The sequence below is a fragment of the Giraffa tippelskirchi genome, chromosome 2, assembly GCF_054371585.1.
Source record: "Giraffa tippelskirchi isolate mGirTip1 chromosome 2, T2T-mGirTip1v1.2.pri, whole genome shotgun sequence".
NCBI classification, from domain to species: Eukaryota; Metazoa; Chordata; class Mammalia; order Artiodactyla; family Giraffidae; genus Giraffa; species Giraffa tippelskirchi.
This window is the reverse complement of record NC_137276.1, coordinates 107,925,795-107,997,319: the sequence shown is the minus strand read 5'-3', so window position 1 is coordinate 107,997,319 and position 71,525 is coordinate 107,925,795. Positions and strand designations below refer to the sequence as shown.

General features: G+C 48.2%; 1 protein-coding gene and 1 long non-coding RNA gene across 10 annotated transcripts; one reads left to right on the top strand and one right to left on the bottom strand.

Annotated features, from left to right (window-relative positions):
* Nucleotides 1-11,321: 11,321 nt before the first annotated feature.
* Nucleotides 11,322-56,807, bottom strand: PKNOX1 (PBX/knotted 1 homeobox 1). Of its 9 annotated transcripts, none has more exons than XM_081569983.1 (13): nucleotides 55,344-56,807; nucleotides 37,089-37,157; nucleotides 36,053-36,159; nucleotides 33,441-33,568; nucleotides 31,272-31,443; nucleotides 29,384-29,554; nucleotides 25,852-25,951; nucleotides 24,771-24,868; nucleotides 20,659-20,787; nucleotides 17,363-17,439; nucleotides 15,116-15,288; nucleotides 14,337-14,428; nucleotides 11,322-13,857 (listed from the first exon to the last, which is right to left on the bottom strand). In XM_081569983.1, the coding sequence occupies exons 3-13, from the start codon at nucleotides 36,101-36,103 to the stop codon at nucleotides 13,696-13,698; spliced, it is 1,353 nt and encodes a 450-aa protein (XP_081426109.1). In that variant the 5' UTR covers nucleotides 36,104-36,159; nucleotides 37,089-37,157; nucleotides 55,344-56,807; the 3' UTR covers nucleotides 11,322-13,695. The 9 variants fall into 9 exon arrangements, with proteins under 9 accessions (XP_081426109.1, XP_081426111.1, XP_081426108.1 ...); XM_081569985.1 differs by having other exon boundaries at nucleotides 25,852-25,948; XM_081569982.1 differs by having other exon boundaries at nucleotides 55,442-56,807.
* Nucleotides 55,142-64,535, top strand: LOC145538260 (uncharacterized). The gene is made up of 3 exons (XR_014076741.1): nucleotides 55,142-55,394; nucleotides 61,111-61,675; nucleotides 64,291-64,535. It is a non-coding gene; the product is annotated as an uncharacterized LOC145538260 (long non-coding RNA).
* The last annotated feature ends 6,990 nt before the right edge of the window (nucleotides 64,536-71,525 follow it).

Here is a 71,525-nt window from a genome sequence, read left to right as displayed (position 1 = left end):
TTGTTTTGGTTTATTTGGCTTCCCCCTGCGGCATGAGGGATCTCAGTTCCCTCACCAGGGATTGAACCCATGACCCCTGCATTGGAAGCCTGGAGTCTTGACTACTGGACCCCCAGGGGGGTCCCAGCAGTGTTTTGTTTGTGATGAAGTCCAATGTATCTTTTTTGCTTTTGTTTTTGCTTTGGTATATCTAAGAACCTGGTGCCAAATCCAAGGTCATATTTTCTTCTAAGAGTTTATCACTGTAGCTTTTACCTTTAGTTCATTGGTCCACCTTGAGTTAATCATTGTACCTCGAGGGAGTCTGGGGTCCAGCTTCCTTCTTTTGTGTGGCTCTTCTTTTGGTGAAGACACACTCTTCCTCACTGAGGGCACAGCCTGGTGCGCGATGCCATTGTCCCTCGGGAGCTTTGTGGCGGGGGCTCACAGCTCACAGCTGCCATCTCCGGGGGGCTGCCTCTTGGAGCAGCACAGTTTCTGGGAAAGGCCTCCTGTTGAGGATCCCGGGTACAGCGGGGTGTGCCTTGTGGGAACGGCTGGTCCCTTGGTCATCAACTACTTGTCTCCATGACTAGAGGACCAGGTGTCCTGCAGCCTGGGGTCCCCCAGAGCCACAAGAAGGTCACACCACCATCCCCTCCAAGGCTGTTCGGGCCCAGAGACAAGCCAGCAGGTGGAGGTTTTCCCAACCAGGCCCTGGGACCACACAGAGCTGGCAGGAGATGAACTCCAACCTTGGGGGTGGCTCATGGATGATTTGACTGAGGACAGCAAAATGTTTTTAAAAAGTGTTTTTCAACAGAACGGGTAGGACAAATAATGTGCCCCAGAGAAGCAAGGTCCTGATTCTGGAACCCAAGAATGGAACACTTCCCAGGTGGAAGTGTTTGCAGATCCCCAGGTGGAAGCATTTGCAAATCCCCAGGTAGAAGTGTTTGCACATGTGAAGAGATTGAGGCTTGAGGTGCACAAAGATCCCAGATCACCCAGACAGGCCTAAACGCCCTCACATACGGAGAAACAAGGGTTCAACTAGGGAGAAACAAAGGGAGGTCTGAGACATGGACAGCAGGAGGACTCGGCCACATGCCAAGGAACGCCACCAGGGATCTGGGAAGCCGGGAGAGGCAGGAGGCCCCACCCCAGTGTCTTCCCAGGGAGCACAGCCCTGTGAGACCTTGACTGCTGGCTTCCTGGCTGCGGGGGGATGACGGCCCATTGCTTTATGTCCCCATCAGTGATCCTTCGTTTCGGCAGTCCCAAGATGAGTGCAGGTTCCCATCAGTGGAATCTTCAGATTATACTCTGGTGTTTCACTTCTTTCACTCAACACAATATTCTGCTGACTTAAAATGTATTTATTTATTTGGCTGCATTCAGTCTTAGTTGCGGCATGCAGGATCTGCGTTCCGACATGCAGGATCATTCACCGCCACACTCAGACTCTCTAGCTGTGGCATGCAGGCTCCGTAGTTGTGGTGCTCAGACTCAGTCGCTTCTCAGCATGAGAGCTTGTTAGCTCTCCCACCAGGGATCAAACCTGCATCCCCTTCATTGCAAAGCAGATTCTTAAACACCAGACTCCCAGGAAAGTCCCTTTTTTAACAAATCAGTTCAGTTCAGTCGCTCAGTTGTATCTGACTCTTGGCGACTCCATGGACTGCAGCACGCCAGGCTTCTCTGTCCTTCACCAACTCCCAGAGTTTGCTCAAACTCATGTCCATCGAGTCAGTGATGCCATCCATCTCATCCTCTGTTGTCCCCTTCTCCTCCTGCCTTCAATCTTTCCCAGCATCAGGGTCTTTCCAAGAAGTCAGTTCTTTGCATCAGGTGGCGGAAGTATTGGAGTTTCAGCTTCAACATCAGTCTTCCAATGTATATTCAGGACTGATTTCTTTTAGGATGGACTGGTTGGATCTCCTTGCAGTCCAAGGGACTCTCAAGAGTTTTATCCAATACCACAGTTCAAAAGCATCAGCTTTCTTTGTATTCCAACTCTCACATCCATCCATGACTACTGGAAAAACAATAACCTTAACTAGACGGACCTTTTTTGGTAAAGTAATGTCTCTGCTTTTTAATATGCTGTCTAGGTTGGTCATAACTTTCCTTCCAAGGAGTAAGCGTCTTTTAATTTCATGGCTGCAATCACCATCTGCAGTGATTTTGGAGCCTAAGAAAATAGTCTGTTACTGTTTCCATTGTTTCCCTATCTATTTGCCATGAAGTGATGGGACCGGATGCCATGATCTTTTTCTGAATTTTGAGTTTTTTAACAAATAGTTAAAAACAAATTTTTTTTTGGCTGCACTGGGTCTTAGTCACAGCATGTGGGATCTAGTTTCCTGACCAGGGATTGAACCCAGGCCTCCAGCATTGGGAGCGGGGAGTCTTAACCACTGGACCACCAAGAAGGTCCCCAGTATTCTGCTGATTTTAATAAAATATTTCAGACATATAAACAGGTGGAAAGTATAACCACCCCACTGAAGAAAGAAACCCTCACAGAGGGAGCTGGAGCCCTGCCTGTGGCCTCTCACGGCACACGCGTGTGTCCCTAGACGGCATGTGCCGTGTCATATGTGTTGTGGGACAGCCATCCTTCTCCGCTCAGCTCTGCACTTCCGAGATCGGCTGTGTTGACAGGTGCTGCAACGGTTCATCCGCATCCCTGCCGTTTTCCATCAGGCAGCTTTGCACACCCGCACTGATGGACTTTTGTCTCCAGTACTTTGTTGTGACACATGGTGCTGCCACGAACTTTTTTAAAAAAAAAATTTTATTTATTTTTGGCTGTGCTGGGTCTTCATTGCTGTTAGGGCTTTTCTCTAGTTGTGGAGAGTGAGGGCTCCTCTCTAGTTGTGGTGTGCAGGCCTCTCACTGCGGTGCCTTCTTTTGCTGCAGAGCATGGCCTCTAGGCCTCTAGGTTGCGGGCTTCAGTAGTTGCTGCTCCCAGGCTCTAGGGCACAGCCTCAGTAGTTGCAACACACGGGCTGAGTTGCTCCATGGCATGTGGAATCTTCCTCGATCAGGATCAAATTCGTGTCTCCTGAGGTGGCAGGCGGATTCTTTACCACTTTGAGCCTCCAGGGAAGCCCAGACACAAATGTTTTTGAACACAGAGGCTGATCCTTACAGATCACCATTATGAACTGGCCACTGTTCTTGGCATTTCATCTGTATTCATTCAGTTTAGGTCTCGTGACTTAACCTCTGTGCTTCTATGAGACAGAAAGAAACTCACCTCTCTGTTGTGTGAGCCGCTGATGCTCTGCATGTGGGCTGCTCACAGGGTACTTAGACAGGAGGAGGGGGCAGCTCTGGAGGAAGGGGGCCAAGGCTGGGGTGTAGGCATCAGGTTCCTTCTGGAGGCTGGGGGGAGGGTCTATCCCAGGCTCTCCTAGCTTCTGGAGGTCTGCTGGCAATTCTTGAGGTTTCTTGGGGTGTAGAAGCATCACTTTGACCTCTGCCTCCATCTTCACACAGTGTCCTCCCTCTGTATATGTCTCTTTCCATGTCACCTCCTTTTATAAGGAGCCAGGTCATTGTGTTGCTGCTGCTGCTACTGCTGCTAAGTCGCTTCAGTCGTGTCCGACTCTGTGCGACCCCATAGATGGCAGCCCATCAGGCTCCCCTGTCCCTGGGATTCTCCAGGGAAGAACACTGGAGTGGGTTGCCATTTCCTTCTCCAATGCATGAAAGTGAAAAGTGAAAGTGAAGTCGATCAGTCGTGTCCGACTCTTAGCGACCCCATAGACTGCAGCCTACCAGGCTCCTCTGTCCATGGGAGTTTCCAGGCAAGAGTACTGGAGTGGGTTGCCATTGCCTTCTCTGGGTCATTGTGTTAGGGCTAAGCTAATGACCTCATCTTAATTAACTGTATCTAGAATAACCTTATTCCAGATAAGGTCACATTCCAAGGTGCTGGGTTAGGACTTCAGCGTGGATTTGGAGGGGACTCAGTCAGCCCCCGACAGCCCCTGACACAGCCTCCCAGTGTTTGGACAGCTCCACCTTGACAAGCATTGGGTCCAACAGAAAGCAGAGTCAGGACCCAGTTCAGGCTGGGTTGGAATCCTGACTGCAGGGTCCTTAGGCAGGTTGCCCTGATTTCCAGTCTATAAGAAGGAGATGAGATCAACACTACAGGTATGGAATCAAGTCAAACGCAATCAGGCCCACCCACTGTCATGGTAAGTCTCAGCATGGTAATAGCACCACCCCTCTCGCTTGACCCTCTTCCCTTGTCTACCCCTTCTCTGGGCTCTGCCTCATTGGACATGGCTCCATGTTCACATGCACTCATTTCCCAGGACTTGCACACCCTTGAGATTTACATCAACCCGTCAGTGTGCAATGGGACTGAATCCAGACTCTTCTGGGAGCAGTTCCAAAAGCTAGTTATTTGAGAATAGATTTTTAAAACTCAGTTGAGAGCCTGATCCTCCCTGTATCTATTCCTGACACTATCTGTTTCCCTCTTCTACCCATTATTGAGAAATGGGATCCCAGGAACCCAGAAGGTCTCCAACCAATCAGCATGGATTAAGTTCTTTAGAAAGCATGCTTTGACATAGTTACTAAGAGCAATCATTTATGTGGAGCTGTCACCTCCGATCACTGTTCCTCTGAACTAAGGGACTCCTCAGGGGTGAAGAGCTGGCTGATGAGAGAGCTCTGTGGTTGACTGTTTGCTAGCACTGGGGAAACAGTCAAGTTTCTTTCTGCAGGACTTCTCAGAGCCTTCAATATGCTAATGAACATCAAGACTCCCTGTGAAAGTGAAAAAGTTAGTCACGCAGTTATGTCCAACTCTTTCGGATCCCATGGATTGTAGCCTGCAAGGCTCCTCTGTCCATAGGATTCTCCAGGCAAGAATACTGGAGTGGGTTGCATTCCCTTCTCCAGGGGATCTTCCCGACCCAGGGGTCAAACCCAAGTTTCCCACATTGTAGGCAGATTCTTTACTGTCTGAGCCACAAGGAAGCTGGCTCAAGGCTCTGTGTATCAGCTATAATTCAGTTCTCCTGCAAGTGATAGAAACCCCAGATGACAATGGCTCCACTCAAGTTAGAGGAGTCTATTTCTCTCTCACTGAATCACAGTGCAGAGGCCAGAAGTTCCATCATCAGAAACTCAACACCTTTCTAACTTGACGCTCTTGCATTCTCAACACAGGCTTCTACCTCATGATCCCAGAGGACTGCTGATGTACCAGCCATTATGTGTTGGTTCCAGTGAGCAGGGAGAAGGGGATAAAGAAGGGTGCCTTCTTCCCTTTGTCACACTTCCACTTGGGGCCTATTGGTTGATCCATCTGCCAACACAACAAGGCAACTTTGAGGGACTTTGAAAAAGGCAATCCCTCTACCAGACACAGCCCCAAGGACACACAGCTTGACAAGGCCACAGTGCCTCTGTGAAAACTGGAAAAATGGTGAATTTGTCCATCACTATCCTTTCTCAAGGCAGACCTAGGGCACAGCCCTGTGTTGGGGACCCTCTAGGTTAAGCAGAGGGTATGTTCTCTAGGCCCACCATCTCTGCTCCAAACTCTCACACTGGGCACAGCTGGCATTTGTCAGCACAGGAGGCTGCCCTGCCCCCTGACCTGAATATGGGAACACAGCCAATCTTAGCTGCAAGGGAGGCTGGGAAGTAGAATCTTTATTTGTGGCTACAGGCTCAGCTTAAAATAGGGGTGTTGTTCCAAAGAAGTCCTAAGGAAGAAAAAAGTAGGGTGCTGGTTTGAGTCTCTGCCACACCCTTGCCCCAGGAACCCTTTAAAATGAAACCCCAAATGACAGACAGCTGGCTCAGGACACTGGGGTCCCAGAGAGCAAGGTGGTGGAGTACCTTGGGTCCAAACCCATGATCATTCCACACAGCTGATGGACCTTCCCTGCTGGGGTGGTGGACATGGGTCATGCTTGGCGGTACTCAGCAGGAAGGGATCTTCCTGGGCTGTGGATGCCTAATCTCATGACTCACATCCTGGGTGGAATCCAAGCCCACCTCCCAACCTCTGGACCAGAACAGCAGTCACTCCCCCATCATCCCAGGCAGCTAGGGTGCAGGCCCCGACACACTTGGAGGAAGAGACCAGGACCAGGGCCTGGACCACCAGGAGGGAGGGGGGATGTGGAGCTTCTCCACAGGGTCTGGCTGGCATGCAGAGGGCAGTGCTGCCCCACCCACTAGTGGCAGCAGCATGGCTGCCTCCTCATCCCTGGTGTGACCAGCTGTGGGTGGGCGGCCAGTCTGAGCCTGCCTCCGGCTTCCTGGATGTCAGTCAGGCCCCCAGGTGGTCCCCGTTCTGAACAAGCTCCGGGCTGCATGGAGCCCTGAGGTGGTGCGTCTGCTCCACCACCACTGCCAGGGATGGCTGTGTTTCCATCCTGCCCACATTAGCTGAGCACAGGGTGGGTTCCAGGAGAACGCACACTTCCTGGAGCCGAGCCAGTCGGAGAAGAAAGCAGCTGTCCTCCGTGTCAGTCTGGGAGGGGCTGGGAGGACTCCTGTCCCTATTAACATAGAAATACCTTCCCAATATTCATTGGAAGGAATGATGCTGAAGCTGAAGCTCCAATACTTTGGCCACCTGATGCGAAGAGCCGACTCATTGGAAAAGACCCTGTTGGGAAAGACTGAAGGCAGAAGGGAAAGGGGATTACAGAGGATGAGATGGTTGGATGGCATCATCAACTCAGTGGACATGAGTTTGAGCAAACTCTGGGAGACAGTGATGGACAGGGAAGCCTGGCGTGCTGCTGTCCACGGGGTTGCAAGGAGTCGGACATGACTGAGCAACTGAACACCTGTGTGCAGTGCTTCATTTCTTAGAAGAATGGTGTGACACACATGCCTCCCCATGGACTCAGAGGCGTGCAGGCTAACATGATTTATCTACCAAATTGGTCAGTATCAAGAGAGAAGAAGTGGTGAGGGGTGCTGGGCATCCTCACCCCCTTCCCAGGGTGTGGGCCTCTGCCAGCTCCAGACCAGGGGAAACCAAACTCAGACAATCCTGGGGAAGGTGGCCTGACAGCAAGGGCCTTAAAATGCTCCCTCCCTCCCTCACCAGGTAGCACTGAGCTCCTACCAGGGATCAGGTACTGGGGCTTCCTTACTCATGGGAGGAGTCATACAAGAAATAAAACACCTGGAGAGGGCTAGAGACCAACAGAGGATGGATAAAAAGTACAGTGTGTACACATAGACGAGAATTCAGACTTGAAAAGGAACATCCTGACACACAGATGAACCTGCAGGACGTGATGCCAAGTGAAGTAAGCTGGTCACAGAAGGACAAACACTGAATGGTCCCACTCACAGAGGCCCCTGGAGGAGTCAGCTTCCCAGAGACAGGAAGTGAGAATAGTGGGGGCCAGGGGCAGAGTGGGGGTGATGGGAAATGAGATAAATTGTGCACTTATGGTAAATGTTATGATATGTGTACTTTACCACAATTTCACAAAGAAAGGAAAATCAAGGAAAGGGTTGAAGAGCCCCAGGGTGCAGAATGGCCACATAACCCAACAGACAGGCGGGACTGCCCAGTAGACGGCAAGGGAAGAGCTCAGCAGGCTGAAGGCACAGCCAGTGCAAAGGCCCTGGGATGGGAGAAGCTCTCCAAGTCAGGGGAGGGGCCGGGGGACCACGTTCAGAGCTGGGTCCGAGGGCGGTCCCTCCGTGGAGGCGGCCTGGTCGTTTGCCACCCAGCACACTGTCTCCTGCAGGAGCATACTTGCCCTGCTCTCAGTAGCACACCCAGCCCCCATCACCGTGCTGCCCGGATGGCCGGTGTGGAAGTCCCCTGCCTGTCTGCCTCCTCCGTCAGATCACCAGCATCTCAGGCAGGGCTGGGCCTCCTGCGGCCTCAGCAAAGGCAGTGCATGTCCGGTGTGCTCTTGACAGGTGGGGCTGAGTTACCAAGCCGGGAGGGAGAGGGGGCGGGAGGCAGAGCTGCCTTGTGGCACGTCCCTCGTGGCCTAGTCAGGCTCAAGACGGCACCACAGGGTCAAAGGTAAGCTTCACACCCTGGATGAGGCAGGTGTCTGCTGGAGGAGCGAGGTCCCTGGCAAGACGGGTCACAGGCACCCCAGCCCTTTCAGTGCCTTTCTGGGGCCCAGCACCAACATGGGGGAAGGCTAGTGACTGGATCCAGAACCAGCATCAAGATTAACGTGACTCGCTCTTCCCCTGGGTCAACGGTGCCTGACGCGGTGGAGGAGAGGAGGCCCCGTGAGGGCACAGCACGGCAGAGCACAGGGGCAGAGGCCACACAGGTGGGTACCTCCAGCGGCGTCAGGCAATGGGGATGTCCATCTGCTCACACTTCCCATGTCCAGCAGCCACCCCGACTCAGGGCACAGCTCCCAGCGTCTGCAGCGCCCCCTGCCCACGTGTGTTGGGAGGCAGATGCTGTGCCTGGAACCACTGCATGTGGCCTGGGCTCCCTCACAACATGGCGGCGGGGACGCAAGGACACATGTCCTGAGAGGTCGCGTCCCAGGAGGACGATGGCCACGTTTCTCCTGACCTCGGACCTCAGCGACAAAACCGTTGTCTCCTGTCCTGACGTCAAGACGGCCCCAGACATCACCCGGTTCCCAGAGAGGGCGACCTGCTTGGATGCACCCGCGTGCATCGCTGTAGGTCCCATGTGACCCTGTAGGACCACAGAGTCCAGCTTCATCTCCTTGGGGACCGCTAGGTTCCATGACAACCGCCCCAGCAATGCTCCCACCAGCAGCAGCCAACAGTAGGGCCAGACAAAGTGTCTCCATGTATGTGTCTCTGATGAGGCCAAGGCCCAGAACATCTTCATGCACTTGTTGGCCACGTAGCTTTTCTTTTCAGGGCACTATTAAGATCCTCTGCCATTTTCTCCTGATTTCCAACAATTCTCCCTTAGCCCTAAATGTGAACTCCTTGCCAGCTTTAGCATTAAAAAAGAGAGAGAGGGAGAAGGCTTCCTCCCAAATTGTCACCTGTTCACAGTCCAGGCTCTCCTCCTGATGTGGCTGCATCTCCCAGGGCCTCCACCGATGACTCACATGTGTCTCGTAGGTCTTCTTCACCCTGAGTAGCTATGATCAGCTCCCACGTTACCTTCTGCTGGCTTCACGCCCCCACCCCCAGAACCCCTGCACCTGGCTTGGCCCTGGCCCAGCTACCACAAGGCTGCTCTGATCAAAGCCCCCCTGGTTCCCATCCGGTGTCCTCCACACTCAGCTCCTCCTCTAAACTCTCCTTCCGAGGCCCCTCTGGCTTCACTTCCTGCAACATTTCCTCCAGCTCTATGGCTGTCCTCCTGCCAACAGAACATTCTGGCTGGAAAACTCAGGTCTACACTCAGAGAGCATACACTACTGAGGGCTTCACCTCTTTTATTTCCGACACGGATTGATCGTGGTGTTAATAGTGGAAGAAAACTGAGTTAACGTGAAGCAAAATATTTTAAAAATATACCTGATTTTTTTTCTACCAACCATTTTCTAAAGATGTGTAAGCAACTAAAGCCATTAATTTCATTAAAATGTTCCTTTTCAGAGATACTGGAATAAAAGAATTCCTGCTTTATCCCTGTATATTAAACCCATCATTGGCTTTTACAGATTGCATTTTTTAAAAATGTATCTTTTCTCCTCCATTTATTTAATTTTTTGTCTTCTCCTGGTGTGGCTTGTGGGATTTTAGTTCCCTGACCAGGGATGGAGCCTGGACCCTGGGCAGTGAAAGCACTGAGTCCTAACCACTGGACCCCCAGGGATTCCCCCCAGGCCCCAGTTTTGGGTTGTTTCAACAGTGATATAAAAAGTGGGAGCACTTGAATGAGACAATGCCTCAATACCATTTGTATGTAAATTACTCACCAAATCATTTAGTTAAGAAACACTAGTTATTTTTAGACCAATTAGAGATGAGACAGACCGGGACCCTGCTTTGCAGAGGCTGGACCTGGGCCTGGGGGTCAGTGTGATGAGCAGAGTGGTCACTGGAAGCTGGCCATAGGCTGAGACGCCTGCCCCCTAGGCTGGCATTCATCGTCATTAAGCGGTAGCTCTACTGTTCAACGAACTTTAGTTTAAAAATGGTATGAAGATCTTAGGTCTTAGTGAAAATAAGAGGGTCTGTCTGTAAAATGGCAAAAATAATTTGTGCTAAGAATTTCTTCTTAGAGGGTATAGAGCACAGCACATGGGCTAAACATAATATAGATTGTTTAGGACATCTGCATAATGCAACAGAATGCAAAACACTGAATATTTGGCCCAAATACAGTTATTTTCAGGATTTGTCAGGTCACCGCTTTTTAAACATTTTGTTCGTTTTTGGCCATGCTCGGGCTTTCTCTGTTAACAGCTGCGGTGCGCAGGTCTCTCATTACAGTGGGCCCTGGGCACACTGGCATAGCTGCTCCTCTCCAAGTGCAAGCCTCCTGAACCAGGGATCCATCCCAAGTCCCCTGCACTGGCAGGCGGATTCTTAACCACTGGACCACTGGGGCAAGCCCCAGATTGTTCTTTACTCGTTTCTTTTTTGAGAGATATTAGTTAAGTATTACTTTGAGCTACACTAAATCTTATAAACCAACTTCTTCTTGTTATGAATGAAGCACTTGAAGCCTAGAGGGGCTGAAGGCTGGGCCAAGGTCTCGCCGGGTGAAATTTCACACCCACCCACTCGCCTCTGACCTACAGGAGTTGGAGACAGAACAGGGTGACTGTCTTCTGTCAAATTGGAGAACTGTGTCTTAAAACAACACACTTCACCGCTGTCATTCCTCACTCCAGCCAAGTCCACAATTTTACATGCACTTAAAAAAAATACTTTAGTCTGCAGACTTAAGCCTCTATGCATAAACCTTAGCCTCTACGTATAAGCAGTTTAGCAGTTAAAACTCTCTGACAGTGGTTTAATGAACTCTTCAGCACGACCGGGAATTTCTTGGCAGGAAATTTCACATTATGAACTACAAAAGGTAATACCTTACCAATGAATTGTTTTCTTCTCATTACTATCAGAATAACTATATTTATGGTGAACTACAATAAAAAACAAACTGAAGCTTTCCACTTTTTTTCCTGGAAAACCGGTGACTACCTCAAGAAACTTAGAGAACATTCTTGAAGATGCAAATGGGCCTGAGTGCTCCAGGGTGGTGCAATCCTAACTTTTTAGAATCTGTGGAGGTCACAACAAACCCCAAGTGTCACCAGCAAACATGTTAACATCTGAATGTTGTCCTTAAAATGGAAAAGCATCTGTGGTGACATGAGTTTTAGAAAATAAAACGTCCATGAAGCATGTTTCTGTTTTTAATTTTTTTGCTTTGATAAATCAGTTGCTTCACAAAAATCCCTTTCAAAGACAACAATCCAAGAAAACATTGTTACAGCATTCACATTTAAAGATTGTCAGTTCACAGACCAGACAGAACTAAATTAGGGGAGGATGGTGGGGTTTTTTCTGTCCCTAACTGCCAGAGGTGGGCCATTCTCACCTTCCTAGGATGTCTGAGCTTGTCTGAAAGAAAAGGTGCTCCCCTACTTTCTCGCCCCGGCAAGAGTCAGGTCAGGTCATGGGCAGGTTATGTGGAGAAGACTCTGGGACCCGGGCCACGGTGGCTCCAGCATCAGGGCCCTGTGGTCTTTGAGTGAGCTGGGGCCGTGGCCTACCTTACGTTGCACGCTGGACAAACACTTCCACTGTTTTATTTCTGGAATCAGACCATGAAAGCTGCGTTACTGCAGCAGCTGGAGTGTGGCTAGACGTGGTCCAGCCATCTGCTACCCACTCAAGAGCTGAATAGCAGGTAACACAACACGCTCAACCTGGGTTGCAAGACACAGTCAAAACCATCCTTCAGGGAAAAGAATTTAACAAGAGCAAATTCCTATAAGATGAGAGCTCAGCAGGGCTGTGCTCTCACAGATGCTCTCAAAACCCCAGGGGCTGGAAAATGGGTCTTTATTAGGTGCCAGCTAACTACCAATGCCCCAGACAGTGGCTTATGAACAAAAATAGTCTGCCTGTTGGGTTAAGATCCCATTAGTTACTCATGGGAAGAGCTTGAAATGCCCCCTCTCGAATGATCTTTATCCTAGTCCTCTGAATGTAGCGACCAGGATGCAGACTTCAGCTGCAGGGAGCAGGGACTGCGACCCCAGACACCGACTGCTGGACCCCAACATGGCCCTGATGTGGCCCCATGTCCACACTGCTTCAGCCTGTGTAGCCTGAGCCCTGCAGCCCGGATCCAGGGAACAGGGTTTCTGCTTGGGGAAACTGACCTGGAGTGACCACAGGTCATGGTCACCAACCTGAACCTGAGGTCAGAGGGATGGAGGGAGGCGAGGAAGGGAGGAGGTGGCTGGCCAGCTTCCACAGGGTCTCGTCTTAAATCCTAACTTTGTTGGACTTAAAACAATCTTTCAAACTGGCATAGTTTAAAAGATGTGACTTAAAATATATAAAATTGTTTAAAAGGAATACAATAGCTGCTTAAAAATGTTATTTTCTCCCCTAAAAGAGAGTCAAGTTTTTCTTTTAATTCTCCTGAAATATTTTAAAAGAAATTCCTCTGTATTTCTTGCTTCTTTCTAAGTTATCCAGGAAGTACTCTCCTATGACTAACTTTAATTATTAATAATTTGGGAATAAAAAGTCAGTTCCTGACAAAAAATCTGCACTTGCTCAAAACACCCCTGGGTAGCCTTGGTCCACAACCAATTACTGTCGCTGCTTTTCAGGAAGTGACGACCATTAGACTGTCCTTCAGAGCTTCAGGTGTCCCACTGATGGTGATGCAGAGATATCTTCTGTGAAACCAGGTCCTGTTTCCTCACTGAGAAAAAGCCTCACTTGAAACAGGCGGACATGAATCCAAACCCAGGGAGACAAACCCAGTCTGCTCTGTGGTCCATCTGGTCACCAGGAGCCAAAGTCCCACTGTTGTCCAGATATGATGTGATCAAGTCAGTGGAAGAACCACCAACCAAGTGATGACGAGCCGCCGCCACCTCACCCCCAGGCCCTGCTGGTTCCCGGCCATCCTGCAGTGGACGTGCGCTAATCGTGTAACAAACCTGAGGGTCTGCTCTTTGCCTGCTCTGAGCCGACAGGATGGACACTTGATAGTAGTTTATGACACACGTTCTATGCATAACATACGCTGACCAGTAGCTCCTAAGACAACGCCCAGCTAACATGGCACATCACCACTTAACTGTGGTCAAACTTAAATTAGACGGAAATAGTCAGCAAAAGCTTTTAACTGACCACTGGCTACCACTTCTTAACTTACCTAAGCCCTACTTAGCAAATACTTTGAAACGTACGTTTAGATCAAGTGTAAATTGCAATCTGAGCAATATATTGACTAAAATTTGAAGATACCAAAATTTCATTAAATAGATGTTTCTTTTATAATAGAAAATGTGAATTACTACCCTGGGAGAGCAGAGAACCAGAATGCTAGCTAACTGGGGGCAGGTTCATCAAATTTGGCCAATTCAGAACATTCCAAATTGAGATAGTCAATAAGCGTGTACTGTTTCTCCTCTAGAATTTACCCTTGACATAGTCATAATCCAATTCATAAGGAATTTATAAAAATAGCTTTTTATCCAATAATTCCAACAAGGTAAAAATAGGAGTTTCTTTTCATATATAGCAAATGACACAGGCTCACGGAACATGAGAACGGAACCACATTTGAGTCGCCAAACATTCACCACAGGTCACACGCAGTTTATTGTGCTGTCGTCCGCCTCGCACGGGTGGTCTCCAGGTGCAGAGGCTTCTTCCTAATCCTGGGGCTGACAAGTAAACCAGCCTCCTGAGACCTGCCTTAACCACAGAATGAAATTAAAACTGCATAATTGTTCAGAAAATGGCAGCACTAGTCCTTAATCTAATTAGGGGCTCATGGGGGTGGGGGGAGGTGTTTGTCATTCATCACATTTTTAGCGTTAAACCTTTAAAGAATTTCCTTAAAAACACACGCGCGCACACACACACACACGTGCACACACACGCACACACACACCTTGAAAGAAGAAGTCGCTGCACCGGCAAAGATGCCCTGGAAGCTTACTATGAAATACAAAAGTGCACTCCTCTATGCCTACATATAAAACATATTAGAAATAAAACTGTGTAAAACGTTTGCTGTGCAAACTATAAAAAGCGGGCCGGGCAGCCGGGCCCTACTGCAGGGAGTCGCTGTTCTCCAGGACCAGCCCGCCCAGGTGGCCGGGCGCCAGCGCCGCCCCGCCATCCCCCGTGCTGTCCACTGAGTCGTCCTCGCTCTGCTCGGCCATCATCACCTGCTGCACTGCCAGCGTGGCCCCGTCTGACGACAGGGACTGCAGGCTGTCCACGTTCATGCTCACGGGCGCGGTGATGGTCACGACGGCTCCTACAGCACAAAGCGGCGTCACCATGCCATCAGGGCTGGGCAGCCTGGCTCCCCCCGACTGTGTTTCTGGGACCATCCACAGGGATTTCAGGAATGTCTCTAGGATCGTCCCAGACCCTGCAAAGCTAAGCTATCTAGAGAGGGTCTGGGGGTCAGGATGGTAAAGGGGACAGATCCTGGGCTGGAGAGCAAGTGTCACACAGAAGACAAGGGACCCAGGACACAGGGGAGAAGCCACAGAGGACAGACGGGTGGGGGGGACGGAGGTCAGGCTGCGAGGGAAAGGGAACCCCTGAGACACACACTCCTCATGCCCACCAGCGGGGGAGTGGGAACTGCCAGGTACCCGCGAGCGGGACATGGACTAGAGACGCGGGGCCGTGGAGGCTCTGTGTCAGGAAACTGCAAAGCTGGGTGAAGCCTGAGGGGATATAAAGGGTGAAATGCCAGGCAGTGGGCGCATGACACACACACACACACCCTGCACTGACACAGGACGGGCAGGAAGAGACAGGAGTGACCTTGGGCGTCTGGCCACGCACTCCGCGCTCCTGGGCACACCTGTACCGCCGACAGGCACCTGGACCAGCGTCGTCCTCACGGTCAGACGCATCAAGACTGCTGCCTGCCCTTGGCTTACCGCCTCACCCGCACCCACAGGACAGGGTGGCCCAGCCCGGTGCCCACCTTCAGACACAGTCAGCTCACTGGCAGCTGGCTGTGCTGCTCCCGAGGCGATGGAGTCGGGCCAAAACCTCTGGACGGGTCTGTTCTGAGCAGTTTTTTTCTTTGTTTTTGGAGTTTCTGAGCAACTAGAATCCAACATCGGCTGTAGGATTCGTCTTCTAGCGTTGATGAACCTGCGTGAAGGAAATACTCATGTCAAAATGGCCTTTCCAAGGCCCCTGTGGCCTCAACAACAGGCCAGGTGCTTCACAAACCACATGAATGTGACCACGTATTCCCTGCTGTAAGAAGCGCTTAAGAGTAACGTCAAGCATCTCATCTAAACTTCCAGAGAACAGGGCTGTTTTTAGAGTAATTCACTTGAATACAGACAGACTGTCCTACTATGTCTTTTCTCCACTCCGATTTATCCACGTCTGTGAACTGGGTATTCACGATGACACAGATGACACTGTTCAAACTGTGGATGTGACATGCCCTTCTCTAAGGAAGTGGCAGGTTAGAGCAGCAGAACCAGGCACCCTGCAGCCTCCGACGCCCGAGGCCCGCAGGAGGTGCATCTCTGAGAGCCCACCCGGTCAGGCCCTGAGCATGGACAGATGTCCAGCTCTGAGGCTGCCTAATTGTGAAATACTAAGATTCAAAAACATCTCCAATTGCCCAAGGACATATTCTAATAATAGATATGAACAGGCTGACACCACAGAGCTTCATTCAGAGACCGTCTCTGGTCCCTGTGGCTGAGTGTGAGCCGGACTGAGGGGTCACAGCAGTCTCTCAGCGCATGGCCTGGGAGGGAAGCCCGCTGCCCTCTTTATGTCTGTCTGTCTTTCTCTGTCAAAGCTGCTAGGAGGCACAGGCATGAGCTAATGATGGGTGTGTCCAAATTCACTCCAAAATACAATTTTTGCAAATATAAAAAGAAAGAAGTCACAAAAGGTAAACATAGCCACTAGAAAACTTCAGAAATTTTAGAATTTATAAAAGACAAGTATTAAATTGTTATTAATTTTAAAATGAAAAGCTGAGGTCAAACCTTCTAGAAAAGACAATTCTGTTAATACCACAGAGGAGCAAGTTAGGAATGGCAGGGGCTCACAGGTGAAGAGGCTGACAAGCCACCAACCATCAGCACATCCAGAGACATCGCTCTGTCCTCTGTCCCTCACCCATCCATCTGTCACTGAACCAAAACACAGTTTCTAAATGGGACGACGTGAAGACAATGGAGAATATGACAGAAAAAGACATGACAAAACTCACAGCAACAAAATACTCAAAACCTTTCAACTCTTGTTAACACTCTGTTTAAAAGATCTAACAGGAAATAATCCAAACACTATGGCTTATAATTGCCACTTAAGTCAAAAATAGTAGCTCAAAGGCAAGATAGTAGAAATACTTAATGCAGTGCCAAAGCATACCTCCTGCATGTATAACTGCACAAAAAGGAAAATTTTCATTATTTATATTGGAATCTACCTGACCTTCAAATTTAAACAGTTAAAATGAAAATACAACAATGTCTACAAGTGGTAGAAACTGTGTCTTCTTTTACACATGCCAATGTTATTAAGCTGAAATCATTTCCTATGTCTGAATGATAAGTAAAATAATAAGTAAAAAATGAGGCCAGTGACTGAAAGTGCAATGCGAGTGCACATTTAGACCCCAACACCACTTGGTGACATCAGTGCCTCTTATTTAAGGGGAAAACGCGGTCAGGATCCAAGTGTCCACAGTGGCATGTGACACCAGAGCCACAACAGGGTGCTTCCTCTATAAAGCACAAGACTCTTTCTCAGGACCTCTTAGGCCTGCTGTGGGGCAGGACCACTGCGGCCGGCTAGCTGGGGGCTGCCTCCCCATATCACTGTTGAACAAAGGATACAGAGTCTCAAAAGGAGGGGGGGGTGGGGGCCACCAGTGATCAGGTGAACTCTCCTTGGCTGTCCACGGCCCAGGGAAACTCGTCCACAAAACATCATTTTAAGGGGGGCAGGGGGGAGGCCCTAGAGAAATGCATTTTTGATTGAGCGAGTAGATCGTAGGGAAAAGTCCTCGGGCATCGGTCACAAAACTTAGGCGAAAGTGTGTGCGATTTATGCTTAAGTGTCCTGCCGCCAATTCCAGACTATGGTAACAGAGGAATGCTCATGTAATTCACCCAAACTGTACTATTCACTGGTGTCAGGATTTCCAGGTGTGGTGTTGACGACACAGTTTCAGAAAGTGGGCACATCTTACCAGTTGTTAACTTGGAGTAGTGTCAAGTTTGTCTGAGCAGCAATCTGTTTTTTCTCATCTTCCGTCGGGTACGGATGCTGAAAATAAAGAAGAGGGTCACCGTGAACTTTCATTTTTAGAAAGGAACTCAAGACCATCCTGGTAAAACAGAAGCACACAAATAATTGTTAGTAAAAACTGGTGTGAACGGTGCTTTTAGCTAAAACTTAACTTTAGTCTTATAGGAAGCGGCCCGGACAGGCTGCCCCAGGCCATCATGTCCAGGTGACACATTCTGTCAAGGGAACTGTGAGCATGAACTGGGCGGGGAGGCACTGCGGTCCCCTCACAGCGTCTGCTAGGCTAATGAGTGCTGTCGGCAGAGAACTCAGCTGAAGGCTGAGGAAGGGGTGTCTGCTATTTCTTCTTTCTTTCATGGATGACTGAGGTATGTCACTTAGAAAAAACAGAATTAAACCAGAAGTAAATACAGAGACACCTAGGAAATACTGCGGGTTCAGTTCCACACTACCTCATCAAATCGAATATTGCAATAAAGTGGGTCACAAATTGTTCTGCTTCCAAAAATGTGTATAAGTTGTGTTTACACTATACTGTAGTCCAGTGTGTAATAAGCATTACTGTCCAAAAAAAAAGTACACACCTTAATTAAAAGAAACTTTACTGCTAAAAATCACTAACCATCACCTGTGTCATCAGTGAGTCATGATCTTTTCACAATAATCACATCAAAAAAGACTGAGCACAGATCATCATAACAAACATAATAATGATGAAAGAGTTTGAAATAAATATCGCGAGAATTACCAAAACATGACCCAGAGACACAGAGTGAGCACATGCTGTCAGGATCAGCACCAACAGATATGATTTACGCTGAGCTGCTAGAAACCTTCAACTCACAGAAATCATGACATCTGAGAAGTGTGATATGCTTGTATCAACATTCACAGAAGCACCAAAGGAAGGTAATTTCTATCTACAGGAATAATGTGTCCAGAGGTGACTATCGTCCGCGTGGGGGACCAGAGAGACATCTACTCTAAAACCTACATGCACTCAAGTCCCTCATTTTGCACCAACCAGGACCTCAGAGAGTGGGCAGCGCCAACAAAGGAGGAGGTGGGAGTGTGTTTCAGTTCTTAAGTGAGCATTGTGTGTTGGAAAAGTCACTGTATCTTGGGGACAACAGAACAGCAGCAGATCATCTCGGCAGTGCTCCGACGCCTCACACTGACTGACAGCAACTCACTTTCATTCCACAGAGGAGCACACCTGGAGCCAACCGAGAGCTTCTGGCAACAGAAATATCGTTCTTGTCTTCAAAAAAGCCGTAAAATAAAAAGGCGACAGGAAGCAAGTACACAAACCAGGAAAAAAAAAAGTAACGTCTGCCTAGAGTGTGAGGAAAACCACCAAGGGAGGATAATATTTACAGGAAACGAGGGCAAGAAGACACAGAAAATGTTTACACGGGAAAAAAAAATGGCATTTTAAAATGAACCTATGAGCAAGGTCTATTTTAGAAATGATTAATACATTAAAGGAAACAACAGGAAAAAACCCAATTCCATTACGTGTGTAATAGTCCAATCACTACATTACAGACGTATTCACTGGCTGTAATAATCACAGTACACTTAGAAACACGTACGATCTGCTTTCTCACCAGGTACTTAAGCTTCCTAGTGCTTTGGGCCCTTATTCACCATGTTAACTAGTTGCACGACCTTCCATCAAATCCATGGGTCCTGATTCATACACCACCTCATTGCCCATTATTATAATGAACGTCACTGTGACATTCTAGCCATGAAGTCTCCATTTCCTTCTGACTCCTTCTAGGACCAACTTCCAGAAGAGGCTGTACTACGGCAGGCAACAGCGTTCTCCTTCCACATGTGTGCATGACCTGCCCCCTCCCGCTGGGGCCCAGCCCGCAGAGCCTGACTCCAGGCAGAGGAACGAGGCTTAGCAGAGCCCAGGGCCAAGCCCCAGGGGAACACGAGGTGACAATGGGGCGCTGGCCTTGGGGCTCCCAGTCGAGGGATGGCAAAGAAGATGCCAAGGAACAACCTTGGCCTTAGCCCAGGTGGCGGGCACCTGTAGGGGGAAAGGGGGACTGTGGACACCTGAGGGCACCACGGTGCCTGGGCAGAGGCAAGGAGGCAGCGGCAGTGAGGATGCGGCTGCAGGGGGTGATGGCGGTCGTGATGCCAAGGGGCAGGTCTGGGCCCACTGGCTCAGCTCTCGGGATCAGCCCCAGGCAGGACTGTGGAAGGAAAACCTCGTGGATGGGCATGCCTGGTGGAGAGGGGTTCCCTGCCGGCCTTCCTGGCCTCCCACCCCTCTGGATGTTAGAGGCAGCCTCCGCGTCTGCCTGCAAGCCCCTCGCCCCCCTCCTCCACCTGGAGAGACTATAACTCAGTGAGTGAGCACTTTCTTATCTCCACCCCCTTCCACCTTCCCCCACCCCCCAAAGATCAGCCTGTCCTTCCCGACCCAGCAGCTACACCACTGTCACCCCTGAAAACTACTCAGGGTCACCCACTCTTCTGAGTCAGGGGCATGAGGACTGGAGCTTGGGTGGGTCATGAGCGAGTCTTCCCGTGAAATCAACAGACCAAGCTCCACTTCACAGTCAATAGCCCATCTGCCAACCACTCTGCCCACAAGCTCAACTCTTCACCCTCCTTTCAAATCCAATATACATGAAGTGTTGAAAGTGTTAGTTGCTCAGTCGTGTCTGACTCTGTGACCCCATGGACTGTAACTCTGCCCATGGAATTCTCCAGGCAAGAATACTGGAATAGGTTGCCATTCTCTTCCCCAGGGGATCTTCCCAACCCAGGGATCGAACCTGGGTCTCCCAAATTGCAGGCAGATTCTTTACAGTCTGAGCCACCAGGGAAACCCATAACATATATAAAACATAACTATTTTGCAAGGTTTTGCCTGAAAGCACCATCTCTCTGCCCACTTCTCTAATCAGCCTCACCTCCCCCCAGGTATGTTCCACAGGCAGTTTCTCTCCAGCTCAGGCACTGTTAATATCAGCTGAACTCATTCCCTCTCACTAGTGGTATCCCTGGTTTGTTTTCACTTTCCTGAAGCCTTTCCTCCAATTCTGGGTAGCCCTCCCTCCTGTCTTGTGGTCTATGCACTATGGACAGTCAACAAAACACTGATTCTTAAAACCTGGCCTACCAGCCCATGTAAGTCAATGTTTCCTAGACAATAAGCAGAAAGAAAGCATCTCGAAGCCATGCTAATGGAGCAGTCGTGTCTGTTCTCACCCCGATGTGCTGAAAGAGCCAGGACCGCATCACGTTGGTGGCGTGCTTTGGCAGGACCCCCCTCTTGTTCTTAGATGAGCCGTCATCTTGATGCAAGATGCTGAGATCTTGGTTTAACTGTAACTGAAGCTTTTAAACAATTGAAAATAATGTTAGACAGCACAGAATGTGATGGCATATCCAAGTAGCTTATGACTGCAGGTGGCAAGAACAGCCAAGGCTCTTCTGGGTAAACAACTTATTTATAGTACAGGCACCAATACCTGGACTCCATATGGGTTAACTTTTTGAGGATATGGTCCCCGCATTGTAACTATTTACACACTTATGTCTCAGCTATAGCGAGTGAGGCAGGTGGGACGGGCACTGAGAAGTCAACCAAGTCACCCACTCTGAAGAGTCTCCCGCTCTGCAGACAGGTGAGCCTCTTCCTGTGCATACCTGTCCTCATCTCACTGCTTCTAGCAACAGACGTGACAACAGCCCACTTCCCAGCCTAAAAGCAACCAATGAGAAAGGACAGGGAAGCCAGAAGTGCCACTAACTAGAGGAGCCAGGCCAGGAGAACAGGAAGGAAGTGTGGACAGAGCAGCTAGAGGGCCTGGCGACCTCGGCCCAGATGGCTCCACAGCCACTTGAGACACAGCCTCCCTTATCCTGAGCAGAGTATGAGATGCCTGTTCATCCCATCTTGGAAAGAAAAGGATGTATATGTAACACCCCTCAGATGGGGGTTCTGCCACATAAACATGAGGAGAGAGCTTGGTGCCCCGTGCCCGCTCCAGGCAGCACCTCAGTCCCAACTGCTGCAGAGACGGGGCCATGGTGTTCACTGCCCAGACCAGGGAGAAAACCATGGCCCACGTGGCGGCCTCCACACTGGCACAGCAGGACCTTGCCGCTGGAATCTGTGCTTTAACTTAGAACTTATGGATGAGGCAAACTTGATACATAAATATGCAGTAGCTTCTGCGGTCAGTTTCAGTATCATACAGTCATTAACATAATTTATAGGATTTGGAAGTTCATTTTGGAGAGTGAAATATATTTTCACTATATTACTCATACTTCCTCCAGATTTATATCATTTTGGATAAATGAACGCCAACATTTAAAAACAATTTATGAATTAAAGGAGACATTACAACCATTAACTGTATCTATCTAAAATTTCTGAAAACTCAAGATTACTATGGTGAGCATGACTATTTTCTGGGATGTACATGTGTTTTTACTGAAGGACTGGGTAGTATGAAGCATTGCCTGCACACTCACGTGTGTGCACACATGGGAAACAGACTTTTAAAACTAGTTCCACTGGGGCTGGAGTGGAGCCTGAGATGTGCCTGCCTCACTTATGGCCTTCTTCATGAGCTCTGACACGGGGCTCCATTCCGGTGTTGCTTTTCTCGTGCAGGGTGAAAGTACATGTGGCTTCATGAACAGGGAAAGTGACAGCTGGCTGTGTCTCAACTTCACCGACACCACCGAGGGGGTCTGGGGAGGCAACTAGGCTGAGGGCCTGTGAGGGGACCAGCCGCTCAGCCTGCTGCCCTCCAGCACTGCCCGAGCCTGCACGTGGCAGGGGATTTATAAGCCTAGGAACCTGGGTGAACGCTGCAGCAGGAGTGAGACCCCCACCACCGCCATCATGCTCAGCACATGAGCGATCGGCCCCAGGCCTGCAGGGACTTGGGCACCTCCCCAAAGAGACAGAACAGAGGCTGCAGCCTGAGCGCAGCTGGAGGGCAGGAAGGGGGCAGGGCTAGGAAGGGGCTGAGGGAGGCTTGGGCAGAAGCGCGAGACCCCACCCACTCCCACCCCTTCCCCAAACAAGAAACCTAAGTCTACTCCAGCAAAACAGCAGAAGCAGGAAGGCAGAATTTGGGGGTCAGGCCACAGAAGAGCCAGCTGCCACGGCCCACAACCTGACTAGCACCAGACAGCATTTATGTTTATACTGAGAAGAACAGTCAACTCTCGCCACACACCTGAAAGCCTCTATCACAAACGGCAAACACCAATACAATGAACCAGGTGTGATGCAGAGGAAATGGACAGGGGACCTTCATGGATGTGATTTCAAAAAAACCACAGAGGGCTAAGAAGAGTCTTAGAAATTAAAACTATGCTTAGTATTTTAAACTAATAGATGGGTTGGAAGATAAAAGGAAATTTCTCAGAATGTAGATAAAAAGTGGACGGGGGAACACAAAGACAATAATACAGAAAAATCAGTAGACTTAGCTTAGCAGGTTGCGTGTCCAGTTAGTAAGGACTCTGGAAGGAGAGGATGTGCATGGGGGTGGAGGTGTCACAGAGAGTTCAGGGAAATGTCCCAGACTCAAGGATGCGAGGTCCTTGGCAGTGCCCAGCACAGAGCAGCCCAAATAGTTCTGGTAGAACCATATACACAAATTCACAGGTTTTATTACTCCCAGAACACCCCACCAGGGCCCCCGTCAAATCTATTTACCCTTCTGTGAAAAACCCCATGGGGCTTGTCTCTCTGCTCCCAGCCCTGCGGCGCTGGAAGTGACAGACACCTGGGACATGGCAGGGAGCGGACAGGCCTGCGGGGCTGGCCAGGACCAGGGCAGAGGGGCTCACTCATCAGCCATGCTGCATGCTATAAGGGGGTATAAGGGGCTCCACCGATCTAACCCACACTCTGCACATCTGCTCTGTAAACTAGAGGAAAATTCAGTCATAGTCTCCCTTAAATGATAGCACGAATGAACCTCTACAAAACAAATAAGCACGTGATTTAAGAGTGCTCTTCTTCTAATTCTTCACTACGATGCTAGGAAATGCTCTGCAGGCCAGCTCTATGTTCAGAGCTGTTGTAAATAGAAAACTTCAGGGAAAGCAGGCTCATGGCGGGGTGGTGGGGGAAGAGTGCTAGGGGGCCTAGCCCCACCCTCCCCGCTGCTGGGCCTTGGCAGCCACCTCGTGTCATGGGCCCGTGGGCCCAGCAGGCCCCTTGCCCAGGCCTCCTCATACCTACTTCTGAGTTAGGAAAACGTTGACATGCCTAGGGCTGGGCCTCAAAGTGGCCAATAAGAATGTAGAAGACATCCATGCAGGCCAAAGAGAACTAACATAAAGAATGGCCTGAAATAAGTACTGACAACAGAAACACTGCTTCTGATGCAAACCCAGTGGAGTGGAAAAGAAAACAACTGCGTGTGTGTCTAGAATAGAAAGGGGACTGGACTTATTTCATCACAAAGACATAGAGAGGGCAGGAGGACTTCAAGGTGGGGCACACCACAGCATTTCTAGCACCTTCACTGCTGCAAGCCCAACACCACACCCTTAGCTAGAGGCCTATAGTCAGCCAAGAACCTCCAGGGGTCCGGGAAGGGTGCAGTCTACACAGCCTCCAATCTCCAGCAGTGGAGACAACTGCATAGCCCCAAGTGGTGGGGAGGGGTCCTGAGCGACCTTCTCCTCCTTCCTTAGGCTTCTCTGAACTTTGCAACAATAAGGCAGACGAAAAGTGAAAAAGACAGGCAACATGGATATTCAGATTAACTGGGAAGTACCTGAGGAAGCAGGTCTGGGACAATGACTTTCAAGCAGAGGGGAGAGCTTGAGCCCAGCTCCACCTATACCCCCACACTGTGAACACGCACCCACCCTCCCCCACACTGTGAACACACGCCCACCCTCCCCCCGCACTGTGAACACGTGCCCCACCCTCCCCCCCGCACTGTGAACACGCGCCCCACCCTCCCCCCCCCCGCACTGTGAACACGCGCCCCACCCTCCCCTGCACTGTGAACACGCGCCCCACCCTCCCTCCCCACTGTGAACACGCGGCCCACCCTCCCCCCGCACTGTGAACACGCGGCCCACCCTCCCCCCGCACTGTGAACACGCGGCCCACCCTCCCCCCGCACTGTGAACACGCGGCCCACCCTCCCCCCCGCACTGTGAACACGCGCCCCACCCTCCCCCCGCACTGTGAACACGCGCCCACCCAACCCCCGCACTGTGAACACGCGCCCCACCCTCCCCCCGCACTGTGAACACGCGCCCCACCCTCCCCCCGCACTGTGAAGACGTGTCCACCGCCACCCCACCCCACCCAGCCCACTTCTGCGCACCTGGGAGTTCTGGATCCGGATGGTGCCAGGTGACAATGCCTGTGTCACCACTTGGCCTTGGGGAGTGACAACAGTGACAGGCTGATAGACTGTACCCCCTGGAAAGGACAAGAAAAGTTAAATCACCCCAAGCCTCGACAGTGAACACCGTGCCTCAATGTACTCATGGAAGAATAAAGCCATAGCTTACGGGCTTTGCAAATCTTTTCAGACAGTCACCAGCACTTTGCTAGTTGACCTGTCACTTGCGGGGTGGGGCAGAGGGCAGCCAGGGCTCCTCATGAGACAGTGTGGAGGGGTGGCTGGGGGAGGTGGGGAGTCCATGAGCCCCTTCCTTGGCTCGCCTCTATTTCCTGGCATGTCTTAAAGGACTCGGGAAAAGGTATGAGATAACAGTTCTGTTTACTCTAGTTATTTCTTTCATCCAATGTGCTTTCATCTTCCTGGGGAGGTTTCCTTTTGTGCGATTATGTGGGGGTTTCAGCATCAATTTCACCCCCTCCTTCAGTGCCCTGGCCGTTTTCATGATGGTTCTGATGCACAACGTCTACTAAAAACCATCACAGCAAGGAGGACAGAGTCTACAGTTCCTTGGTGCATCAAGAACAGGTAATTTCAACATTAAGACTGCATTTTCATTCCTTGTCATCAATTAATAATACGACTTATGGAATTCCAGCTGAGATATTTCAAATCCTAAAAGATGATGCTGTGAAAGTGTTGCACTCAATATGCCAGCAAATTTGGAAAACTCAACAACAACTTAAGATTTTCCGGGTGCTGCTAGGAGGACAATTAAAAACTGTGCTATTTAAAAATTTCAGGTGGTTTTTGGTATGTGTTTTCAACTTCTACATAAAACCTTTCCTTCCCATATTTTTTGACAGGGAACACAATTTGCATAATATATTTGTTACTAGAATTAACAAGAACGAGACATTTGAAGAGATCTAGATGCTGGTGGTCCTGTACTGGGAATTGGCATTAATTAGAAACCTTGGTTATGTGCTGCTTCATTCTAATATGAAGGACTTTTTTCTGCAAAAGCTCAAGGAAAGTGTCTCTTTCTCTATCATCGTACCTGCCACTGTTGCCATGGTGACATTCCCCTGCTGCAAAGCAGATGCTGGCACCACGATTCCTTGGGGGCTAAGAGTACCTGTGATGGCACTTTGAATCTGCTGCAAGTCAGAAACACACAGCGAAGAGGTTATCAGAAAACAGAAACCCATGGTTAACACTTCACAGCAAGTGGCATAAAGGCATCATTAATAAAGGAAAGATGCTCGAGCAAAGAGCATCATCAGATGACCAGTCTTCACATGGCATGTGCTACATCCGTACCTGGAAACCAAGAGATGCAAAACTGATTGTTAAATATGATGATCAATACTGAGATAAGACTTTCAATTTAGCTTCCAAAGATTATTTTTCACCTCACCAGCATACTAAACATACCCTACAGCCCAGGAGGTATATTTAGGAAGACAAAATTACCTGATCTCATGACACACCTTTTCCATTCAACTCAGCTCAGAGTTTTCCAAGAACCAAAGCCTCCTGGACAAGATGAACTATTCAGAAGATGATGCCACAGGCTAGGGCTGTGGGCGGGGGGTGAGGGGGGCACACCCTGGGGCAGCAGAGTCTGTACCTGCCCTTCCCACTGCGCAGAGCACATCAGAGCCCCCAGGGTTCTGGTGTGTGGGGTGCCGGGTCTGCGCCTGGCCGACTGCAAGAGCAATGCAAATGTCTGTAACACCACACTGGAGGATCTACTCATCTGAAGTCAGATCCAAATGGGCTAATTTATCCATTTTCTTTGATGTCTGCCCCAGGAGTTGACAAAGGACAGGCTCTCTGCACCTGGCTTCCAGCACTGGTTTGGCACAGAGCAGGCACCCAGACATTTGAGAGGTTAAACAGCCTATGTGGATATCCTTCAGAGATAATTCCTCTGTGTGCCATCACGTTGATTTGAACATAAAAGCTCCAGTCAGTCTACATCAAGTTTGCTGCATAACTATAAAGCCATCTAAATCAGTCATCTAAGTTCCCACATCAGGAACACAGAAAAAGAGGAGCAAAATGAGACCGAAGCAAGCAGAAGGAAGGAAATAATAAAGATGAAAACAAAAATAATGAAATTGAAAATAGAAAAACAGACAAATCAGAGATAAGAGCTGGTTCTTTGCAAAGATCAATACACTGACAAATCCCTAGTAAGACTGACAGAAAAAAAAAGAGAAAAAAACAAATTACCAATATTGGAAATGAAACAGAGAAGATCATTACAGACCCTAAAGACATCAAAAGATGAAAAAGGAATACTACCGTAAACAACTCAACACACATAAATTTGACATCTGCAAAGTGCAAAATGCAGCATGAAACAGATAATCTGAATAGCCCTATAACTAATAAGGAAATTGACTTAGTAATTTTAAAACTTCCAAAAAAGAAATCTCCAGGTCTAGGTAGTATCACTGGAGAATTCTGTCAAGCATTTAAAGAAGAATTAACACCAGTTCTACATATCTCTTCCAGAAAACAGAAGAGGAAGGAATACTCTCCAATTCATTCCATGAAACTTATATTATCCTGATATCAAAGTTAGCCAAAGACTGTACCAAAAAAGATAACTAAAACTAAGATCATGGCTTCTTGTCCCATCACTTAATGACAAATAGAAGGGGGAAAAATGGAAGCACTGACAGACTTTTCCTGGGCTCCAAAATCACTGCAGATGGTGACCACAGCCACAAAATTAAAAGACACTTGCTCTGTCTAGTCAAAGCTATGATTTTTCCAGTAGTCATGTATGGATGTGAGAGTTAGACTATAAAGAAACATGAGCACTGAAGAATTGATGCTTTTGAATTGTGGTGTTGGAGAAGACTCTTGAGACTCCCTTGGATGGCAAGGAGATCAAACCAGTCAATGCTAAAGGAAATCAACCCCGAATATTCACTGGAAGGTCTGACACTGAAGCTGAAGCTCCAACGCTTTGGCCACCTGATGCAGAGTCAACTAACTAGAAAAGACCCTGATGTTGAGAAATATTGAGGGTAGGAGGAGAAGAGGGTGACAGAAGCTGAGGTGGTTGGATGGCATCATCAATTCAATGGACATGAGTTTGAGCAAACCCCAGGAGATAGTGAAGGACAAGGAAGCCTGGAATACTGCAGTCCATGGGGTCGGAAAGAGTCAGACACGACTTAGCAACTGAACAACAATTCTAAAATTTATAAGGAAAGGCAAAGGAACTAGAATACCAAAAATAATTTTGAGCAAGAATAAACTAGGAGAAATCGACCTAACCAGTTTTGAGACACATACAGCAGCAGGAATCAAGACTAGACAGTCTAGATACACATAACAGAGAACACAGAAATGGGCCCTACTAATATACCCAACTAATTTTTGACAACAGTGCACAGGTAATTCCATGGAGTAAGTATAGCCTTTTCCTTTTCAACAAATGGCGCTGGAGTGAATGGACAAACATCGGCAAAAAAACAAACCTCAAAATGGGTCACAGGTTTAAATGTAAAATATAAAATTTTTAGAAAAAAAAGTAAGAGAAAAAAATCTTTGGAATCTAGGGTTAGACAAAGAGTTTTTAGACTTGGCACTGAAAGTGTGACTCATAAAAGGAGATTTGATAAATAGGACTTTATCAAAACTTAAAAGGTTTTCTCTGCAAAAGACCCTATTAAGAGGATGCAAGATAAGCTACAGACTTGTAGAAAACATTGGCAAACAATATATCTAATGAAGGACTTGGATCTAGAATGTTCAAAGGTCAACCACTGTTTAAAAATCCAACTGGAAAATACGCAGAAGACATGAGTAGACATTCTACCAAAGAGGATACACAGATGGAAATAAGCACATGAAAAGATGGCTGTCATTTCCCTGATGGCTAATGCAAAAGAAAACCACAATGAAATGTACCACACACTTTCAATGGCTAAATACAACAGTGCTTCAACGTGGATGAACTTGAGGACGTTATGCTAATACACAAAAGGCAAAATGTGTCATGGTTACCCTCACACAAGGTACCTAGATCAGTCAAGTTCATAGAGACATAAAGCAGGCTGGTGGGGCCAGGGGCTGGGGGAGGGGAGGGCGAGGAGTCAGTTTCATGGGGACAGGGCTTCAGGCTGGGAAGATGACATGTTCTGGAAATGATGGTGAGGACGGCTGCACAACCCTGTGAGGGTGCTTAACGCCCTGAGCTGTGCACTCTAAAATGGTGAAGGTGGTAAATTCTGTGTTATGTGTACTTTACCACAATATAATATATTCATTTACAAAAAGAGAAACAAGGCAATGACTGGTGCTCCGCCTTGGGCTCTGGGGTAGGACGCAGAGTCAGGCCCCCTTAGTTCCTGCCGTGGAGCCCAGGGGGGCTCTCTCTCTGGCCTGAGGGGCCATGTGTGTTCCCAGCACAGGCCATGCTTGGAGACCTGGGGGCTTCTCAGAGCAGGACAGCTGGGTATAGCCCCTCCCCGATCTTGACAGGGCCAGTGGCCTTGGACGTCCACACGCTTCACCCTTGCCGACACCACAGTGACCGAACCGGTGTGCACCCCTGACGTAAATACCTGGGACTGGACAGGGGAGTATGGGCTGCCAGGTTCTCCACTCAGGAGAGTCTCGCTGTTCATCTTCGTTTTTAGACAAGCAATATAGCGACTGCAGAAATCTTTGCAGAGTTCATTAACCTTTTCCAGCTCAAGAAGATGAATACGCAGAACCTGGATGGCTTTTACCATCTAGAAGTGAGAAAATCGAAATTTTCAGACAAGAATTAGGGAACACGAGGGTAAGCGGCCATCACCACCACACAAGTCTCCTGTACAGACACGACCACCTGAGCTGCCAGTACCAGGAGGAGGAAGACATCAGAGTCTGCAGAACCACCAAGCACTTCCTGTGGCTTGGTGTCGGGCTCACCTGGTGAGCAGGGGGAGAGGCCTGCCTCCCAGACAGCAGGCACAGTCTGGGAGCTGCCAGGCTCAACCTCGGTCCCCTTGGGTGACTCACCCTCGCTCTGCTCCTGTTCCTTCATCTGGAAAAGAGGATGAACCTGTACCTACCTCCCAGGTGGTTCTTAATTTTGAAGAAGTTCAACTAACCAACTCTGCTTGCTATGGAGTCTGCTTTTGGTGTCAAGCCTAAGAACTCTCTGCCTGGCCCTAGATTAGCCCCAGATCCTAAAGATTTTCTCTTACAGTTTTCCTAAAAAGTTCTCCAGTTTTATACAAAGGCAGTAAATTTGGGAGTAATTTGCCTCCCAGTAGTACATAATGTGGACACTAGTGATGAACCAGTACCACAAACACCACTTCCTGTGAACCCACAACCTAAAACTCAGCTCCATCCCCATGACCTTGGTGGCAGCGGTTCATGCATCTCCGTGGAATGAGCCAGCCAGCCAGCTGATGCTGAGAATGACCATGCACCAGCCCCACTGGCCCTGTGTGGGATGTACGGCAGGAGGGCCCCAGTCCCTGCCAGCCTGGCCCATGCTGGCACTCCTGCTCCCTCCTCACTGATGGCAGCACATGGAGGGGCAGAGGCAGAGAGCGCACATGGCCTTCATCCCCAGAGGGCGGGTGCCGTTGGTTCCATTTCCAAGATGAGGACACAGACTCAAGGTCAGACACCTCATCTAGAAAACCTATCTAGCTGTAAGCGTGAATACATACTGAGAAATTGAAAACAACACCTAAGACCAGGGCAGTTTATTCAGGGAAGTTTTCCAAACACCCTTCCCTGCTGATGGGGGCCTCGGGCTGTGGTCTGAGAGCTGGCCGACTCCAGCCGGGATCTGGTGGAGGAACCCGTCCCAGACACAGGCAGCCAGAGCTGGAGGGCACCGCTCCCCTGGGGCACCACAGTGACGTCACCCCAAGGAAGTCTCCGAGGCCTTCAGAAAGCACAGAGAACCCAGAGCTTGGGAGTGCTGCACCTGGGAGGTGGGCGCCCTCACGAGCCAGGCTGGCTTCGGGCAGAAAGGCCAAGGGAGGCCGTGAGGGGCGCCAGAGGCTTTGTTAAGCCGGTCCCTGTCCTGTGCTCATGGCCCAGCCCCCCGCCCCGGGTCTTCACACAGTCTGTCACCCACCCCAGTGCTGGCCTCCAGAGCAAAGCCAGGGTCCACGATCAGGGAAGAGCTGAGAGCGGAAGCTGGGCTCAGACACACTGCCTGGGCAGCAAGGCAGGGGGCACGATGATCCCAGAGGACCTTCCCAAACACTCGGGAGGGACTGAACTCTTGGCCCACTAAGGTCACAGGCTCAAGCCCTCTGGTTGGATCACTACAGCAAGGGGTCACTGTAGAATGCTGGAGACCTGGCTGATCTCAAGAACTGGAAAACTCCCCTCTTCAGCAAAACCAAAAATAATCCAGAGTTCTAATTAGAAATGCACAATTTATTGAACAGATTAAATTTAGAAGAAATAAAAATGAAAACCATGAATTTTACTTACTAAATTGTCAGTTTCTGGATCTTCACAGAAGAAGGGCTTTCCTTCCTTCTCCTGCTTCCTCACAAAGTTCTCAATGTCTACATCGAAACTGGCAGAAGTCGTGCCTTCTGAACCCTGCGTAGACTGTTCACATTTTTCAAACAACAAAGCTAATAATGGAAATAGTGGATGCCTGGGGGGAAAAAATGTTAAAATATGTGTTCTACATTTTCATGAAAATGCTTTAGTATGTATATATGCACTGTTTTATATAAGAGCTTTGCTGAGATAAAATTCATATGCCACACAATTCACCCACTTACAGTTTATAATTCAGTGGATTTTAGTATATTCACAGAGTTGTGCAACCACCACCATAGTCAATTTTATAATATGTTCACCCCCCAAGGAAACCCTGTAGCTGTTAGTAGTCACTCTCCATTCTCCACCAAACCCCAGCCCCAAGTCACCACTAATCTGCTGTCTTACAGATTTGCCAGTTCTACACATTTCATACAAATGGAGTCGTATATTATGTGACCTTCAGTGTCTGACTTCTTTCACTTAGCATGATGTTCTCAAGGCTTGTGAGTGTTGTAACATGTATCAGTCAGTGCTTCATTCTTTTTTCTGGCCATATAACACTCCATTGTATGGTTAACACCAGTTGGATAACTCTGGAATTTACATTAGATCCATATTCCATTTTGAGTAGATTTTTGCATAGGATGTGAGATTAGGGCAAGGATCTTCTCTCTACTCATCAATGTCCAGTTGTTCCAGCAACATTTGTTGGAAAGTCTACCTCTTCTCCACTGAGAAAATCAAGTAGACAAATTCTTCCAACTTCATTCTTCTTTCTCAAAATGGTTTTAGCAGGTCTAGTTCTTTGACTTCCATATAAAATTTACAATCAACTTGTCTATATGTATAAATACATCCCGCTAAGATTTTCATTGGAACTGCTGCAGAGCTAAAGATCAATTTTAGGACATCTTTACTATGTTGAATCTTCCAATCCATGAACATGGTATGCCCCTTATTAAGGATTTCTTTGATTGCTTGCATGGGTGTTTTAGCATAAAGCATAAAGTTTCTGCATGTGTTTTGTCAGATTTACACCAAAAATTTTTTGGAGCTCTTGTAATGGTATTGTCTTTTTAATTTCAGTTTTCAATTGTACACTATTGGCATAAAAATAGGATTGGTTTCTATATGTTGCTGTTGCAACCTGTGGCCTTATTAAACTCAATTGTTTCTTTCTGAAAGTTCTCTGGTAAACTTTGGGATTTTCTATACATAGACAACCATGTCATTTTTTAATAAAGCTAATTCAATTTCTGCCTTTCTAACTGGATATGTTTTTTCCTTGTCTTGCTTCACTGAACTGGCTAAAATTCTGTCACAGAGATGAACAGGAGGAGTCAGGGTGGACACCTCTGCCTTGTCCCCAGACTTGGGGAAAACATTCCATCTTCCACCATCAAGTATGATGTGAGCTATAGGGTTTTTGTAGTTTCCCTACATCAGGTTAAGAAAGTTCCCCTCTATGAGCTGCACTGACGGCTTTTAGTTATAACTGGCTGCTGACTTCTGTCAAATGCTTCTGGGCATCACTAGATACAATCATGTCATGTGGCTCACTGATTGATCTCTGAGTGATGAATCAGTCTTGCTTCCTGGGATAAACTCCACCTGGTCACTAGTATTCTCTTTCCATGCTGCTCGATTTTGTTAATATTTTACTGATGATTTTTATGCCAAAGTTCATGAAGCGTACTGACTGGTCTTCACTTTTCTTTTTCTGTATTGTCTTTGTCTGGCTTTGGTACCAGAGTTGATGCTCCATTCATAAGGTGAGTTCAGAAGCACCCCCTCTTCTTCTGTTCACTGGGAGAAATTGGGTAGACTTGCTATTTTTCCTTCTTTGTAGTAGAAATCTCTAGTACAACCATCTGGGCTTAAAGACTGCTTTTTGTAAGGTTGACTAAAATGTAGACTTATATTCCAAAACTTTTTTAAAAAAAGATATTAGAAATAACATGGTAACCTGAGAAAACTTTCACCCCAGCATTATCACATTCCATCCCACTACTCTGCCCAGCCAACAGCTCACTTCCGGTTTAACCAGGTTTCCACCCTCATTACTACTCTGAACGAACACCCACACACTTCATGTCCCACCACTACCTATAAATGGCCTGTTTGTCTGCATCCATTGGTGTCTGGGACCCCACGGGGGGAGGGCTCACTCCTTCCACATCTGGTTCAGAGCAGTTGGGGTCTTGCTCCGTTTTTAACTCTGTGACTACTTGCATCTGTGAGAGGAGGAAGAGTATTTTTGTTACTAAAAACAAAGTAAGTTGCTGCTAAGTATTCTATTCTCAAAGCAGTGGAATGGCAAACTGCCAGATGGTTATATAACTGGCAGTAGTATGTAAGGAATACTACCAACAAAGCTCCTTTGAATGTATTAATAACATGCTTTTAAATGGCTAAAAAAAATTAAAATGTCAGATTTCCAAACCATTTAAAAATTGAGAGGACTGATGTGTGAAACACTTATTATTTTCAAAACCTCTGAAGGGAACCGGTGCACATGAGACCTGACCCATCCGCCTCTCCTTGCTGTAACATCCTCACAGTGGGTAATGCTGTGGTTGGAGAAGGATAAACAAAACAGTCCACGCTCTCTTATCTTGTCACAAAAACAACTCAAGCCCAAGACACTCCATACGTGTGATGGGGCTGGAATTCTCCCTTACCTGTCCTTAAACTCAGAATACACAAGGTATAAAACTTTAAGGAAAGTCACTGCATCTAGAAAGCAAAGACCAGCTGTGTTTAAAGAAACAGTTTTAAACATAAGAGGAAGCCTTAAAGCTATTATCATTGAAATTGTTTTGGCTGGCTCTGTTATTCGGAACTTAGGGAAAGAATATTTAAATCCCTACACATAAAAGAAATCAGTTTACAAATAAAACAAAACCATTGCATTAACTTCACTGAGCAGATCAGTGCCCTGGCTTCTTCAGGGCTGGGGTTGTCTGGGATCTACCTGCCCCGCCCCCAGCTGCTACCCCTTGCCCCTCAAGGAGGCAGACTCTTGGAGGAGCCTGGGTGGGGGGCCCATCCTCAGTCGATGGAAGAACCTGTGTCCCGCCAGGAGGGCAGCCTGGTGCTTGGGCTGCGGCCACAGCCCCGCAGCCCGCTCAGGCTTTGTTTCCGACTCGCAGACAGAACAGAGCCAGCGGGTCACTCCATGATGCCTCTTGATGAAACAGCATACTTGGGAATAGTTTCTCTAAAAAAAAACAAACCAAAACCAAAAGCAACTGACTAAAGCCCAATCAAACACAGTATTTCTGGAGAGAAGTCTGACAGTATTATTTTTAAAAAAGCTTTAAAAGATTTATTTCAGGATTTTAAAAAATGATTGTGAAAAAAGAGAAATCTAACTGTTCGTCCTCAGAAGGCTGTCTAAGTAGACGCGGTCAGTCTATACTGTAGAAAATCAAATGCTCACTGGAAGGAATGCTCACAACGGTCTTCCACATCCTGGGAGGTGTGGAACTATTACAAGCAGGTTATCTTCCCCACTGGCCCAGCCCTCCCTGGACTCACTGCCTCAGGGCAGGGGTCAGCTGCAGGGGCAGCGGAAGTGAGAGCACGTGAGGGTCCAGGGTCCCCAGGGCAGGGAGCCCGCAAGAAGCCACCACAGGGACGCCATTGGATGTGCCTCTGAGAAACAAAATCACTTGGAAATAGCAGAGGACTTCTGGTGCAAAGAGCATCCTGAAACAAAATTCCCTATCTCTGAGAAGTAAAAACACTTAATTTGAAAAATCAACAAAAACAAAATTACTGCAATGGGAAACATCCCAGGAATGGCACAAAACTGTCCACCAAGGAGAGACCTAACTTGGAAAGGGAGGGGCACAGCCTCCAAATCTCACCAAGTGGGGAGTGACAGGTGGGTGAGGTGCCCCAGGCTTGGGCACTCTCTAAACCCTCAAGGAGGGAGCCAGGTATCATGACCGTCTCCTGCAGGGATAGGAAAAGTACAAACAGAACCCCACGTGTCATCAGATGAGTCCCCTCCACAGCCCACATCTGGGGACAGAAACCGAGCAGATGGTCCGGCTCCACTCAGACCAGCAAGTGGGCAACACGGGAATCTGCGATCATCACCACAACCAGCTTGTCTGTAAAACTGACATTTACTAACACTAACATTAAAAAGGTAAATTCCCAAGAAACTCTGATTTAGAAGACTCAAAATTACTGAATCTTGGTGTCATTTAGGAAACAACTTGAACAATTCTACAGCTAATCTTTTGGAGCACCAAGATATAATAAATGCATCAAGCATTTAACATTGAACCTGCACCCGCAGGGGAGGTGCAGTGAACCTCCAGGATTTTAAAAAACGATTGCGAAAAAAGAAAAATCTAACTGTTCACTCTCAGAGGGCTGTCTAAGTAGACGCGGTCGGTCTATACTGTAGAAAATCAAATGCTTACTGGAAGGAACACTCACAACGGTTTTTCCACCTCCTGGGAGGTGCAGAGCTATTACAAGCAAGGAATCTTCCCCACCGGCCCAGCCCTCCCTGGACTCATTGCCTACTGAGTGAACACACAGGCGCTGCTGGTGTTCCAGCGCCAGGTCAGTGGACCGCTTAGGGTGTGGGACGGAACCTGCACCTGCGGGGAGACGCGTGTGAACACACAGGCGCTGCTGGTGTTCCAGCGCCAGGTCGGTGGACTGCTTAGGGTGTGGGACAAGGGGCACGCGCTCACTTGTTGCCCGTCTGGATAGCTGTCTATGCTCAGTGTCTGTGTCGCCATCATGGTGAATGAATTCCTTATAAAACATCAGATCGTCTTGAGTCAAACGCAAATGGTGTCTGGGAAAACAAAAGCAGAGAAGCATCGGTCACTAAGTCAGAGCATTGCTGTCCCCTTACTCTATAGTGCCCATATACCTTTTAAAATACATATTTCCACATGGAAAGTAAAAACCACCCTTCACTATGGTCTAAGACAAATACTACGCAGCACTCCACACCTGCCTGGTAATCACACATTAGTACCTGCCTGGCCAGATGTGTCAGCTCGTTTGCAGGCATTTAGGTCTCTTCCTCACTCACTGAGCAACACCTAGTAATGTCTACATGCGCAGGACATTGTCCTGGACTCTGGGGCTTTCACAGGACCACAAACAGGCAGCACACGGGAGACTTGGGCAGGGTAACACGACAGAGGGTGAGCGTGCAGCTGGTGGGTCCCAGGGCCATGTGACAGGGCAGGTACACAGACACTGAGCCTGCCAGGAGGCCAATCTTAGGCAGGAAGGACACAGGAGGGCTTGGAGAGGCTGTGTCAGGCTTCGGCTCACATCCACATGCAATGCAGAGGTGGACACTGTCATCCGCCTGTCAGTGCACACTCGGTAAATGAGATGGGGAGATAGGTGGGGACAGAAGATGATGGGGGAGGGGCAGCTGCCCGCCACCCACAGGCAGTAGGACAGTGGTGCTGTGTGCAGGGGGACAGCAGGGTGGGGGTGCTGTGGGGACACAGAGCAGGTCACACCTGCTCACGGTCCAGGTGAACACTGTGGTCTTCCTGGGGGGACAGGAAGTCCTGGGAAGGTGTGAGCAGGAGTGCACTGAGGCTTCAGCTCAGGACAGTCCCTCTGTTGGTATGCAGGGCAGGCTGAATGACTGTGGAGCCAATGAGGGCGGGGGCGTGTGGACAAGAGCCTCGGGAGAAGAGGGTGTGCAGAGGGTCTGGGCTGGGCTTGGGAAGGGTCGCGAGAGTTGACAGTTCTCACCTGAGCAACCGGCCGAGCAGAGCCGCATGTCCTGAGGTGAAGCTGACCGTGGGGAGCAGGTTCTGTGACCTGGGGGGAGAGAGCAAGAGACGGGACATTGCAAGCTTGAGACGCTTCTCAGCATCCACGAGGGAACCTGAACAAGTGAGGCTGGGCCACAGGGACAAGCCTGGTAGCCATCATGGCGTGGCCAGCATGTGCAGAGGTCCGCGTGTCCTTCAGGAGGGCCCAGGTCCTACCCTAGGCCTGTATACAGGGCCCTACTTAGACACAGGGTCTTCACAGATGTCATTATGTTAGGGGTCTCAAGAGGGGTGTCCTGAAAAGAGGGAGGAGTGGAGAGGCTCTAAGGGGCAGCCAGGTGAACCCCTGTGAATCAGAGGCAGAAACTGGAGTGACACTGCGACAAACCAAGGACTCCTGTAGCCAGCCGGTCCTGAGGGGACCAGGCCAGGAGGGGCCTGAGCTGCTCACTGACTGGTGTCCTCCTGACAGCAGCTTCTGGGCAGGTCTGCCACATTCCCTACAGCAGACCCGGACGAAATGCAGAAGAGGCCCTAGAGAGTTCCAGGCAGACGACCAAGGCCACAGCCACGTTGGTCTCAGCTGGAAGCCAATTCTCCCAGGTCTCTTTCAAGGACCCACCAGCAGGTGGAACACACTGCAGCCAAGCCCACTGCTGCCCGATCCAGGTAGTGGGGGTCACGCTTTCACTCTTTCGGGGGCTTTCAGAATGCCCACAGTGAATACCGGGGGCAAGTCAAAATTTTATCAACAGAATATATAGATGTGTAGTCCTTCTCACTACCAAATCTGGTTAAACCTTCAATATGGGACCTAACTGGGTACAACTGTTCTAAAGGGGAATTTTGAAATTTGTGTCAAAAGTTTTGAAAATATGTGCTCTGTCTACAATGGAAGGAAGTGGAAGAAGGGGGGAGGGGGAGCAACTCCATGTGACTAACATTTCATTGAGTAAAGATAGGGGGAAAGAGTGCCAAGGTGCCCGACGTTGCCGCAGGACACCCAGGAAGTCAAGAAGCAGCAGCCAGCAGATGGCGCTGTCTGCTCAAAAGGGTGGCCCAGGTCCAGGCCAGCCAGCAGCACTGTTCACAGGTGATCAATCCCAGACAGCAGCGGAACGATCCTCCATCTGGGCAGTAACACTGACTGGCACCCGCAGGCGGGCAGCGGAATTCACGGGGCTCATCTCAGTAGAGCTGCTTGGGCATGCGAGGAAGTGTCTGCTCTGGTCAAGGCCTCTGCCAAGCTGCTCAGCTACAGGCCCTCCCAGATCACAGATAGTCCCTCCCCTATCGCACAGAAAAGTAAGTTTCTATTATGTTCAAACTCAAACAACAGTGTCTTCACTTCTTTTTGAAAAGATTATACTCCATTTATAGTTACTTAAAAATATTGGCTATATTCCCTGTGCTGTGCAATATATCCTTGAATCTTACTTTATTTTTAAAAAGTATTTATTGCTTATTTGGCTGTGCCAGGCCTCAGCTGCAGGATCCGAGATCATTAGTAGTAGCACATGAACTCCTAGTTGCAGCATGTGGGATCTTGTTCCCAGGCCAGGGATCAAACTTGGGCCCCCTGCATTGGGAGTGCAGAGTCTTAGTGAAGATAGGGAAGTTCCTATCTTGTCCATTTTACACCTAGTAGTTTGTGTCTCTTAATCCTCTACGTCTATTTGCCTTTCCCCTCTCCCTGCTGGTAACCACTAGTTTGATCTCTGTATCTGTGAACCTGCTTCTCTTTTGTTATATTCACTAGTTTATTTCTTAGATTCCACATATAAGGGAACCATGCAGTATTTGCCTCTTATTTCACTAAGCACAATATCTCCCATATCCACCCATATTGTCTCAAAAGACAACTTTTCATTTTTTTATGGCTGAGTAATATTCCATTGTATACATTGTATATACTTCTTCTTTACCTACTCATCTGCTGATGGACACTTAGGCTGCTTCCACATCGCTATTGTAAATAGTGCTGCTATGAACATCTGAATCAGTGTTTTCATTTTCTTCAGATACATGCCCAGGAGTGGGATTGCTGGATCACACGGTAGCTCTATTTCCAGTTTTCTAAGGAACCTCCATACTGTTCTCCACTGTGGCCGCACCAATCTACATTCCCACCAACAGTGCACACAGGTCCCCTTTCCTCTGAGTGTCCTCACTACTTACCGTCATGTGAGGCTCCAACATACAAGTTGGAGAACCACCAGCCCAACAGACATACAACACCCAGGTGTTCAAGGGCAATATGACATGGACTTTATTTTATTCTACAAATTTCATCTAATTAAAAAAGGACACATTAATGGAAACTGTCACCTTGATACCCTTTCAAGAGTCCAGCCACACTAACACAATGAAGAAAACGCAACTTTCCAAATTTCATGTAAGGAAATCTTAAAACTAAAAGTAATTTAAAAAGTACAAAATTTAAAACAATACATCCTTTTTCAGCTGGCAATTATTAAATCTAAAAGAGCAGTGTGCCACTTTGCTAGCAAAGATGAAGTGAAACCTGCCACTCTGAAGGAGTCCCAGGTCCCACAAATTGTGTAAACTGGTTCAGAAAGCAATTTGACCAAATGTGTTTGAAGGGCATGCTCAATCACTAATTCATGACTGACTCTTTGTGACCCCATAGACTGTAGCCCACCAGGCTCTTCTGTCCATGAGATTTCCCAGTAAGAATACTGGATGGGCTGGATGGGTTGCCATTTCCTTCTCCAGGGGATCTTCCCGAACCAGTGACCGAACCCATGTCTCCTGTATTGGCAGGCAGATTCTTTACCACTGAGCCACCAGAGAAGCCTCGATCATATGTATGCATACTAAGTCGCTTTAGTCATGTCCGACTCTTTGCAACACTATAGACTGTAGCCCACCATGGTCACCTATTAAAAAAAAGTTACAATCTTCTCAAAACCAGCTAAGAAGACAGCATTAGTGTTGTGACCTTGAAGACAGACAAAAATATGAAATATGAGCCAAATCTAACAGGCATTTTAACATTTCTGAACATTCTAGTCCAGGACCACTGACAAATCAGGGAAGAACCAGAGGTAGACAGACTGGCCAAGTCCCACCAGGTGGACAAGACCTTCCTGCTCAGAGCAGATGGGAAGGTCTGAGGGGACCTTCCCACAGGGACCGGAAGAAAAGGTGCAGCATGTGGATCAAAGGAGGCCCCGGCTTGGCAGCACCCCAGCTCCCCACATCCCAGCCCACATGATACCCCCCAGATGACAACCTTGACTCACCTGAGATGACTTCCCTATTGCCTTAGTGGTGTCTCTAAGCCCTCAGGGAGATTTAGATATTATTGTGTTTAGCTTCACAGAATAATCTGTGTATTTGGCACTTAAGTTGTTTGCAGTATTTAAGAAAACTTGGCAAATTAATCTTAGACATCAGTTTTGATTCCAGTTTAAAAGGTGTAACTGAGTTACTGATTTTACACATTTCTTTTTTAGTGAAAAGGTATGAGAAATTTACCAAGATTGCAAACATTTATTCCCTTATGCAAGTTTACTGACTGCCAGGGACTATTCTAGGTCCCAAGGGTACAGCAGTAAACAAAACCAAGTTCCTCATCCCATGGAAGTCACTTCCTGGTAGAAGGCTTGGGAAGTGTGATAACTTGAGACTTGCCACACATGTGATTTTGAGTGACTACATCTACTTGAGAAAGTTTGATTTAGTCAGATAGTTAAGATGCTTAAAATGAAAAAGGTCTCTACTAAAAACTAGGTTTTCAAACTGCATAAGGAGATTAAAGTAGTATATGGGTACATGGTACATGTAAAAATGGTACATGCAACCTGATCATCTTGAATTGCTCAAAGGCTGTCTTATGGGTGAATGATCAAAGCTGACTAAACTTATAAAGAGAATAATAAAAACTGTACATAAAAGCATAGAGAAAAAAACAGGCCTGTAGCCTTAATAAACACTGATTTTATTTTTAAAAATAATTTTATTTATTTATTGGCTGTGATGTGTCTTCATTACTGTGCAAGTTTTTCTCTAGTTGGAGCGAGTGGGGGCTACCCTCTAGCTGTGGTGTGCAGGCCTTGTATTGTGGTGGCTCCTCTTGTTGCAGAGCACGGGCTCTGTGGTACTTGGGCTTCAGTAGCTGCCATTCTAGAGCACAGCCCCAGCAGTTGCGGCACATGGTTTAGTTGCTCCAAGGCATGTGGGTATCCTCCCAGATCAGGGACTGAATCTGTGTCTCCTGCATTGGCAGGTGGATTCTTTACCACTGAGCCACCAGGATAGTCGTCCATAAATGTTAATTTTAAAATATCCTCAAATAAACTCTTCTTTGGTCTAAACTTCATTTCAAAGGGCATTAAAAACTCATGGAAATGTATCCCATTGTTCACTGCAGCACTATTTACAATATCTAGAACATGGAAGCAACCTAGACATCCATTGACAGATGAATGGATAAAGAAGTTGTGGTACACATACACAATGGAATATTACTCAGCCATAAAAAGGAACACAAATGTCAGTTCTAATGAGGTGGATGAACCTAGAGCCTATTATACAGAGTGAAGTAAGTCAGAAAGAGAAAGATAAATACTGTATTCTAACACGTGTATACGGAATCTAGAAAAATGGTACTGAAGAATTTATTTACAGGGCAGCAATGCAGAAAAAGACATCGAGAATAGACTTATGGACATGGGGAGAGGGGAGGAGAGGATGAGATGTATGGAAAGAGTAACATGGAAACTTACATTACCATATGTAAAATAGATAGCCAAAGGGAATTTGCTGTATGGCTCAGGAAACTCAAACAGGGGCTCTGTATCAATCTAGAGGGGAGGGAGATGGGAGGGAGGTTAAAGAGGAAGGGATCATATGTATACCTATGGCTCATTCATGTTGAGGCTTGACAGAAAACAACAAAATTCTGTAAAAGCAATTATCTTTCCATTTAAAAATAAATAAATTAAAAAAAAAAAAACTCACGGCAAGAAAGCCAGATGGAAATGATGTGTTTTATCCACATTAATAAAAAATGGAAATGGAACCTACACATCAGCCACAGGGCAATGGTAGAATCCATAGTGGTCCCGACCGTCAATCATGGACATGAAGGTTAAGTCCACGGAAATAGGCTCATGGTGCTGTCAGGAGGAAAGGCAGGGCACAGAGTCTGCTGGGCACATGGCCGGGCCTTCATGCAGCTCACAAACACCTACTGAAAGTCTTTTCTGAGCCAAGCTCTGTTCTCAACGCTGGGGATAGCACGGTCCCTGCTATCAAGAGACAACGTCACAACCATGTTGAAAAAGCGTCCAGGATTAATTTGGGAAGAAGAGACATCTGTGAGCACCCTGAGCACGTGCTTCTCCCCAAATCCTTTATTAGCTGATGCTCTTCTCTGTGGAGGCCTTCTGTACTCCTGGTAAATTAATCCTGAAACATTTCACCATTTTTCCTGCTACTGTCAAAAATATCTCATTGTCACTAAACTTTCTGGTGGACTGCTGGGTAAGAAATGCCCCCAGTCTGCAGCCTAACCGCATACCTACCAACATTTCTAATGATTTACGAAAAGTCTACTGGTTTTTCTCAGCACATGCAGATAAAATCCGAATCAACATTCCTGTTTTTTTCTTCTCTTGAGAAACTAAAAAAATGTCAAGCTATCCTGCAAGGCCACAGTAACAACAAAGAAGTGGTAATGGCACAAGAACAGGTAAACAGGCCAGTGGAACAGCAGGAATGAGACATCAGACCTGCCAGGGCTGGAAGGAAAAGTACCAAAGGTGCAAAAAGCTTTGGAATCTTGATGTGTTTACAAAGATCTCCCTGAACTCAATCGATGCCTGCAAAGTGCTAGTGAACCTGGGGTACTGGTGCTGCTCTCCACAGGCACTGTGGTGGTCAACCACGTGCTCCCACTCAGCCTCGGGCATGTGGATTCTAGGGGACCTGGGCTGGCAAAGCAGAAGCCCCACAAGGTCAGAGCTCCATGTCACTCTCCTGTTTATGTAACCCACACAACACAGAAACACACTGAGCACTGGTCCCAGGAGGGACCATCTTCATTGTACTGCCCACGTCACAACGGGGATCGGTGAGGGTGGGAGGGAAGACAAGGCAGGCAGTATCTACCCAGGGTCTACTTGTGTCCAGACCTACACAAGCACTTTAGAACACATCCCCAAACTCTGACATGCCTCCCTCCCTAGAAGAGGGTCTTTGTCCCCTCCTCTTAAACCCGACCCTAGTGACTCACTGGGAACCATGCATGAGACAGCATCTCATTAGGCTGTGTGCGTCCAGGCCTGTGGCAGCTCTCACCATTCTCACTGGGTCACTCACTCCTGGAGCCCTGAGCGTCCCCTCAACCCCCGCCAAGTAAGAAGTCTGACTAACCAGAATCCCACCTCCCCCGCCATGAGGAAGCCCAGGGCACAGGGAATGTCCACGCAGAGGTGCAATGGTCCACAGCCCAGCTCACGCCCCTGCTGACAGCCAGCAACAACTTTCCAATTTGAGCAAATCCCTCCCCAAGACCCCAGCCCTCAGACACCAAGCCACTCCCGGGCCTCCTAGTCCTCCCAGCTGAGGACCCCAACCTGCAGGGCAGAGACAGGTCACTCCCACCACACCCCTTCCAAACTCCTGGCCACAGACCCAGGACCAGTAGGGACCAGGACACTTGCCAGTCTCTGCAGCCCTGCCTGGCCTCCTCCTGCCCATGAGGCTGAGTGCCTCTGAAACAGTCTGGCTGCCAGGCCCGGCCTTTCTCTCTACATGCTATTTCTGAGAACAGAATAGACTTAGTTTTGTGAAAATTAGTAAACAGAAACCTCAATGAAACAGAGTCAGGAGGCCAGGAGTGGTACTCTCATGTCCTGACAGTAGAGACAGCCAGACAAGAAATGGACAGACTCTTCTCCCCACTTCCCAGAGTTCAGCAATGAGGCAGTGTCCCAACCCAGCCATGAGAAGCCACTAGATGAACCCTGGATTCCTCCAGTGGACTCTTAACTCCAGCTCTCCCAACCTCCCCTTCCACTTTTAAAAAGAGTTCTCCTCTCCTGGCCAGCCAGGGACTTGCCCGGGCTCCATGTGGTTGCAGACCTGAAATTGCAATTCTTTGTTGATCCTAAATAAACCCAGTTTTGCTGGCAAGATAACTGGCAGTCTATCTGTGTTAGAGCAACTGTTTCTAAGATAACTACAGAACTCCCAAGGAAATCAAGAGAGTATTTGACAATGTGACAACTTTGATGCCTACAAATATTAATTTCAACAATTCAATCTATGAATTGCTGTGTCATTCAAAATGGAAAACGCTAAGATAACGGATGAAGAAGGTACACAGCATGACCTTCAGTCATGTGATGTTCAATGCTGCACAAACGTAACTCTGCACACACTAGTGAGTCTAAAGAAAGTGCTGACCTGGTGCTAAGTGTCCAAGTGGCATCTCCCAACAGCAGTCAAGGTGTGCAGTCATACATCTCCAGAATATCCCACCACACATTCCTGAAGAGGAAAGGGACTCTTCCTCCCTGCTCATTAACACCTATAGGAAATACATACTGGAGCCAAAGTAGTTAACAGCACATGACGGACTCTTGACACTACCTGTGAGCATCTAAGTTAAAACACTGGGCAACAAAGACCCCTGGGCTTCCCAGATGGCTCCTAAGTGGTAAAGAATTCACTTGTCAATGCCAGAGATGTGGGTTCGACCCCTGAGTTGGGAGGATCCCCTGGAGGAGGATATGGCAACCCACTCCAGTATTCTTGCTTGGGAAATCCCATGGACAGAGGAGCCTAGTGGCCTATAGTCCAGCGGATCACAAAGAGTCAGACACGACTGAGCGACAAAACAACAACATGCCCCACCACCATCACACTGTCTGGTACACAGCAGGTGCACAATAACTGTTTAGTGAATAGTTGCTCCATTTAACACAGGAATTATCTGTTTCATGAAAGTTTGCTGTAATTCACCCCAGTGCCTCTTTAAAAAGATAAATCTTTTTTATTTTTTAAATTTATTTATGGCTGCACTGGCTCTTTGTTGCTATGTGTGCGCTTTCTCTAGTTGTGGCGAGCAGGGGCCACTTTCCAGTTGTGGAGCACAGGCTCTAGGGTGCAGGCTTAGTACCTATGGCGCACAGGCTCAGTTGTTTTGCCACATGTGGGACCTTCCCAGACCAGGGACGAACCTGAGTCCCCTGCATTGGCAGGCAGATTCTTCACCACTGGACCACCAGAGAAGTCCAAAAAGATATATCTTGACTACTTTCTCCATCTCATCTAAAGTTGCTGGTCTGTGCAAGTTTTCTACCTCCAAGGTCAATTCTGGTCATTTATGCCTTCTTTATAAATCACTCACATCAGCTACTTGGTCTTTTTATCATCTGCTCTGGAGAAGGAGCTGGCAACCCACTCCAGTACTCTTGCCTGGAAAATCCCATGGACAGAGAAACCTGGTAGGCTACAGTCCATGGCGTCGCAAAGAGTCGGACACGACTGAGTGACTTCACTTCAAATTTACCGCCATCAGATTGTACATACATGTTCTTATTTGTAAAAAAAGGGATCCATAGCCACATCCCTTTTAAAATATTGTGTTCTCATTTCCTCTTAATCAGATTTACAAAAAGCAAAAATAGATTTGCCTTAATTTTATTTTCCTGGTTTCTTGAGTTGAAAGTTGAATTCATTTATTTTTCTTGTTCTCTAATAAATGGTTGAGTCTATGCACTTTCTTCCTCCTGAAAGCTGTTTTCACCTCATCCCATGGGCAGTATTCAGTAGTCTTCTGTCTTTCATTTACAGAATGAACACTGATCTCCTCTTTAACCAGCATTATAAAGAAGGGGGTCCTAGCATTTTCAGGTGGATATTTTTAGCTGTCCTTTCACTCTTAGGTTCTGACTAGGTTGTACTGTGGTCTGAGAATCTGGTCTATAGAATTAACTTTTTGAAACTTGGGATTTTTCTTTGTGGCCTAATATGTGGCTGGTTTTTGTTCAATGTTCTGTGTAATTGAGAATCTATACTTTAGGTTTGTTGGGCACAAATTGCTATACATCCATCAGTTCTAGCGTTTAAGTCCTTTCTATCAGCAGTTCTCTACTGGGGGCGAGTCTGGCCCCCAAGGGACGTTTGGTATTAACACTCTGCACAGGGGTGGAGGCTGGGGACGCTGCCTCACCCTGCTCACCCTGCTGCAGTGCACAGGACAGCGCCCACAAGAGCCCCGGGACACCAGGAGCCAGCGGCGTGAGTTAAGAAGCCCCGCCATGCCTTCTCTTCTCTCTGGTCTAATCTGGCTTGCTGAGGGCCCCTCTCTGTGTACAACTGTCAACTTCTCCCAGGTGGATCAACCTTCCTATTTTTCTATATTTTGATACATTATTGATACATTGATACATTATTGATACATTAGCTTATGATAGAAAGAACTGCTCTTCTCATGCTTTGGCCTTGAGTTCAGTTGACACTGGTATTGCTAAATCCTTCTTTCTGTACGACTGACACAGTTTTCTATCCTTTGTTTCCCACCTTCTTGTTTTAGCTTTAGATAGGTCACTTACATACAGCATCAGCTAGATTTCATTTTTCTACTAAGTCTGGAGTTTTTATCACTTGGGAGAGCTAACTCTTTTACTTTATTCGGTGTCTCTGGGCTTGTTCATGCCATCTTACATTGTTTGCTTTTTAACACACCAAGCAAACCTCCTCATTCTCCTCTTTTCCCTGAATTCCTTTTTGTTGAGATGATGAAACTCTTCTTGGCTCCACTCTCCTCTCGGGTACCTGGGAGTCACATATTCTACCTTCAGTCTTCTACTGGTTACCTCACACCACCTCAACACTAACACCTACATCCCACTCTGCTTCTAGAACAACGAAACATCAACCTGCGTTATCATTCCACACTTGAATCTGTGCTCCTTAGCAGCAGGGACTCAGCGCTGGCAGTGAGCACACAGCAATCTGGGAAGGCAGATGTGTCTAGCACCATTTCAGGATTTTTTTTTAAACCTTTAAAATGAATTTCAGGGCATTTAAAGGTTACACTTATAACACGGGGTTTACCTGACTATAATGCTTCATTCTCATGAATGACATGTATGTAATAACCTAATACCATTTATACCCATGCACATGTATATTTTATATTCTATTTGTTCAGCAACACAGAGCTAACAACAATGCCTCCTTCTAATGGGGGACCAAGTCAAACTTAGCAAAGCACCTCACAGTAACTAGTTTTGAACAGTGGGTTATTCTGACTTGTCTAGACAAAGATTCAGATTATTTTAATGACATTCTAGCTAACAGGAGAAAATATTTAAATGTTTTATCTGCAATATAATAATCACCTTCAATATTATGTATTTTATGAGAAAATTACATTAGAAAAGCATTTCTTTAAGTTTTGATGGCAGAAATACTGGGAATATTCCATAATATGTATTTCACTCCATGTATCAAATTCAACAGTTGAATTCTCCACTTGGAATTCACATAGAAAATCTTAAAAAAAAAACACACACAGGAAAAATAACATACGTAAAGATAAGAGATTTTTAAAGTTTAAAATAGTTACAGGTTACAGTCTTGGGATATACTGGAAAGTGAAAGTGTTAGTCGCAGCAGCCGTGTCTAACTCTTTGCGACCCCGTGGACTGTAGCCCGGCAGGCTCCTCTGTACACAGAATTCTCCAAGCAAGAATACTGGAGTGGGTAGCCATTCCCTTCTCCAGAGGATCTTCCCAACCCAGGGATCAAACTTGGGTCTCCTGCACTGCAGGCTGATTCTTTACCAGATTCTTTACCATCTGAGCCACCAAGGAAGTCCCAGGATATACTGGACTAACATTAAAATTGAAACTGAGAAATAGGAACTTCCCAGGTGGTCCAATGGTTAAGAATCTGCCTTGCAATGCAGGGGATGCAGGTCCAATCACTGGTCAGGGAACTAATATCCCACATGTCCTGGAGCAACTTAAGCCCTGTTCCTCAACTAGAGAGTCCGTGCAACAAAGATCCCCCGTTGTACAACTAAGACCCAATACAGCCAAATAAATGAATAAGCTTTAAAAAAAAAAAAAAATGAAGAAACTGAGACATCAACATCTAAATAAACAATAGGTAAAGTATGTCCTCAGGCAAGTTAACTAAACATTATCTGGGGACCTCCCTAGCAGTCCAGTGGTTAAGACTCCGAACTTCCACTGCAGGGACATGGGGTTTTAGCTCTGGTCTGGGAACTAAGATCCCACATGCCACGCAGCACGGCCAAAAAATAAAAAAATAAACATTATCCGGTCAAGTCAAAAGGGTCCATAAGAAAGCAAATCTCAGAAAAGTACTCAAAAAGAGTCGTGGATTACTCCATCTCCTGTTTTCATTCCTTTCACATTAAGAATCACCCAAAGAGATGTGAAGATCAAGGAAAAAAAAAACACAACAGACTCTAGAAAGAAAAAAAGAGGTCGTGATGAGCCAAAGACCAGCAAGGGCACTGGCTGGGCCTGAATGAGGCTCTGGTCCTTTCCCCAGCCTGGGTTCCAGGCACTCAGGAGCTTGGCTGGCCTGCTTTCCAGCCAGGAGCTCTGGAGCTGGCGACATAGAGCCCTCTGGCACCTGGGGTCTCAGAACAGGGGCTTCTGGGCAAGGCAGGGGCACCCATGAGAGAGAATTCAACACTCTACACTGACTCCATTGGAGAGCAGGGGTTCTTGGTGCTCAGATGACAAACAGAGAAAAATCAAAGAGCAAGGAGGCATTGGGAACTACGCACTAGAACAGAGGTTTCTAGATTTAGGCTTCCAGCGTTTATTCCCATGGATCCCTTTAGATTCTAATCAAGAGTTAAGAGCTATTTACATAGGCTCTGTGTTGACACACATCACACTACGTACTAGTCATCACAAGGCTAAGAATCCAGTAAGAGAAAATACCCTCCCTTTCCCCTTTTATTAGTCATAGTTCCCCAACAGTTACACTGTTGGATCCATTTAGATCCAGACCTACTGGTTTCAGGGGAGCACTGAGTCGGTCAGCACTCTTCCTGTAGAGGGCCCTCTGGTAACTGTGTGCGGCTTTGCGGGCCACACACAGCCTCTATCACGTCTTCTTTTTCCTCTGCAGTATACCATGGATGGCTCCAGGACTGTACAAAATGGGCCACAGTGGGACGCGGCACACAGGCCTGTCGCTTACCAACCCCAGGCCTAGAGTCTAGCTGTCCCAAGAGACACATTATACTATAACCCCAGCTACAACGTGCTCTAACTCAGTCTCAGTGATGCAGTCTGTTGCAGTTTTCATTTAATTCACACACATGCTGAGGTGTCTGGCAGCTCCCTCCCTTCCTGGTTGCCAGGCCCACCCAGCACAGCCTCAGGTTTCCCAGCAGGGAGGGTCCTCAGCCACTCTCAGAAGCTGCTTTATGAGCAGGATCAATTCTATCCACCCAGAAATGCAGGAAATTCTGGGGTAATTTCAGTTTTAGTGGCTCTGAGAGCTGGTAACGAAGCCAGAAGAGGATGGAGAGGCAGTACAAACTACAACTTTAGACTGGGGGTGGGGGGTGGGGTGCGGAATTGATGATCCTTCTCTAAACCAAACCGGTGTATTAATAAAGCTGAGAGAGCTGTTAAGGACCCCAAGAAAACTGTCAAAATTCAATATTCAAAAAAAGAGACCTTTTCCAAGACCCCGGGAGAATAGCAGCTGTATGTCACTGCAGTGCCATCAGTCTTCATTCCTGTATGGGAAGGGCTGTGACTGCGGCTAGAGAACCAGCCGCCTGCCCCCCACACCCCACCCGGCGCCCCCTCCTCCCTCGCCTTCCATCCGGCGTCACAAGATGGTCAGTCAAGAACTCATTCTGAGGAGAATGTTTGTCAAGAGATCACTTTATTTTTCAAGCAAGGTTTTGAGAGGCACCACTTGAAGTTTAATATAATATTCAAATAAAATCACAGATGTTAAACCCGGTCAAAACAAAATCTAGCCCAAAAAAGTATTTCCCAGCCAACCACATATGTTCACGAGAGACACAGCAAAATTCCAACAACAAAGGTGTTTAATGGTTTCAGAATCCATTTCAGTAAATTCTGAATTTAAACTCACATCACAGCTTTGTTTTTAAAACCATGACTACCATCGTCATCATTAAAAACTGACATTCAAAACTTTCATGATATACTTGCTATTAACGGTCAGTGAGCATGTTTTAGGTTCAACAGGAACCCCAACCCTTCAAGGCAAGGGTTATGTCATGGTACCATCTTTCTCCTGAGGGCACCGTCTGAGCTCAGGGACAGAGCACTGTGGACATGGGCCTGGCAGCCTCATCCCTGTCCGGATCCGGCTGGCGCTCAGCTTGGCAGGCCAGAGGATGATCAAATAAACACAGGAAACAACAAGACCTACATGCCTGGAAGGCTCTATCTACACCAGCAAGGACAGCCACACACAGGCAAAACCAGAGTCACAGAACTGTAGTAAGATCATAGATAAACGCTGAAAATGAGAAACATGTCAGTTACGTAAATACATGAAAATACACATAACACTGACTAAAAATACAATTCAAAACAGCTGCATTGATGAATATGTAAAAACTTATCCCTATTCCATTAAACTCGGGTTCCACACAAGGTGGTTTGGAAAATGCTGTTCCAGGGCATTACTTCTCAACCAGGGGGTATTTTTGTCCCCCAGCAAATGCTTGGCACTATCTGAAGACGTTTTTGGTTGTTACAACTGTTGGTGGGGGTCCCGCTGGCATCTGCTAAAATCCTACAATGCACAGGACAAGAAGTACCCAGCCCCAAAAGTTAACAGGGGCCCAGGTTTGAACCCCTGCCCCAGAGGGGGTATTTCATTTATGCAGCAATAAACTGTGAACTTGTTTTAAAAAAGATACTTTGCATAAACACATAACTGAACTTATAATAACACAAAATTAAATTTCTGATTTTTTAAAGCAAAAAAAACTTAAGAACCTGGATAAAATGTCTTGGATATAGTATGGCATATACTGAGGGCTTGCCAAGCTCTCAGGAAGGCATTCTTTCTGTAAATCCAATGAGACTGTTGAGGAAACTGCAATCACAATTCCTACCACCTACAGTCCCTTCCAAGTGACCCACCCCACTGCAGGCCCTGTGGAAAGGGGGTGGCTGTGAGCTGGCAAAAGCCCACCCCTCCTTGGGGAGAGCTTGGGGACCAGGTGGGCACCTGGGGGACATGGTGGAGGGCGAGACAAATGTCACCCTATCTCCGGGGTGGGCAGGGTGTGTGAGGAGAACAGGAGAGGATAAGGCGGGCAGAGTTGAGGAGCAGAGAACACATGGCAGAGAGTGTGCAGGAGCAGCAGACAGCTGAGATCAACAAGGGAAGAGCAAGCCGGGAAGGTCAAGACCGGGGTGGCAGCCAGATCCCGCCAGGCCCCAAGCTGCAACTCCATCCATCCCAAGCCCAGCACTACCTTGGTCATTGGACTCCACTAGGTTCCTTTCTCCCTTATTCCTGTGTGACCTGCCGGTGAAGTCAGCCTGCTGCCTGCCATCTTGGGGCCTGAGTATGGCAGCCAGGTGTCAAAGACCAAACATCAGAGGCGTTTCCCACCACGTGGCCTGCGGCCTCTCCGGCACAAGGCTCTGCGAGGCCGGAGGCTGCACCAAATGACACATACCTGTGGGGTGGTGGGGTTGCCCTGAGTAGAATAATCCCCAGACAGGAGTGCATGACCCCACACTGGGCAGGCCACCCTGTGGCGAAGGGAGGGCTGGGGGGCTGCTGGCTGGACCTGTCCGGACGAGTGCATCCTAACACTGAAAGGAAGGCTCAAGACAATGGGAATTGAAAACGTTCACCAATGCACAGGCCCTCAGTCCCGAAACCTGACTGATCAGTGCTTTTCAAGATTCTAGAAGAGCTGGAGGACTTTCCTCCAAGGAAGCTGAGAGAGAATGAAGTAGCTACTCTGTCCCCTCCGCAGGTCCCCAGAAGTGTCCTCAGAGCTATAGAGCTTCCACATCTAGAGTCTGAAACCACCTTGTCAGACAAAGAGTTGGCTGGGCCAGCATCTGACCCACTGTCTGCAAACCTCCCAGAAACAATGAGTAGACCAGTGAGGCTGACACACCAAGACAAAGACAGCTGCCGGCCAAGGGCACCGGTAGCTGGGTACCCTGACCATTCGATGGCCAGGTGGGCAATACAACCAGAGGGGCCTTATTTGACAGTCTCTACAGCCAGGTCTTTCCAACCAAATGCCTCTGCTTCCCAGTCCCTGAATGTTGATTCCAACAATTTCTCAACTGAACCTTTTCAACACTATACTCCACTTTCCTAAACAACTTGTATAAGACAGAACTGTAACCAATCCCAGGTGAGTCATCACTACTGGTGTCAGACAGTTACTCCAATGACTCACCCTGCTATGACCCCAGACAGTTCAGCTCTGGGTTGCCTGAGCTGTGCTGTTTTTACTTCCTCATCACCCTTGCCCTCAGCACAAGCATTATGAGGAAGAAAAAGGGGGGCACATACATATTCCTAGTAAGGGATGCGCTGAGAGCAAATCGACTCCTAGTGCAGAGGCTCTTAACTTGGTCTCTGTGAACCTGAATGAGAAAAAAATCACATCTTTATAACGTCTGGCTAAAATTTAGCACTCATTCAATTCCACAGGTAGTCACAAAATCCTAGAATTTGCACAGCACCTGTGACGTCTTCACCAACAGAAACCACAGATATTTTCACAAAACATCAGCACTGTACAAAAATCTCAAACTGTCACTTATACTCATCAATACTCAAAAAAATTAGATCTGGTGTTCCATCTGTTACTATGTGAGCTAATAAAAAGCAGGTCAGGAAATTCATCACAAGTTTAGTTCAGTATTTTTGATAACTGTATTTCAGTATAATAGGTTCTCTTCCTGATCCCATTTTATTGTTTCTAAAACGTTTGTGCCAGGAGGAGGAGGAGTCCAGAGGTCTGGGGAGGGGAGGAAAGGCCCCCTGGGGTGCATGATTTTCATCACTCTAGAGGTTTCAAAGTGTTCTTCTAAACAGTTTCAATTAGTTTACAACAAAAGTGAGAGTTATGCTAGAATGTTACTATTCGCCCAGTACCTTTCCCTGATCCTAAGCGGTACTTTCCTAAAGTTACAACACACTGAAACAGACATGTAAATACTCAGTATCATTCACACCCAGTATCATTAGTGTCTGCACTCAGATCGTCAGCACCGGATGGTCACCTTTCCAGTCCTGCCTCATACCGTATTTCACCAACTCTAATCCCCACTTGTAAATCTCTGAAGTAGGAAGGGTCCTTCGGAAAGCCCTGTGTCCTAAAACTCTATCCCACAACCGTGATGAACGAAACTCACGCCTCTCTCCACGCTGGGCAAGTGAAGAAAAAAACCGATGAAAGGCAGATTGGAGTCAGTGGGCCACCTTCCAAATCCACGTACATCTAGATTTGAGAGCATCACCAGCAACTGTACTGGCAGAATTTTCACATTTCACTTCGATTTTTCCACACAGTATTCAGAAAACACTGCATAAAATATTATGCAAGTACATAAGCCCTTTCTTAACATGTCAGGAGAAATCATACAAGTATATCCAAAGAAAGCTGAGGGTTTCATTTAGCATAAAGCGAGAAGTATCCCTACCAGTAGCTTCTACTGAAAACTAAGTCTTAGGATCAAAATTGTTAATCACAACCTTCTTACAAACGGCAATTCTACCCTGGATTGTTCAGGTCTGCGATCAAAGTTACCGAACGTACATTCGCGTCAGTACAGGTATTCCCCTCCCCCTCCCCAACATCCGCCTTCCGCCCTCATCCCGGGACTCCGACCCGGGGAGCACGCACTAAGACGGATTCAGGAGTCATGCATCACAAAGGAGAGCCTAACGGGCCCAGCCTCTGAACCACTAACGACGCCGCGTCCCAGCAGCCTCTGCGCTGAAATAAAGCAGATTCCTCTTTCCCTGCCTCTCCTGAGGTGACTCACGACCTCTCCCTCAAGGAATGTGGGAGCCAGCGGGCGGCCGGACCGGGCCCCACACCGCCGTTCTCTAGTTCTGGTCGGCCGTTTACCACCCGCGATGCCTGTGTCACTCGTTTCAGACACCGCGCACCCCGGCTCCCTAACAACCCGGGACGCGCCGGCCGCCGCCCGGACTCGGAGACCCCGGAAGCCCGAGGAGCGCGACGCCCCCGCCGCCGCCTGGCGAACGTCCGCCCCGCGCGCCCCCGCCCAGCCCCGCCCCCGCGCGCCCCCGCGCGCCCCCGCCCAGCCCCGCCCCCGCGCGCCCCCGCCCAGCCCCCGCGCCCCGGACACCGGCCCCGCCCCCGCGCGCGCCCGCTCCCCGCCCCGCCGCGCGCCCCCGCGCCCCCCGCCCCGCCCGCGCAGGGGCGCGCGCCGCACTCCGAGAGGGACGGTTAGGAGCGCGCGCTTCGCCGCGGGCCCCGCGCGGCGGCGGCGGAGCCTTCCAGAAATTTCCGCGTCCCTAAGCTCACACTGAAAAACAAGCGGGGCGCGCCCCCGCGCCGGCCCGGCCCTCAGCGCCCCTCCCCGCGGCCGCTGCTCCCCTCCCCCACCCGCGCCCCCTCCCCGCCCCCTGCCCCGGGCGGCAGGTCCGGCGCGGCCCTCCCGGGCGGCGGCGGCCCGCGGAGACCCGGCTGGCGGCGGCGGGGCGGCGGCCGCGGCGCCGGCGGGCCGGCGTGATTGATAGGGACGGGGCGGCGGAGCGGCGGCGGCGGCGGAGCGGTTGAGTGACAGCTTACCTGGGTGCCAATCTTCATCACACTGACAAGCGGCTGCAGCAATCGGGACCCGCAGTGCCGCGCCCGCGTCCAACCGTCACGCCGACGCTGGGCCACGCGACACAGCCTCGCTCAATGGGAGGAGGGCGACGCCGACGCGCGCCGCATCAATATTCACAGTGAGGGCGGGGCCTGCGGGTCCCGGGCTCCGCCCCGTCCCTGCGCCGCGGCAGCTGGAGGCGGGGCCTGGGCGCCGGGGGCGGAGAGTGAGCCGGGGGCGGGCGGTGGCCGGCCCCGCCCCCGCCTAGCAGTTGGGACCCGCCCCCAGCCGCTGCGCGGCGGCGCGAAGAGCGGTCCGCCCCGCAGGCCGCGAGCCCCGCCTCACTAGTATGCGTCTGGGGGTGTGGCCTGCTAGCACCATACCCGCTTCGCTCTTTCCTCGGAGATCGGCGGAGGTGTGTGGAGCAGGCTTGGGTAGGCGAAACCATCCGCGATGGTCAGGCGGGGAGGGCGGGCCGTACCATCTGCTTGAACGCGCGCCCCGGCGATGCAGGGCAGGCCAGCCCCGGGCTGTCCTCGGAGGCCGGGCGGTGCGCTCGTCTGGCGCCCAGGCCCCTACTCTGCGCGGCGCCCCCTTTGTGTTGAGGTCCGAGGCAGTCCCCTGCTTTTTTCCCGGAGGTTGCGCACGTGCGCCCCGAGAGAGGCGGCAGTGCCCAGCCACCAACCTGATCCCCGGTGCCCTCAGCCGCGGTCTGGGCTCCAGCCGCCGCTGCAGGCTCGCCTCTGGTACCGCGCTCTGCCGTCAGGCACCTGTCCCCAGGTGGCCCACGCAGGCCCCGTCTGCCAGTGAAGTGGCACCCCTTAGGGCGACGCGGAAAGTATGGTGTATCTCAAGGTGGACTTTCAAACACGGTGCTGCAGCGGCCCCGCGGGTCCCTCCGGTGGCCTTGCCCTCCAGGACGTTAAGGAAAAGGAAAGGCCTTCCTACTGCAGAGGCACGGGATCTGAACGGCTGTCCATTTCTACAGAAACGTTCCTCCCCGGTGGGATCTCTGTCTGGAGAAGGACTCGCGCTGCCCCAGGACCCAGGACTGGAACTCGTGGAGGATGCCTGGTGGTTCAGTTGGGAGGCGCCGGGAAGGACCTCCCTCTTAAGTCTTCAGGACTCTACCAGCACCATGAAGCTGCAGGCAGTCTGCGTGGTCCTGCAGAAATGCTCCGTTTTCCAGAGAAAAGGCTGTCATAGCAGCGCCTGAGCTGGCGTGCAGTGAGCCGCTGACCAGTGGAGAGTTGGAGGGAGGGGACCCCCACAATTCAGTGTTGCAGACCAGCTACCTGTGTTTGCAGGGCCCAGTGCAAAGTCAGAATGAACAGTCCCTTGTTCAAGAGTCATTAAGAATTTTAAGGCAGGGACAGGAGGTTATTATACCCGGCTGGGGCCTCAACCGATGGCACTGCTCACAGGCACCCTGAAGCAGCCCTGGCCTGGCTGGCCTCACCCTCTCCCCACCTGGGACTGAAGCTTTCACCCGGTTCCCATCAAGTGTGTGAAGCGGCAGAGGTCTCTGTCTAGGAGAACCTGGGGATGTGCTGTCCCCTGATGGCCCAAAACAAGTCCCACGACAGCTGAGACCCAGGTCCTGCACCCTTGTCTGGCCTCTGCGCCTGACCTCCTCTTCCCGGACCCCCCATGATCTGCCTGCCCTTCCTTTCCTTCTCTTCATGGGGCCAGCTCCGGAGGAGAAAGGGCTAGAAGTGCCGTCAGTGACACTGTGGCCCGGAGGCTCACACATCTGGGGGCCCGCTTTAGGAAAAGTAAATAAAAATGAGGTGGAAGTCGGGCCTTTGGTTTCCTCTGCCTCTACCCATGGCCTCCCCCACCCCAACAGTGGTGGCACCAGGGTGGTTTATTAACAATTAAGAAAGGTTTGTGCACAACAGGCGCTTCTGTCTACTTTCTTCCCAATTTCTTTGTTAAAGACTTGCTGCTATTTCCCCAAGGACCACATTTAGGTATATGAAGTAAAAAGTCACATTTAATTGTTTATAGAACTACCTGGATGACAGCAGGTGCTGTGAGGCCAGAAGGGGAGGAGGGAAGGTGGGAGCAAGCAGGCAGGTGAAGGGGCTTTGCAGGACCCATGGGGAAAGGTAGAAAGAACTCTGCTGAGGTGCCAGTGGGACAGACAGAGCCCCGCTCCATGCAGCTCTGTCTCAAGCTGGAGAAGGTGGGGGAGAATGTAGGGGAAAGGTGAGCCTTGAACCCTGCCTGGCAGAGCATGTGAGACAGTGCACAAAGCCTGTGGCAGCCAGGATGGGGTGCAAGGTGCTGCACTGGCAGGGGAGATTGCAAAGTGAAAGCTGGAAGAGCTGCGGGGAGGCAGGATTGGGGCCATCTTTAGAGGATGGCTGGGATCTGGGGCTTTGGTAAGAAAAATGAGTGGGAAAAAAACCCTACAAATAAGGACAAGTCTCTTGGCTTGTCAAGGCAGACAGCATGGCAGAGAATAAGCCACTTCAGTTTGCACAGGTGAGCAGGAAGTCACCAGCGATGAGTCAGACCACATTACTGCTAAGCTCAACCCCTCCAAGAGTTCCCCATCTCATTTAGAGCAAAAGCCTTCCCCTCACCTGCTCTGTTCCAGCCAGCCTCCTTGCTGCTCCTAGCTCACTCCAAGTGTGATTCAGCCTCAAGGCCTTTGCACTGCTGATTTCCTGTGCTTAAAGCACTCTTCTCAAAGGTATCTCCATGGCTCTCTCTCATTCCATGAAGTCTTTCTCAACTTCACTTTCTCAAAAGAGGTTTAAAATTGCAAACTCCCAACCCATTCCCTACCCTGCTTCCTCTTCCTATGGTACTTCTGTAGATACATATAGCTTGCAATGTAGCTGTATAACCGTGTAACTTACTTACATGTAACATATGATACAACTGTATAACCATGTAACTTATTTATATGTAGGGTTTGATGTAACTGTATAACCATGTAGCTTATTTACATGTAATGTACAAAGCAACCATATAACCATGTAACTTATTTACTGTGTCTATCGTCCAATACCACCACCACCACTCCTGCCATACACACACATAAATAATAGAATCTAAGCTCCAGAAGACCAAGAATTTTACTCTGTTTTGTTCATTGATGTATGCCAAGCACCCAAGCTAATACCTGGCAAGTAAATATTTGTTGAATGCATGAACCAGTGCTTCTAATACATGGTGTATTGGCTATCTATCACTTTGTAACAAATCATCCCAAACTTAGTGTCTGAAAACAACATACATTATCTCACATTATCTCACAGTCTCTTTGGTTCGGGAATCTGGGCATGACTTGACTGGGTCCTCTGCCTCAGGGCAGGTCATGAGTGGCCTCCAGGGCTGTGGTCTCACTTGAAGGCTTGACTGGGGAAGGATCCATTTCCAACCTCACATGTTTTTGGGCAGATGGACTGAGGGCCTCAGGTCCTTGCTGGTTCTTAGCTGGAGGCCTATTCAGTTTCTTTGTCACATGGACCTCTCCAGAGAGGAGATGGAGAGAAGAAGAGGAGCCAGAAGCTTGCTTTATCAAAGCTAGCAAGGAAGAGAGTCAGCGTGGAAGACTGAAGTTGCAATGTTGTATAAAGTAATCCCAGAAGCATCTTCCAATCACCCTTGTCTATTCTATTAGTTAGAAGCAAGTCTTAGGTCCTACCAAATACAAGGGGAGGGGGAACCAGGAAGACACAAACAGCAGGGAGAAAGAATCCCCCAGGACCATCTTAGAGCCTGCCCACGTGGCATTTCTTTTTCTGTGTAAAAGAGACACTGGTGTAGTCAGGAGAGCCCTGGGCTTGCAGTCTACAGTGCTGGGTGTGGACAAGTGGCTTTGCCACTTGTCACGTGAATGTAGATGAGGCCACTTCACCTCCCTGAGATCCAGTTCCCTGCTTTCCATGGGGATGGTCGTGCATCTCTCTGGGGATTCTATCACTGCAGGGGAAGCAGTGAGCTGTCTAGGAAGGCCCCCAGCATACATGCAGTGCCCATGGTTCTTCAGGTTTGAGCCCAAGTTTTCTTCAGAGGACAGTTCAACAATGAAGTCCCTAAAAGATGAGGGTAGGAGACACTGCCCTCACCTGCGACACGGGCTCCTTGAGGACCCCAGCCCAATGCAGCAGGGAAATGGCAGCCATGGCACTGTTAAAGCATGATGTTGGGCCAAGACAGAATCATGACTCTCAGGCAGACATGCAATCAACAGGTGGCAAACAGCTTCCTGAGCTCATTGATTGATTGAGGGAACAGTAAGATGTCACAGCCTGTTCAAAGGAAAATGCGAAGAACAAACACCTATATAGACTGGAATATTGGCATGAACTTGCAATTTGTGCAAAACTGGCTTTGAGTGGAAGGATTTGAGAGCCATGAGGTGAAGGTTGTCCCTTCATCACATAGTCCGCAACGGAGGGACATCTGCATCGTCACCCATTCCTGACAACTTAGACTGTAGAATACCTCAAAGACAATGAAAAACTGGAATCAGAAAACCCAGAAGGTTGAGCTCTAAAGAGAGCAGAGTTTCCCACTGGAGATGCCCAGCAAACGTTTTGCTTGTTCCAGGTCTCCTTATACTAGTAATACACTAGTGTATTACTTTGCTGGGGCCACTGTAACAAAGTGCCACAGACTGCGTGTGAGTGCGTGTACTTAAATAATTTCATTTATGTTTGTATTTATTGGCTGTGCTGAGTCTTTGTTGCTGCTTGGGCTTTTCTCTAGTTGAGGTGCACGGGCTTCTCATTGGGGTGGCTTCTCTTGTTACTGAGCCTGGGCACACCGGCTTCAGTAGTTGCAACACATGAGCTTAGTTGCCTCGCAGCCTATGGAATCTCCCAGGACCAGATCAAACCAGCGTCTCCTGCGTTGGCAGGTGGTTTCTTTACCACTCAGCCACCAGGGAAGCTCCAGACTGCATGGTTAAACAGGAGTTACTCTCTCAAGTCTGGTGGCCAGGAGACCAAGATTAAGGTGTGGACAGGGCTGGTTCCTTCTGAGGTTGGAAGGGAAAATGTGTCCCAGGCTCTCCCTGAGTTTCTGGTGGTTTACTGGCCACCTTTGGCGTTCCTTGGCTTGTAGAAGTATCACCCAGATTCCTGCCTTTGTGGTGTTTTCACTGTGTACCTCTATGGGCCCAGTTTTCCCCTTTTTACAATGATCTGGCTTACTTGGGTAACTCTCTGTCAATAACTTAAAATCTGATCATCAGGAAAATGCTTACTGAGGAAGCATTCGGGGGGGGGGGGCGGCAGGAACACTGTGGTAGACCTTGTCTCCCAGGCTTGCATGCTAGCCACGCATGCTCCCTTGAGATGAAGCCAAGACTATGAAACATGAGTCAAAATATTTTTGGTTGTTGTTCAGTCACTAAGTCGTTGCCAACTTTGTGTGACCCCATACGCTGCAGCACACCAGGCTTCCCTGTCCTTCACTATCTTGTGGAGTTTGCTCAAATTTGTGTACGTCGAATCAGAGATGCTACCTAACCATTTCATCTTCTGCCACCCACTTCTCCTTTTGCCTTCAATCTTTTCCAGCATCAGGGTCTTTTCCAATGTGTCAGCTCTTCGCATCAGGTGGCCAAAGTATTGGAGCTTCAGCATCAGTCCTTCCAATGAATATTCAGGGTGGATCTCCTTTAGGACTGACTGGTTTGATCTCCTTGCAGTCCAAGGGACTCTCAAGAGTCTTCTCCAGCATCACGATTCGAAAGTATCAGTTCTATGCTCAGCTTTCTTTATGGGCCAACTCTCACATCTGTACATGACTACTGGAGAAAACATAGCTTTGACTATACGAACTTTCATCAGCAAAACAATATCTCTGCTTTTTAATATGCTGTCTAGGTTTGTCATAGCTTTCCTTCCATGGAGCAAGTGTCTTTTAATTTCATGGCTGCAGTCACTGTCCACAGTGATTTTGGAGCCTAAGAAAATAAAATCTGTCATATATATATACATATATATATATACACACACACACATATATATCAGCTGCTACTACAAAAAGCCAACTTTCTCCCAGTTTTATCCTGACCTTTTATTAACCAAGTTTTTAAACTAAGTCTTCTTTATATAAATAAGTTCCCAGATACAAACTCATGTTTTTAGTCTGTGAAACCAATTTTCTTTTTGTCATTTTCAGGCACCCAGAGTCTTAACTGTAATACCCGATCTTCACCTAGATTTTTGCTACGTGAACTATATTGTTCAGTTGAAAAAAAAAAAAAAGAACATGAAGAACCACCTGAGGACAGCAGTAGCGGTTCCCGGCTTTTCCCTGTGTGCACAGCCTTTGACTACTTTGCTAGTGAAACAGCTCTGTCCCGGCCATGCCCAGAACAGCTGTGCCCAAGGCACAAAGTTTTGCCTGCAGCTCCTATTTCACAGCAATCATCTCTCCATGGTCTCGTCACGGTCACACCACGACGACTGCCCACCCCACAGACCGACCATGAGTTCGGGAAGTTGGCTGCTCCCGATGAAAGCTGGGTGGTGACCTTTACAGCAGGACTCCATCTGACCTCCTTGGGCCACTTGGCTGCCAGTGACACGGTGACCTGGCTGCTTGTTGGCAACCAGCGACTTTCCAAACCCAGCTGCTGCCTCAGCTTCCTTTGCGATCAGGCCAGTTTCTAAATTAGGTTCACAGCCAAGAGGCACGGTCTGTGATGTCGTGCATGTGATCTGTTTCTCCTTGAAGTACAAAGGTAACACCAACAAAAGCTTTGCAGGGCTGAGCTCACTTTGTTCTAATCTTGGCCACCGGTGTCGGGGGTCCAGGGAGATGAACTGACAAAACCCACCTCTGCCCAAAGCACCAAGCCAGGCTGTGCACCCACTTCCTGGTCTGAGAAATGGAACCAATAAGCAAAATTCAACTTCTCTTTGTTGTTTGCTCTGAAGAGTTTAAACGTTGCTCAAAGGCTACCCTGGCTTATTTCACTGAGCTCAGTATCTTCAGCATTCCTCCATGTCATAGCACGTGTCAGGAATTCCTTCTTTTTTAAGGTTGACTAATATTTCATAGTCAGAATAGAGCACATCTTGTTTATCTATTCACCTGTCAATGGACACTTGGACTGTGTCCACCCTGTGGCTACTGTGAATAGTGCTGGTGTGAACACAGTGTACAGATACTTGTTTCACAAGTGGAATTGCTGGATCATATAGTAATTTTATTTTTAATTGCTTGAGGTATTGCTGTACCATTTTCAACAGTGGCCATGTAATTTGACATTCCCATCAGCAAGGCCCAAGGACTGCAATTTCTCCACATCTTTGCCAAAAGTTATTATTTTGTGGTTTTTGATAGTGGGCATTCTCGTGGGTGTGAGGTGGTAGCAATGATTTTTAAGACTCCTTTGCTTTCAAATTTCTTTTGCTGTCTTTCTCTCCGCTCCTACCATCTGAAACACTTAAGAGGTTATATATATCATAAAAAGAAATTCCTAAAATGAGGAATTGGGAAGTTTAAAGTTAAATTTCCCAGAGGAGTTGGAATAATCACTTTATACTACCCTGAACTCTCCTGGCCAGAGCCTGCCCTGTCACGCTTTATAGCTGGATTTGGGGTTCATGAAAACATACTATATTATAAATTAAAACTAAGAGACTGCTTTAAACACATTTTATTAATTTATTTAGACTTACAATAAGAACCTGATTCCCTGTTACTCAATGATGAATAGCATTCTATGAAAAATCATTATTTAAAAAAAATGATTAGTGAGAACAATGGCATGCTTCATATTTCTGCAAATCTTTTTAACATCTAGCTTAATAGAAGACAGCTGGATTCTCATGTCTACTTCTGTGTTCAGTCTGTTGTAATGTATCATTTCAGTTGATGTCTGTGAAGAAAATTTGGCCTTGTGTGGAGCAGGATAATGGAGGAGAGTTTACATAGATTCTCCACCTGACATGAGGACATTTCTTTCAGGTTCATTGCCACGTGGACTCCAGCACCACAGCAATGAACCTTACCTAGTATTAGACCAAACCCCACTGGTCTCTCTGGCTGGTTGGATGGATCTGTTTCTCACACATGATTTTGTAACATGGCCATTTAGTCCTTTGGAAAATATTAATTCCCTGAGTTCTGCACTTATTCCAAATTTTAACCCATTTCAGCGTGTCTGTGCTCAGTCACTCAGTCATGTCTGACTCTTTGCAGCCCCATGGACTGTAGCCTGACAGGCTTATCTGTCCATGGAATTTTCCAGGCAAGAATACTGGAGTGGGTTGCCATTTCCACCTGCAGGGGATCTTCCCCAACCAGGGATCAAACCTGCGTCTCTTGTGGCTCCTGCATTAGCAGGCAGATTCTTTACCACTGAGTCACCTGGGAAGCCCAACCCATTTCACTAGCCAATATAAAAATCAGAGTTGTAGTGACTGTAAATAGATGCAGACACTATGGATAACAGAAAAAAGATTACTCAAAAAATAAAAATAGAACTACCATATGATCCAGCTATTCCATTTCTGGGTAGTTAGCCTAAGACTATAAAAACACTAATTCAAAAGATATGCGCATTCAGTGTTCACAGCAGCATTATTTACAGTAGCCAAGACATGCAAACAACGTAGGTGTCCATCAGCAGATGAATGGATAAAGAAAGTGATTTATATAAGGGACATTCTTAGTGACACTGTCCTTCCTTTATGATGAGAGTGTGGCAATGAGCTGCCCAGGGACAAACAAGCAGGGGCCGCTGCCAGGTCTTCACCGGGGGCCCAGAAAAATGCAAGGAATGTCTTAGTATTATCAGATAAGTACTTTTTTATATCATTTATTTTTCAATTGAAGTATAGTTTATTTACACTGTTGTGTTAGTTGCAAGTGTACAGCAAAATGATTCAGTTATAAATATATATATATGTACATATATATATATTCTTTTTCAGATTCTTTTCCATTATAGGTTATTTATAATTCCCTGTGCTATACGGTAGGTCCTGTTGTTTACTTCTTTTATGTATAGTAGTGTGTATCTGTTAATCCCAGACTCCTAATTTTTAAAAGGAATGTTGACCATGCTGATCCCTGAACGGGTCTGGAGGCCCTCTCTTTGAGAAAAGCTGGTTAGGCGTGTGTGTCCCATGGGAGAATGATGTCCTTGGAATGGTTTCTAGTTAGTTACCTGCCAGACCTCTCCAAAGTTGTCTTCTTTCCATCTTTCCCCTGCTTACTGTCTTGTAGCTGGGAGCCAGCATGGTGCAAGGTCCCAAGCAGGTGTTCAGTGGTCAGTGTGACCTTCCTCTTTTTATTTGAAGTAGAACCCTCATTTCACACACTCCCCCTGGCTCTCTCACTCCACAGGAACCATGCAAGTATCATCTGTGCCAATTATTACAAATTGCTCGGTTCTGTAATCCTGTAAGAGATCCTTTGCGAGGAGGTCGCCAAGCAGTGGACGTGTGACAACAGCAGCAGGACGGAGCAGCCAGCACGTGCACCCAGCTGTCCAGGAATTTACCAGGATTCCAGTCGTACAAAGCACATTCTCACACCACAGTGGAACTTACCACGGATCAGTAACAGAGATGACAGGAAACTTCCCCCTCTCCCAGTGTCTGGACCATGTGTCACACGCCCTTGGGGTCGAGCACGCAGAGCACAAGGCTTGCTCTTCTGACTCTCTGCAGGCGCCAGGCCATGGTTGTGAGCACAGGTGGCCCCACCAACCCCTTCCATCCACAATGCTCCACCATCCTGCAGAGCTGAGGCTCTGGGCCACGGAACGATAGCTTCCCCCCCCGGAGGGGGCGAGGGGGTCACAGTTCTGTGTTCTGTCTCTGCCTCATTGGAGGGGAGTTGGGCAATGTTTGTCTTTCGGTGATTGGTTTATGGCACTGGGCACGGTGTCCTCGGGGGTTCATCCATGTGGTGGTGTGGGGCTGAATTTCCTTCCCTTATAAGGCTGAATGATAATCGTGCTGTATTCTAAAGAGAAAGAGAGAGAGGATTTCTTGACTAGGTCAATGAACAGTCAAAACATGATAATCAGCCAGAGGGTGGAGTGAGGCAGCAGTGGAGGGGAGCAGACCTCACAGCAGGAAGGAGAAGGCTTGGGGTTCTGGGCGGACAGGGGACTGGGCCGGAGCCAGCACCCAGGTCCTGTTTTAAGGGAGGTGCCCACTCTGACAGGATGGAGGAGACATGAGGCCAGAGCTGTGAGGTGACCCAGGGTGTGCGGCTGTCACTGGGCATGGTCTCAGCCACCTTGGATCTGGATGGGATTCCTGGGGCTTTGGGATGGTTAGTTTCATGTGTCTGCAGGGCTGGGCTGGGATGCCCAGTTGTGTGGTCAAACATCAGTCTAGGTGCTAACATCAGTCTAGATGCTGATGTTTGAGTCAGACTTTGATTACAGCAGATCACCCTCTGCAATGCAGGTGGGCCTCACCCAACAAGTTGAAGGACTTAGAGGAAAGATTGAGTTTCCCTGGGGAAGAAGGAGTTTTCTTAGCAGACTGCTTACCTGAACTTCCAGCCTGCTAACCTGCTTGCACACTTTAGGCTTGCCAGCACCCACACGGCATGAGCCAGTTCCTTAAAAACAGTGTCTCTGTGTCTATGGGTGTGTAGTGGTCAGGTCAGTCCCTCAGTTGTGTCTGACTCTTTGCGATCCCCCTGGACTGTAGTCTGCAAGCTCCTCTGTCCATGGGATTCTCCAGGCAAGAATACTGGAGTGGATTGTAATTCCCTTCTCCAGCAGATCTTCCTGACCCAGGGATCAAAACCCAGTCTCTTGCATTGCAGATGGATTCTTTACCATCTGAGCCACCAGGGAAGCCCCATGTGTATATACATATATCTATGTATCTTTCGTCCTTTTATAGAGGACATGGACATGAATTTGGGCAAACTTCGGCAGATGGTGAGGGACAGAGAGTCCATGGGGTTGCAAAGAGTCAGACATGACTGGGTGACTGAACAACAAAAGCAACAACAATCTGTCTATCTATCTATCTACCTCTCCATCCTGCTGGTTCTGATTCTCTGGAGACCTCTAAGACAGGACCCCTTTCTGTCTCTATGTAGGTCCTTATACACTGAGGCCACCAGGAGAGCAGCGGGATTCATTTTTTTACTGCACCATTCCGTCCTTTCCTACTGTGGCCAGCAAGGTCCCTGTGGGAGTACCCTGGAGGGCTCGTGTCTATGTTCTTCCTAGAGGGATGATATAGTTGGGGGCTCAGCCTCACAAGACATGCTTTTGAGTCCCACTTCCTCTCTGCCCACAGTCATCAGGGTCCTTGGGAAGGGTGTCCTGCCCGGAAGGGCTCACCTGCCTGGCTGAGGAAGAGTGAGTGAGGAGAGGGATCAGAGAGGATGCACAGACAGGTGAGGCGGGGGGGAGTGGCCTGGCTGCCAGCCTCTCTCTCAACCCTGCCCAGCAGCCGGCTGTGCTGACATTTGCAGGGCCTGGGGTCTCTGTGGCTTGCCGGGTAAGGCTGACAATGGAGGCCCAGGGGAGAGGGTGGAGGAGCTGGCTCACTGTCCTCCTGCCCTTGAGGTGGCTCAAAATTAGCACAAAAAGGAGCATTGAAACAAAACATTTTTTTCTTTTCTTCTTGCCCCCTTGTTCTTGGCTCTTTTCTGAATCTTGCTGAAATGAATGTCTACCCTCTCTTGAGAAATCAGGGAACAGAGTTGCTATTTCTATAACGTGTTTTCAATGAGAAGGAAAGAGAGAACCAAGTCTGGGTAGGTGGCGGGCTGACCGACAGCTGGCTGTCCTGCAGGCTGCACTGCCCTCTCTCTGCCCTTCGGACAGGGTGGCCTCTCATGTGTTTGCACCTGCACGTATTACGTGATCCAAATGCAGTTTTAGATAATGCAGATCAATATACTCCTCTTAGGTGCAAATATTAGGGCCAGTAGGAAGAATAAAGAAAATAGACTTATTACAGGAAAACAGTACTCATGCAATTAGACACCTGGAAGAAAACTCCGGTCCCTTTATATGGGGAGAAAACTGTCCGGACAAGTTGAAGGCTCTTGGCAGCCCCGAGGGGCCATGAAGACAGGCTGGGCCCTCATCCTGCTGGGGCTCTTCAGGCTTAACTGCCTCTTCAGGGCACCCTCTGTGACTGCCTTCAATGTGAACAAAGAACACAGACGCTTTCCTGGTCAGGATTCAGACGTCTTGTTTAACAATGAGATGGAACCCTGTATAATTAGCTAAGCTTTTCCCAATTACATATAAAAGTTTTCAAAGCCTTTTAAAAAGCATTTCTCACTTATTCAGATTCCACTGTAAGCTTATTTATCTCATATCTTATTATCTCACAGCTGAAGGGTTTGCTAACAAAGATGTTTCCACTCCTGGCTTGTTCTAACCCTTAGCCATCCTGAATTCCAGAAGACATGTTTGCTCTCTGTTTTTAAGAATTAGGGAGGCCTTGAGCTACAGAGTAATTTGGGGTACATTTTTGGTTCGTTTTTAGCAAGATGCGCATTGTCTTTTTCCATGATTATCATTTCTTGAAACAGCTGTGGGTCCCTGTTTCTGAGGCCTGAAAGAGTTACTGCTTCCCCCTCCTCCATCAGTCACTTCGGTGGCTCAGGCGGAGGAACACACACCCTCACCTGGCAGGGATGTTCCTCTTCTTTTTTTTAATGATTATTTTTTATTAACTTACTTCTTTTTGGCTGTGCTGGGCCTTCTTTGCTGCCCGAGGGCTTTCTCTAGTTGCAGTGAGTGGGGGTGGGGGGTGGGGCTACTCTTCCAAATGAGGGCTTCTTGGTACCATGGCTTCTCCTGCTGTGAAGCATGGGCTGTAAGCTCACAGGGTCAGCAGTTGAGTTAGTTGCTCAGCAGCTTAGTTGTGGCAGCTTAGTTGCTCTGCAGCATGTGGGATCTTAGTTCCCTGACCAGGGATGGAACCCACACCCCCTGCATCAGAAGGCAGTTTCTGAACCACTGGGCCACCAGGGAAGTCCCTGGGAGGGATGCTCCTGATAAAACCCTGAGGCATTCTTTTCCTTTCAGAAGGTTTTTTTTTTTTTTTTTTGCACCAGTCTTTAGCTGATGCACTCTGTCCTATCACAGAAAGCTCAGGCGTTTGTAAGAAGCCCACTGCATAGTCTCAAGCAGGGGCAGGTTTGCTGGTCTGCAACAATGCAGCATGAACTCTGATGCTTCCTTGGTGGCTCAGTAAAGAATCCACTTGCAATGCAGGAGACCTCAGTTTGATCCCTGGAACCCACTCCAGTATTCTTGCCTGGAGAATTCCATGGACAGTGGAGCCTGGCGGGCTACAGTCCATAGGGTCCCAAAGAGTAGGACATGACTGAGCGACTCTCACTTTTCTTCAAGTCACCAAGCACACTTCTTCCAACATAGCCCCGGTGTTGTGATGGGCACAGCTTTCCTGGATGAATCAGCCCCTCTCGTCGGCTCACAAATTCCCCACACTCAGGGCAGCCCCTCGTGTCACCGTGAGATGGGTTGGTGGGAATTAACCAGCTTCTGCATCTCCTTTTTTTTTCCTTTTTTGTTTGAGAGGGGGTGATATAATTGCTTTACAATGTTGAGTTAGTTTCTGCTGTACAACAGAGTGAATCAGCTATACATATATATACATCCCCTCCCTCTTGAGCCTTCCTCCCACCCCCCATCCCACCCCTCTAGGTCATCACAGAGCACCGAGCTGAGCTCGCTGTGCTCCACAGCAGCTTCCCACCAGGTATCTATTTTACACACGGTGGTGCGTACATGTCAATGCTACTCTCCCAATTCACCCCACCCTCCCCTTCTCCCTCAGTTCTCTATGGATGCATCTTTATTCCTTGCATCTCGTTTTTATTCACTGTGCTCATCTGCCTTTGGAAACCAGTGATTTATAAATAAGTATTTATTATCGATCATTGACAAGATGGGAAATGTTATGCGTGTGGAACTCCAGAAATAAATCATCAGTGACTGGGCAACCCATTTTTTATCTATTGCAAATATATTTCCTACATCAACAGTTTGCCCAGATGGCCTTCCAGTTTGTCATATGAAGATGAGATCTTCCTGTGGAGCAAATGATGCTTTGAAAGTTTTATCTTCCTCTTTCATGGCCCTGCTTCCCCTGGGTTCTAGTCTACTTTCTGTCTCCTTGTCAACAATCCCTCAAGGTGTGATGCAATCATTTGAGGGCCATGGAGTCAAACTTGGTCTTGTGTTGTTTACGAGACATCCTTCTCCACGGGACGAAATGTGCTCTAAGGACAGGTCACGTGTGGTACACAGGGGCAGGTGTTACTGTTACCTTTTCAACCTTTTTATTTTGGAAATTTTTGTTTGCACAAAAGTAGAAGGAAGGGGCTTTCCTGTGGTCCAGGGGCTAAGACTCCAAGCTCTCAATGTGCAGGGGACCCGGGTTCTATCCCTTGTCAGAGGACTAGATCCCACATGCCGCAATTAAGACCTGGAGCAGCCAAATAAATAAATAAATAATTTTTTTAAAAGTAGAGGGGAGAGTATCATGAACTGGTGTGACCCATCATTCGGCTATAAGATTATCAACATTTTGCCAATTTTTTATGACTTTTTTCCTCAGCTTTTTATTATTAGAGTAATAGTTGACTTACAATGTTGTGTTAAGTTCTGACATACAACAGAATGATAATATACATTATCTGAATTCTTTTTTTGAATTCTTTTCCATTACAGACACTAAATACAGTTCCCTGTGCCATGCAGCAGGTCCTTGTTTATTTTATATATAGTAGTGTGAATATGTGTATCAGTCACTCAGTCATGTCTGACTTTTTGTGATCCCACGGACTGTAGCCCACCAGGCTCCTCTGTCCATGGGATTCTCCAGGCAAAAATACTGGAGTGGGTTGCCATTCCCTCCTCCAGGGGAATATATTAACCCCAAACTCCCAATTTATCCCTTCCCCACCCTTTCCCCTTTGGTAACCGTAAGTTTGTCTTTTATGTCTGTGAATCTCTTTCTGTTTTGCAATAAATTCATTTGTATCTTTCTTAGATCCCACATAGAAGTGATATCATATGATATACTTGTCTTTCTCTGACATACTTCACTTAGTATGATAATCTCTGGGTCCATCCATATTGCTGCAAATGATAATATTTCATTTTTTTGGTAGTTAAGTAATATTCCATTATATGTATGTACCACACCTTCTTTACCCATTCCTCTGTCAACGTTTTGCCAATCCTGTTTCATCTATTTCCCATCCTTTTCTCTCCTCACACAGTGAGTGAAAGTCGCTCAGTCATGTCCAACTATTAGTGACCCCATGGACAGTAGCCTACCAGGCTCCTCTTTCCATGGAATTCTCCAGGCAAGAATACTGGAGTTCATTGCCTTCCTCCAGGGGATCTTCCCAACCCAGGGATTGAACCTGGATCTCTGTCACTGCAGGCAGACTCTTTACAATCTCCTCACATAATTTAAAACAAATCCCAGACATCGTACTGTTTCACTACAATAGAATGCACGTGTTAAAAATTCCACTTTATGGGAAAATGGAGGCACTGAAAAGTGAAGACTCTCACCCAAAATCAAATACCGAGTCTGTGGGGGAAGACTGGCACCAGAAGCCACTTTCTCTCCATCTTAACAGTACTCCTGTGAACTGAAGCTACCTTCTGCACACGGACTGACTTAGTCGTGCACCGAGCACGTCACCCACGACATAACGCCGGAGGTATTCACAGATTCATCACAGAGAGTTATGTCAGCCCACAAGTATTTAAATTAAGAGCTCACTCCCTGAAAGTAAAAAATCAAAGCTGCTCTGAAGAATAACTAGGAAGCTAAATGCCCAAAGTTACACTTACTCAGAAGAATGTTATGTAAAATCCAAACATATGGAGTCATAAAGAGTAAATATGTGAACTTTTATCCAACTGCAACCCTGAAAATACTTGTTTTTGTTGTTTCATTGGCAGCCCCAACATTCCTACGAGGAGAATGACAGCAAACACCACCTCCTGCCAAGACATCCAGAGTGTCTGGGGTTTTCTGTTGAGTTTTGGGTGCTGGGGCCTCAAGGGAACATTGCCAGATATCTGCGCCACGGGCCGGCCTCCCCACAGAGGGCTGTGGCTTCCTTGGCAGCTCCCAGAGGCTTGTGGGCTGACTTGGGAATTTCCTTTTGTCCCTTGAGGTGCCCCCTGGCAGATGTTGTATAACAGGATGTTTGGCCATCTTCCTTCCTGGGAGGGGGCCTTCACCCCTGAGACCACACCCAAGTTTATGCTAATGAGGCAACTGTGTCCTCTGAGAGCTTCAGGATGGAGGCACAGCATGCCTGAAAGACCTCCCACGGGTTTAGAGAGTGCGGACTTTGAGCTGCATGACCTCCAGAGAGGGGAGGGGGGCTGAGATTGGATTCAATCACGTGACCAATTGTTCACTCGTGTGTTTATAACAAATCCCTAATAAGAACTCCAGACACTCCAGATGAGTGTCTAAGTTGGCGACTCACATGACTGGGTGCAGGGGGCCGAACGTGTGCCCTCCCAGACCTCACTCTGTGGTCATCAGGACAGCACTTTTGGAGGGGGTGGTGGGAACCCCAGA

Excerpts from the sequence above, each read along its gene's own strand:
- PKNOX1 (XM_081569983.1), bottom strand. The coding sequence starts at position 36,103 with ATGATGGCGACACAGACACTGAGCATAGACAGCTATCCAGACGGGCAA. Across the intron at positions 15,289-17,362 it reads CTACTCCAAGTTAACAACTG|GTTCATCAACGCTAGAAGAC; the intron begins GTAAGATGTGCC and ends TCCTTCACGCAG. Across the intron at positions 13,858-14,336 it reads CCACGCTGGCAGTGCAGCAG|GCAGGTCTCAGGAGGCTGGT; the intron begins GTGATGATGGCC and ends TCTGTGGTTAAG.